Source organism: Ornithorhynchus anatinus, chromosome 6 (assembly GCF_004115215.2).
Source record: "Ornithorhynchus anatinus isolate Pmale09 chromosome 6, mOrnAna1.pri.v4, whole genome shotgun sequence".
Taxonomy (NCBI): Eukaryota; Metazoa; Chordata; class Mammalia; order Monotremata; family Ornithorhynchidae; genus Ornithorhynchus; species Ornithorhynchus anatinus.
In genome coordinates this window covers 12043679-12115767 of record NC_041733.1, presented here as the reverse complement: position 1 = coordinate 12115767, position 72089 = coordinate 12043679, and the positions used below count along the sequence as shown (strand labels likewise).

Genomic DNA, 72089 nt, shown 5'->3' with positions numbered 1-72089 from the left:
TTTCTGTGTGTAGAGCACTGTACTACACTACAGTGTACAATGTATTTCCCTTGGGAAAATATCACTATGATTATTACCAGAGTAATAATAAAAATAGTGTGGTCTAGTGGAAAGAACATGGGCCTAAGAGTCAGAGAACCTGGGTTCTAATTCCAGCTCTGCATGTGCCCGCTGTGTGACCTTGGCCAAGTCACTTCACTTCTCTGTGCCTCATTTTACTCATCTGTAAAATGGGGATTCAAAACCCGGCCTTCCTCCTACTTAGACTGTGAGCCCCATATGGGTCAGGAACTGTGTCCCACCTGATTAACTTGTATCTACCCCAGTACTTAGAACAGTCCTTGACACATAGTACTTAACAAATACCATAATAATAATTATTCCAGTAGAGTAGGTAGACATGATCCCTGCCTTCAAGGAGCTTACAGTCTAGTGGAGGGATCCAGCCACTAAAATAAATTTCAGGTAGGGGAAGACCAAGAATAAAGATGTGACCATAAGGGGAGAGGGGGTGAGGAGAGTACCTAAGTGTTTAGGGGGTGAGGACCCAAGGGCACTGGTGACACAGTAGGAAGGGAACTAGAGTCCTCAGTGAGGCACAGCTCAGGGACTAATGACTTTTTTACCCTGACTGCAACAGGTACCAACTGCTGATAGAGTTTGTCCAATCAGAGGGCATTCGGATCAGGAACTCCCTCTCCCAATCTTCCTCTTCCTGCCCTCCAAAGCACATTCCAATGAAGGCCCTGGGTTCTACCCTCCCACACTCCTTTGTCATTCCTGACTTCATAGTCTACAGAGAAGCAGCGTGGCTCAGTGGAAGAGCATGGGCTTGGGAGTCAGAGGTCATGGGTTCGAATCCCAACTCTGCCACTTGTCAGTGACTGTGGGCAAGTCACTTCACCTCTTGGTGCCTCAGTGACCCCATCTGTAAAATGGGGATGAAGTCTGTGAGCCTCACGTGGGACAACCTGATTACCCTGTATCTACCCCAGCGCTTAGAACAGTCTCCCCTTTGTACTACAGTGAACTGAAGAAGAACCCTCCAACTGCCGGGTTTCCAGTCTATGGCACTCTGTGTTAACTATTTTTTAATCCACCTCCTTCAGCCCCATCATTTTCCTCCCTACAGTTAGGGAGAGAAAGACCAGAAGGGAGCCAGGGCTGGGAATCAGCAATCCAGGCTTTGTTCCAATTCAGCTCTACTGGACTCTGCCAAACACTTAGTAGAGTGTTCTACAGGGGACCCAACAAGATGGGCCTGGGCTGACAGGGCCCGAAGAACTCATCCTGGCTCTGTCAGATTGAGTGAAGGGCACTGCCCCGTCATCTCAGTTTCCTCATCTGTAAAATGGAGGTTAAAACTGAGCCCTGTGTGGGACATGGACTGTGTCTAACTTAATTACCTTATAGCTATCCCAGTGCTAAGTACATTGCCTGGTACATAGTAAGATCTTAACAAATATCCAAAAAAAAACTGATTTTAAAAAAGTCTTGCAGGGCAGTGTTGAGTCCAGCAGCCCCAGGCAGCTTTGTCCAGGCTCCACAATGGCTTTCTAGGAAGTTTGCTTCAGAGACCCCAGTTTTCTGAACAAACTCTGCTGTCTTTGTTGTGCCAGCTTTCTGAGGTTTAGTGGATCTTGGGGATGCTGTATTTCCCAGTTGTAAGCATCTGCTTTTTAGGCAGAAAAAAGCCTAAAGCCTAGAACCATTTCTAGGGATACTGTATTTTCCAGTGTAAACATCTGCTTTCTCGAAGTAATCACTGCTATGGTTGCTTTATTTGCATATGTAAATGCAGGTTTTCTAGACAGAAGCTGGAGCTCTGGCTTTTTCCAATAGGAGCATACCTTTCCACTCTTAGGAAGTATTGCATTTTCCCATGCAAAACAGACTCTCCAAATCTCATCGGACACATAGGTGAGGTGGGGTGGGGACAAAGGACTCTATTTCTTCAAGCAAATCTCTGCATCCCGTGCTTATTTCCCCTATTTGATTTTCATGACGCACAATTGCCAATTTTCCCTGCTTCATTGCTATTGATTAGAGCCAGCCGGAAAGCAGGAATTGAAATGAAAGACTAATAGCTGGGATTAACCTGAGGGTGGAGTGAGCTTGCAGGTCTGAAATAAGAAAGGAGGAGGGGAATGGTACCAAAGAATGATTAACTGAACCCTCAGCTCAAAGAATGAACGGCCTGGAGTGGAAGTGGGAATCTGTCAAGCCTGTCAATCCATAGTCGCTATTATGCATCTACTGTATTTAGACTTACGTACTAAACACTTGGGAGAGCACAATAGAGTTAGTACCCAAGAGCCCTGCCCTCAAGGAACTTACACTCCTCTGGGTGCAGAGCTCTGTATTAAGCACTTGGGAAAGTACAATGGAGTTAGAAGGCATGAATTAGAAAGCATGGTCCCTGCTTTCAAGGTGTGTACAATCTGATTGTCTGGCAGTCCTGCACTGGTGACTATAGTGATGTTTTGACAGTCTAGGGGACCAGCTTAATGTTTAAGCAAGAGTGCCTCAGGCTGCAAGAGAGATAAAGAGATAATGGTGGGGGCTGGAAGAGCCTCCTCGTGGAGACTGGGCACTGAGGGAGGGAAGATGGGCCTGGCCCTTTCTACTGAGTTTTCGGAAGCATCTGTCTCCAGTTTGGAATCAGAAACGCTGCCAACTGCCAGAGCAGGAATCAATTAATAGCACCCGTGGGTACCTTCATCCAGCATACCAAGAACAGCAGCCTTCGGGAAGCAGATGCCAACGGGAAACGCCTGGCCCTGACACAGCCCCGAAACTAGAACTTCAGTCTCCCATCTCCTCCCCTCCATTAAATCCCAGAAATCATTCCCTCAAGGGAATGAGGATGCAGCCATTACTGTGTGACTTTCCACTGCTTAAAATCACCATGAATTGGTCCCTTCTGAAATTAGAATGGGGATTAGTAAGAGTCCATAATAGGTAAACTGTTGTAAACCACCCAGAAATGGATCCAATCCCTGCCTTTAGTGGGTTTATGACCTAAAACCAGTCAAGTGCAGGTGATGAGCCCAGCAAAGAAGCAGAAGTGGAAGATCAAGTTTTCAAAAATGGATACTTTGCATATAAAAAGTTGAAATTCCCAGGGTGGTAAAGTCAAAAACACTGCTTTGTTGGAATGTCTCCCCAGCTCTAACCCTTAACCCTAACTATCCTTGGGGACACAAAGGTCAGTCTTAGCAGTCACTTCCCAGGGCATCCAGCTCTGTGCAGGACACCACCCCTGGCCGGTGCTGGACAGCACTTGGATCACAACCACTGCCATCACCCCTCTGATGGCTTCTGTGTGAGACAGGGTAGCCGAAACACAGCCTAGTGTTTGACAATTTGGGACAGGATGATTCTCTTAGAGCAGAAGCCCTGAGACGATAGTGACGTCAAGGGGATGAAAAGAAAATGGAATACCGGTTGTAAGGGCCAGTGTTCACCCACTCGCAGATGGGGTGGGATGATCCCTAGGACATCGATCAGGCCGGCCACCCTCACCTATGCTGGGTCTGTCTCATCGTCAGGACCAGCAGCTTTGAAACCGGAAGGAGAGCTACATGTGGAATGGGGAAACAGGAGTCCCCACTGCTGTGCAGGAGTGGGGAGGGGGTTCACCTTTACACCTAGGTAAGGAGTCCAGAGCAAAGGCAGGGAAATCTAGGGCCAAAGGCCCTCTCTATTCCTTCTACTCTGAACCCTGAGCTACCAACCCAGTAGCACTGGACAGAGAACACCTCCGCAGAGAAACTAGACGTCTGCCCCTCCAGCTAGACAACATTTTGCGGAGCACACACAGTCTTCAGCTCCCCCAGGAGGCAGAGCCCGGCACTAGGCTTTTGAGGTTTAAGCTGAAATACAACACTTGGCAACCATCTTTCCTCAGAAAAATACAACCCATGTCAGTAATGACTGTGCAAATGCTATATTGTGTCTACTCTGTTTTACTGTACTCTCCCAAGCGCTTAGGACAGTGCTCTGCATACAGTAAGCACTCAATAAATAACTTTGATTAACTGGCTGATTATTCAAAATGAGTCGAGGGCCTCTGCTATGGGGCCAGTGAGAGCGGAGAAGCAGCATGGCCAAGTGTGGGGCCTGGGAGTCAGAAGGACCTGGGTTCTAATCCCAGCTCTGCCACTTGTCTTTGTGATCCTGGACAAGTCACTTAACTTCTCTGTGCCTCAGTTCCCTCATCGGTAAAATGGAGATTTAGATTGTGAGCCCCATGTAGGACAGAGACTGTGTCCAACCTGATTACTTCTATCTGCCCAGCACCAGCACTTAGAACAAATACTGTACTGTACTCAGTACGCTGTCCCACGTAGGGCTCACAGATGAGGTAACTGAGGCACAGAGAAACCAAATGATCTGCCTGAGGTCACACAGCAGACAAGTGGAGGAATTGGGATTAGAATCCAAGTCCCCTGACTTGCCCCGGGACACACATCAGGTAAGTGGCAGAATTGGGTCTGTGTAAAAACTTTCCAGCTTCCCTGAAGAGTTGTGAAACAGTCGGACTGGTGAGGAAGACCATTCCAGGACTCCTATTGTTGTCACTTTTAGCACTGTTATGAGTGATTATTCTCTGCATTTGCAGCCTCCCTCACAGATACAAGCCCCTCCTAGTTTCCCCCTCCATCCCACACGAGCCTTCCCCAGTCCTGACTCCCAGTACTTTTGAATCACTCTCCCTCCTCTTTCGGTCAGCACCGCAGCACAGCAACTTCCCTAGCTACAGCGCGTCAGGTTTTCATAGAGATCATAAACGTTCCTTCGTTACCGTCTGCCTGAATTATTTATCCCACCGTAATGAATGCGGCAACGTTAACACGGGCTGCAAATCTCCCCTGTCGCTGTTCTCCAGACACTTGAGGGCTCCCAGCCTCTGGCTCCTGATTAAGTATGCATCCCTGCTGATAAATAGCCGAAGGGACAGGGCCCGGATCCTTATTTCCTTAAATTAGACCAGCAGGCAGAAATGACAGGGGAAACCTCGAGAGGGTTCAGAGCGTTCTGGTGACGGTGGCCCCACGGGTCACCCCAGTCAATCAGTCAGTAGTATTTATTGAGCACTTACTCTGCGTGGAGCACTGTACTAATTCTAATTAGGAGAATACAATATAAAAATAAACAGACACACTCCCTGCCTGCAGAGAGCTTACAGTCTAGAGGGGAGACACAATATAAATCAATTACAGGTACGTACATAGTGCTGTGGGGCTGGGAGGGGGGATGAATAAAGGGAGCAAGTCAGGGCGATGCAGAAGGGAGTGGGAGAAGAGGAAAGGGGGTGGGGGGGATGCTTAGTCAAGGAAGCCCTCTTAGGGGAGATGTCCCTTCAGTAAGGCTTTGAAGAGGGGGGAGAGTAATCGTCTGTTGGATATGAGAAGAGAGGGCATTCCAGGCCAGAGGCAGGACGTGGGCGAGAGGTCAGCAGAAAGATAGACGAGATCAAGGTACAGTGTGAAGGTTGGCATTAGAGGGGCGAATGCGTAGGATGGATCGTAATAGGACAGTAGCGAGGTGAGGTCGGAGGGGGCAAGGTGATTGAGCGTTTTAAAAACAATGGTGAGGAATTTTTGTTTGACTCAGAGGTGGATGGGCATAGCGTAGCTGGGACGTTCGGCTTCTCTCACACTGTGAGAAACCAATTCCCGTATTTGGTGTCCAGCAGCTCCCGGCTCAGGCTGCCCACCCTGCCAGTCAATGGTGGGTGCATTCGTGGCCTAGTGGAAAGAGCATGGGATCAAGAGGTGTGAGACCTAGGTTCTAATCCCAGCGCCGTCCCTCATCTGCTGTGTGACTTCGGGCAAATCACTTAACTTCTCTGGGCCTCAGCTACTCCATCTGTAAAACGGGGTTTAATCAATGGTATTTATTGAGTGCTTACTGTGTGCATAGAGCACTGTACTAAGTGCTTGGGAGCATACAACAGAGTTGATAGCCCACAAGGAGCTAAATCTTACTTCCTCCTTATTAGACTGTGAGTCCCATGTGGGACAGGGACTGTCCAAATGGATTGTCTTGTATCTATCCCAGCACTTAGTACAGTGTTTGGAACTAAGTAAGCTCTTAAATATCATAAAAAATGGTATCAATCAATCGTATTTGAGTGCTTACTCTGAGCCAAGCATTATAGCGGGAATGGTATTTATTGAGTGCAATGCACTCAAATAAATACTTATTAATAATAATGGAGCTATTCGTTAGGTGCTTACTATGTGCCAAGCACTGTACTAAAAGTTGGGATAGATACAAGTCAATCAGATCCTATGATCAGATACAATCCTGTCCTCCACGGGGCCTCAAAGTCTAAGGAGAAGGCAGAACAGGTATTCAAACCCCTTTTTACAGATGAGGCAATTGAGGCACAGAGGCATTACGTGACTTGCTCAAGGTCATATGAAAGGTCAGTGGTGGAGCTGGGATTAGAACCCAGGCCTCCTGACTTCTAGGCCTGTGCCTTTTCCGTAGTTTTTTTTTTTCCAATAGCAACAAGAGGAACTACACCTAGTGATTCTGGAGAACCTTTCAGCCTAGAAGCTCTCGGTGCTTTTCAAAAACATCCCACCATGATTTCATGCCTACACGGCACAGGAAAAATTGATACAGCAGCACAGATAAACTGAAGAGGCTACGTATGCTGTTTCTATGAGTCTGTCAGTTGGGTTTTTGTTTTTATAGAGGTCATTCAGTTTCTGCCACAGATATTTATAGGCATTATCTGTGCTTCTCTGGCCTCTCCCATTAGGTTGTTAACTCTTCTGGGACAAGGTACAAAATCTCCTTCTGCTTTTGCAATTCCCCACAGAAGCTACATAAATACAAGGATGGGTGCTCAATATATTTAACAACTGATTGATCGTTTACTTACACATGTAGGGAGCTGGAGCTGCAACTGCCTGCACAAGTGTTAATCAGTGGTAAGAACTGATCACCCACCGTGTGCAGAGCACTGTACTAAGCACTTAGGAGAATGATAAAGTAAGCACGACCCCTGCCCTATGAATTTGGAAGGGCACCATTTTGGTCCCATGGTTTTATGGTGGTAATTGTGTGAGGGTGTACTCTCAAGGGGATGGGAGATAAAACTTGAGAAATACAATGGCTAAGCCCCACTATGGGTTTTCATTGTATTATTTAAAAAATAATAAAGCCACACCTTGCCCTTTCCAAATGTAACTCAATCAGGGCGCTCCTCTGTTCTGATCTGGGCTCCGCCACTTGTCTGCTGGGTGACCTTGGGCAAGTCACTTCACTTCTCTGGGCCTCAGTTACCTCATCTATAAAATTGGAATTAAGACTGTGAGGTTCATGTGGGACAGGAACTGTGTCTAACCTAGCTTGTACCTACCCCAGTATTAGTAAGCACTTAACAGGTGCCATAATTATTATTATTACCATCTCCTTGCCTCCTGCACAACGGAGAGAGGAAATGCAGTTAGAGATATTGATCGTGCCCTTACCGTGTATAAAGCAGGGCAGGGAATGTGTCTGTTATTGTTATATTGTTCTCGCCCAAGTGCTTAGCACAGTGCTCTGCACACAGTGAGCACTCAATAAATACAATTGACTGACTGACCCTGGGCAGAAACCTGGCAGAGGGTGAGGAGCTATTTAGGTTTCCTTACAATGGTCTGGAAAATACTTACAGCACCTAGCCCTTCTGCAGTGACTGCCGAGAGTAAACCATCCCCTCTCCGATAGCGGCTGTGGAATCCAGATATCTCAGGAAGGGCCACGTGTGAGTCAAGGACAGGGGTCGGAGGAGATGGTTTACAAAGCCACGGTCTACAGAGTCTCCTCCGCTTTCTGCACAATTAGCCTTTTCAGCCTGCTCCTCCTTTTTCAAAGAAAAGAACCTGCCCACCTCCTTACCCCAGCCCAGTCCTTGAAAAGGAAAGAGAAATCAATAGCAACAGACCTTTTCACATACCATCTTGCCTGGCAGTCCTATTTTTCATGGTTTTCTCCCAGTTTTTTGTTCTTCATTTTCCAGAGTGTGTGTCACTTCCATTGTGTTTCCCACCCCTGAGCTTATAGAATCCACTGGGCAGGAAGGAAGGAGTCATTAATCAAGGATGGAGATATCCATCTCTGCCCTCCTCTTTCCATCTCCTTGCTCTCCTCCGCTCCTCCTCCCAGTCCCTGCGGGTGGGAGAAATCCACCCCAATCTCTCTCCACAAGCACAGCCGGGCTGGGATTCACCTTCCAATCCTTCCTCTGCCCCGAGTCTTGTCTTCTACCACGGGGCTCTTCTAGCTAGGACCCTTAAAGACCACCTGTGCAATGTCAAGTTTGAAATACTATCCCCATTAGACTGTGAACCTCCTGTGGAATAGGATCCTCTGATTCCCACCAGTGTTTTCCTTCACCGTGCTCAGAAGAGTACTCTGCACACAGTAAGTGCTAAAATACTAGTGAGCAATTGTAATTATTAATCGGGATATCCCAGCCAGATGTGGTCATTTCATTCTGATGGTCTCAGGTGAACCTTTCAGGTGGGTGTATATCTCCCATCATACACCTTTTTCCAGCTATTCCCCAGGAATCAGGTTCATCTCCACTTCTTCTTCCACTCTCCACACTTAATGCCAGACTTCCTGCACTCCGGGGAGGCAGGACTGAATTTCCCATCCCTGCCTCCTAGGTGACAGCAGACATGAAGAACCAGAATGAAGCAGTATGGCCTTGTGGAAAGAATACTTTGTCTGTCGCTAGACCCCTCTCCGTCTTTTGTATTTTCAGATTTTGTGCCCCACCAAGAGACAGAGACCATGTCTAATTCCCACCTGGGTATTCTTCCCCAGCACTCAGTACAGCACTCAGCCCACAAGAAGCACTTAATAAATACTACAGCTCATTCTACCTTGGCTTTAATCCCACCTCTATCATTTACCTTGTGTGGCCTCGGGCAAGTCATTTCATTTATCTGTGCTTCAGAGGGGATTCAATACCTTTTCTCCCTCCCCATTAGATTGTGAGCCCCAGTGGGACAGTGACTGTCTGATCTGATTGCATTGTATCTACCCCAGCTCTTAGCACATAGAAAGCATTTAAATAAATAACATTAGTGTTTTTTATTATTATCATCTTAATTATTATGGGGATGGAGGAGATAAAACCTCCTGAAATTCTGTCAACTCTTCAGATACGCTATCTCCAGGATGGGCTCAAGAATTGGGATAAGGGGCATATGGCTTCAAAACCATGATCTTGTCTCCATGGGGCAATCCCCAGGATCACCAGATCTAAGATGAGCTTTTGGCCGGTCCCTTGCAGATTCAGGCAGAACCCAGAATTAGGTTCTGAAAATTACTCTTTCAAAAAATTGCTGGTCCTGGGCAAGCACACCCATAGGATCAGTTTACACAGGCAAATTGTCTGGATAATTTAAGACTCAATAATACATTTAGGTCTAAATTATCCAGATACTTCAGCCCACCCTGGCAGCATTCGCTTTCCACTGCTCTTTGACTATGCCTCCCGTAATTAGACTGTGACTCCCTTGGTTTTCATGGATTTTTGCATCGTTACTCTAGAGCTCAGGACCAGGCCTTGCTCATTAGAAGCTTCAGTAGTAGTAGCAAGCTCAGTAACAGCAACCACACATACTGAAGTCTAGCTCATAAAGCAAGGACCACATCTACCCAGCAATTAGTCAACTTGACACATGATCAAAATGGAAATGTCTACTCTAGGGAAGGGCATTTTGGGGGAAAGCAATGGAATAGCATGGCTTAGTGGAATGAGCACAAGCCTAGGAGTCAAAAGACCTGGATTCAAATCTGACTCTGCCACATGCCTGCTATGTGACTTTGGGCAAATCATTGATTTCTCTCTGCCTCAGTTACTTCTTTTATAAAATAATTCAATACCTGTTCTCCCTCCTACGTAGACTGTGAGCCATGTGTGGGATAGGGACTGTGTTTGACCTGATTATCTTTTATTTTCCCCATCACTTAGAACAGTGCTTGACACATAAGAACTATTATTATTTAGAAGAAAATAGACTCTAAACTGTAAGCTTGTTGTGGGCCGGGAACATGTCTGTCAATTCCGTTGTATCGTACTTTCTCAAGAGCTTACTACGGTGCTCTGCACATAGTAAGCACTCAAATTCCACTGATGAAGAAAATATCATTTCAGTCCTTTTCCTGCCATTAGGAAACACTTGAAATCTGTGAGCTTTTTCTACCTGCAGTCATTCGCCGAGTGCTGAGTTGTGCCGTGACTGATCTCCTCCTTCCAACAGCACCAGGCAGGGGCATCAATTGACTGCTAGATCCCAAGAATCTAGAGGTGGCACCGAGTGAGTGAAAGGAAAATAACATGGTTTCTCCCTTTTAAGCCGAGGTTGAATATTCTTCTTCCAAGTCTTTGGGGGTGGGGGGGAGATTGGGGAGGAGCATTGCAGATGAGGTGTAGAACAGAATGTATAGCCAGATATTTTGCCTGTGGCAGTGACCTTCACTGCTTTTACAGTTGAGGAAACTGAGGGCCCGAGAAGTTAAGTGACTTAGTGAAGGTCATACAGCGAGCAATTGGCAGACCCAATTAGAACCCAGGTCCTCTGACGTTCAGGCCCATTGTGGTTCCACTAGGACATACTGCTTCCCAGACTGACACTTCTGTTTCACAATAGGACCAAAGAAGTAATTCTATGTTTCCTGGTAGACAATTATACTCACATTAAATCCAATTCAATCTCTTCCAAATGACACCACCTCACCAACTGCCCTCTGCTCTCCTTCCTCCAAGCAAGCTTGCTCACCATCCCCCCTCATATAACATTCCTGCCTTAAGCCATCATCTAGACCAGGAGCTACTGACAAATGGCCCCCTGGGGACTACTTGACTGTGGGCATTATGGGCTTTTTTTTTCCCCCTAACTAGCCAGCCCACATCAATTACTTAGGGCACCATACAACTTGGTCCGAACTGAGTTGGGCCCTGAGTGAATACAATCCACAGTTCACAAGAACAGACAAGCCTGTCAGATACACAGATTCTCACTGACTTCATCTTAACTGATCCATGGCTAGCAACTGACCGCCTTTGTACTAATCAAGGTGATTCAACTGTTTCTTAAACTTTATGTATGACTAAAGAAATCCATATTTTTGAATAGTTAAAATGTTATACTTCAAGGTTGCTCTCAATTAAAAACTTTATGCAGTCTGAACACAGATGGACTTCTGGTCATGGGATCAGTATTGAAGACACTTGGAAGCCCCTGTCCTATGCCATCCTCTCAAGCTCAGCTGCCTTCCAAACTTTGCCAAATCACATCCCTCCACTCCTTCAAAAATTTACTAAATCCCTCCTTCGGTTGAAAACCCTTCCCCTCCCCCATCCCTCCAACCTCTAAGCCACCCACTCCGGTAAGCCAAGCATTTATATGTATCTCAGGAAATCTTATGTATATATTTCTCTTACTTATATCCTTCAGCTATAACCCCACAGTGCTTGCCCTTTTATCTAATTGTGTGTTAGGTTTTTAATCTTCTTTCTGTGTACTCTACTGGATTTCTAATTCCATGTAGACAGTGTTCTTATCTTTTCTTCTTTTGTAATTCCTCTCAGTACTTAACCCAAAACTCTGCATTTTACAGGGGCTTAGTAAATACTTTTGACAGTGGCCCTACCAACACTATACAATCCTCCATATCTCTGTAGATACAGGTTTTGCCCCCTTTACTCCCAAGAACTAACTTTTCCACCTGGAGGTCAGGAAATGGCACTCACGGCATTTATCAAGCACTTACAAAATGCTAAGAGCAGGGAGGGATAATCAATGATATTTCTGAGCACTTACTGTGTGCAGAGCACTTGGGAGAGCACAATAGAACATAATTGAGAGGCATGTGCCCTGCAAATAATGAGTTTACAATCTAGAGGGGGATATAAGATTATATCCATACAGACCCTGTCCACATGAGACAGAGACATGAGACATGTCTCATGAGACATGAGACATGAGACACATTAGAATTCCTTAACTCCCATTCTCTCCTAGACCCCCTCCAATCTGGCTTCCGTCCCCTCCACTCTACCGAGACTGCTCTCTCTAAGGTCACCCGTGACCTCCTTCTTGCCAAATCCAATGGCTCCTACTCCATTCTGATCCTCCTTGACTTTTCTGCTGCCTTTGACACTGTCGACCATCCCCTCCTCCTCCATACCTTATCTCACCTTGGCTTCACGGACTCCGTCCTCTCCCGGTTCTCCTCTCACCTCTCTGGTCGGTCATTCTCGGTCTCCTTCACCGGCGCCTCCTCCCCCTCCCATCCTTTAACTGTTGGAGTTCCTCAAGGGTCAGTTCTCGGCCCTCTTCTGTTCTCCATCTACACTCACTCCCTTGGTGAACTCATTCGCTCTCACGGCTTCGACTACCATCTCTACGCAGATGACACTCAGAGCCATCTCCGCCCCTGTCCTCTCCCCCTCCCTTCGGGCTCGCATCTCCTCCCGCCTCCGGGATGTCTCCACCTGGATGTCGGCCCGCCACCTAAAACTTAACATGAGCAAGACTGAGCTCCTCATCTTCCCTCCCAAACCCGGTCCTCTCCCAGACTTCTCTATCACCGTGGATGGCACGACCGTCCTTCCCGTCTCTCGGGCCCGCGATCTCGGTGTCATCTTTGACTCGTGTCTCTCGTTCACCCCACACGTCCTATCCGTTACCGAGACCTGCCGGTTTCACCTTTACAATATCGCCAAGATCCGCCCTTTCCTCTCCACCCAGACGGCTACCTTACTGTTACGGGCTCTCGTTATATCCCGGCTAGACTACTGTGTCGGCCTTCTCTCTGACCTCCCTTCCTCCTCTCTCGCCCCGCTCCGGTCTATTCTTCACTCCGCTGCCCGGCTCATCTTCCTGCAGAAACGATCTGGGCCTGTCACTCCCCTTCTTAAACAACTCCAGTGGTTGCCTATCGACCTCCGCTCCAAACAAAAACTCCTCATTCTAAGCTTCAAGGCTTTCCAGCAACTTGCCCCTTCCTACCGCTCCTCCCTTCTCTCTTTCTACCGCCCACCCCGCACGCTCCGCTCCTCCGCCGCCCACCTCCTCACCGTCCCTCGGTCTCGCCTATCCCGCCGTCGACCCCCGGGCCATGTCCTCCCGTGGTCCCGGAATGCCCTCCCTCCTCACCTCCGCCAAACTGATTCTCTTCCCCTCTTCAAAACCCTATTTAAAACTCACCTCCTCCAAGAGGCCTTCCCAGACTGAGCTCCTCTTCTCCCTCTACTCCCTCTACCGCCCCCCCTTCACCTCTCCGCAGCTTAACCCTCTTTTCCCCCCATCTCCCTCTGCTCCTCCCCCTCTCCCTTCCCATCCCCTCAGCACCGTACTCGTCCGCCCAACTGTATATATCTTCATCACCCTATTTATTTTGTTAATGAAATGTACATCGCCTCGATTCTATTTAGTCGCCATTGTTTTTACGAGACATTCTTCCCCTCGACTCTATTTATTGCCATCGTTCTCGTCTGTCCGTCACCCCCGATTAGACCGTAAGCCCGTCAAAGGGCAGGGACCGTCTCTATCTGTTGCCGACTTGTTCATTCCAAGCGCTTAGTACAGTGCTCTGCACATAGTAAGCGCTCAATAAATACTATTGAATGAATGAATGAGCCCTACAGTCAATCTTATCCCCATTTTACAGATGAAGAAATTGAGGGCCTGAGGGGTTAAGTGACTTAACCCAAGGTTCCACAGCAGGGCAGTGGCAGAGGTGGGGTTTGAACGTGGTTATCCTGATTTGCAGCCCAATGTTCTTTCCACTAGGCCAGAGAAGCGGCGTGGCTCAGTGGAACGAGCCTGGGCTTGGGACTCAGAGGTCACGGGTTCGAATCCCAGCTCTGCCACTTAGCTGTGTGACTGTGGGCAAGTCACTTAACTTCTCTGTGCCTCAGTTCCCTTATCTGTAAAATGGGGGTTAAGACTGTGAGCCTCACGTGGGACAACCTGATTCCCCTGTATCTACCCCAGCGCTTAGAACAGTGCTCTGCACATATTAAGCGCTTAACAAATACCAACATTATTAGAATATGCTAATGGGGTGAGTGGAATTCTCTTCAGCGAGGTAGGCAAAAACCCCATGATAAAACCCTGGGCAAGTCACTTAACTTTGTGCTTCACTTCATATGTAAAATGGAGATTAAGACCGTGAGCCCCAAGTGGGGCATAGACTACATCCAATCTGACTAGCTTGTATCTACCCCAGTGTTGAGTGCATTCCCTGGCACATAGGTAGCTCTTAACATGCACCCTAAAAAAAGAGATCCCTAAGTAAGACCATTACTGGTTAAGACCAGTGGTCCATCCAGACCCGTATTCTGATTCTGACTCTGACAATATCAGTGGAATGCTTGGAGGGACCGTGTGGTGGTTTCCTTCTTGACCTCATCCTGGTAGCTACAGAGCTTAGCGCAGCGAACTTTGCACACAGTAAGTGCTCAATAAATAAAAGTGAATGGATGAATGAACACAGAGGTAGAGAATGGCAGTGTTGTGACAGCTGGGCAGATTTAGAGAGCTGAAGGACTGAAAAGAAGGGTAATCTCACGTTGTGATATCCAGGAAGAAAGGTGAACATTAAAGAGAAGGTCCCAGCATGTGTTTAATGTATGTAAGGTACTAATTTATTGGGAGAAGAAAGAGTACCAGTAGTGAGGGCTAGGATGAAGCAGGCTGAAGGCAATAAAGCCTTCCAGGTTTATGGGGCAGCTGGCTATACAAATGCCCAATCACATCGTTGGAATCACTTAAGAAATGTTAAACAGGTGTGTCCCCTGCCGAGCTGCTCAGAAATAGCGATTGGCAAAGCTGGGGCAGCCATGTACGTTGAACAAAATCGAGTCTCCCCTGCACCTTTCTACAGTTCATTTTGAGGCCCCCATGGATTTTTTTTTTTAAGAGGGAATCTGGGAAAACTTTGTATTTGTCACTGGATTCCCCATTCCCTAGAAAGAAAACCAAACAGGGGTCTAGTGTTGAGGAAGAGGGGCTCAGTTTCACCAAGCCGTAAACTCCTTGAAGGCTGGGATGTGTCTACTTTTTCTACTCTCCCAAATATTTAATACGGTGCACTGCACATAGTAAATGCTCAATAAATACCACTGATATGAAGCCTCCCCAAGAGTAGAGGAGGAGCAAGAATTCAAACCCACAGAATACACACCCTGGCCAGAGGCTTAATCTATCGAGGGACTGTTCTCCCCTCCCCCCCCACAAATTCCCTTTATCAACAGTATAGCTACTGTTGAAAAAGGCCACCAAGTTCCTTCACACCGTCTAGGTACACGGCGGGGACGAGGGAGCTTACCCACCCTCCTGCCTCCAGTTGAAAGCCGAAGCCGTAAACGGGCTGTGAACGGTGTGAAGGAGAATGGGAGTGTGAGATTCCAGAAGAGACGTTTTGTCAATTAGCTCATCATCGCCCCAGTTCCGGCTCCAGATGCCATGATTGTCAGTGGCTACAAAAACAGAAAGTTAAAAGATCTCAAACTTCTTCCTCCGCCGCAGTTACCCTCCCGTAAGGGCCTCACCTGGATTCTAAGCCTGCCATCTAGTGACCACAGCAATAGTAACTGTTCGTGGCAGGCTCAGTTTCCCCCTTCGGGAACAGTAATGCACCCTCTCTGGGTATTAAAGGCACCAAAGTCACCTTCTGACTCACTCTCTATAGACTCCTCAGGCTTGCCCTGCCTGGTTAGATACCTCGATACAGTAAGTTAAGCACACAGCCTTGCGGACTCTCGTCTAGACTGTACTCTTCTATTGGGGCTATTTTTTAAGTGCTTACTATGTACCAGGCACTGTTCTAAGCGCTGGGGTCGATACAGTATAACCAGGATGGATAAAATCCAGGTCCCACATGGGGCTCACAGTCTTTATCTCTAAATTACAGGTGAGGTAACTGAGGCACACAGAAGTGACTTGCTCAAGGTCACACAGCAGACAAGAGAGAGAAGGATGTAATTCTGATCCGTCCTGCTCTTCCCCTAAAGCCCAAAATGAAGCAAACCCCCTCATATTTTCACAAACCTCAAATTTGTGTGTTCACAAGAACACTCTTCTCTGGTTTTTGGCCGGGAGAGAGCAGGCAGAGCAGAAAGGATCAAGGTCAGGTAGCAGGGGGTCAAAGATCCTTAAAATTCAGGCCACGAAATTTCCCTCTGTCAGCGACCCTCCTTCCAGTTACACAGATCGACTCTCCTCTGCTGATTTCGGAAGTGGTGTTGATGGGGCAAATCTGTGCGAATTGCTAATTAGCTCGGGCCAAAGCTCTCTTCTCCGCCACTTGTCTGCAGTGTAACCTTAGGCAAGTCGCTTCTCTTCTCGGTGCCTCAGTTTCCTCATCTGTAAAATGGGGATTAAGACTGTGAGCCCCACGTGGGACAACCTGATTACCTTGTATCTACCCCAGCGCTTAGAACAGAGCTTGGCACATAGTAAGCGCTTAACAAATACCGTCATTATTGTTACTCTCTGCACAGGTGCCGAAGCAGCGTGGCTCAGTGGAAAGAGCACGGGCTTGGGAGTCAGAAGTCATGAGTTCGAATTCCAATTCTGCCACTTGTCAGCTGTGTGACTGAGGGCAAGTCACTTCACTTCTCTGTGCCTCAGTTACCTCATCTGTAAAATGGGGATTAACTGGATAATCAGGATAAACAACCTGATTACCCTGTATCTACCCCAGCGCTTAGAACAGTGTTCGGCACATAGTAAGCGCTTAACAAATACCAACATTATTATTATTATTAAGTTAACTGGCTCGGGAAGGGGCTTTACCGCTCTGGTGTCAGAAGGGGGCGCTCGTGGCTTAGTGGAAAGAACACGGACTGGGGAGACAGAAGTCGTGAGTTCTAATCCCGACTCTGCCCCTTGTCAGCTGTGTGACTTTAGGCAAGTCACTTAAGTTCTCTGTGCCTCAGTTATCTCATCTGTAACATGGGGATCAAGACTGTGAGCCACCACGTGGGACAACTTAATTACCTCGTATTTATCCCAGCGTTTAGAACAGTGCTTGGCACATAATAAGCGTTTAGCAAATAGCATTATTATTATTATTTCTGGGTGCTGGTTGTTATCCCGCCACCTGAGAAGAGCCATGTGCCGGGGCATCTTCTTTCCAGGGCCGCCACCTGCTCTAGGAAGCTCAGAGGATCGGGAGGACAAGAAGCAGAACGTGGGAAGTAGCATGGCCTGGTGGAAAGAGCACAGAATTGGGAATCTGAGGATCTGGGTTCTCATCCTGACTCCACCCCTTATCTACTATGTGACCCTAGGCAAATGCTGAACTTCTCTGTGCCTGTTTCTTCAACTGTAAATTGGGGATTCAAGACCTGTTCTCCCTCCTTCTTAGACTGTAGGGCCTAATTTTTTTGCATGTGCTCAATTTTTTTAGTAGAGTGGTTGGCATATATAGGAAGCTTTTATTAGTAGTATTCATTCATTCATTCATTTAATAGTATTTATTGAGCACTTACTATGTGCAGAACACTGTACTAAGTGCTTGGAATGTACAAATTGGCAACAGATAGAGACAGTCCCTGCCCAGTGACGGGTTCACAGTCTAAACGGGGGAGACAGACAGCAAAGCGAGACAGAACAAAACAAAACAAAACAACACAATCACGATAAATAGAATCAAGGGGATGTACACCTCATTAACAAAATAAATAGGGTAATGAAAATATATACAAAGGAGCGCAGTGCTGAGTGGAGAGGAAGGGAGAGGGGGAGGAGCAGAGGGAAAGGGGGCTTAGCTGAGGGGAAGTGAAGAGGGGAAGGGGGGGATGGAGCAGAGGGCGGAGGGGGAGCAGAGAGAGAGCAGAGGGAGCAGATGGAAGAAAAGGGAAAGCTCAGTCTGGGAAGGCCTCTTGTAGGAGGTGAGCTCTCATTAGGGCTTTGAAGAGGGGAAGAGAGTTTGGCAGAGGTGAGGAGGGAGGGCGTAACAATTATTAACAATAATAATAATCATGATAGTATTTGTTAAGCGCTTGCTATGTGCCAAGCACTGTTCTAAGCGCTGGGGTAGATACAAGCAAATTGAGTTGGACACAGTCCCTGTCCTATGTGGCGCTCACAGTCTCAATCCTTATTTTACATATGAGGTAACTGAGGCACAGAGAAGTGAAGTGACTTACCCAAGGTCACACAGCAGACAAGCAGATTAGACTACAATTCAATAATGTTGGCAGACATGCTCCCTGCCCACAATGAGCTTAAAATCTTAAGGGGGAGACAGATATTAAGATAAACTATAGAGAGAGAGAGCTATATATATGTGCTGTGCTCCTTGGTACAGAACCAAGTGCACAGATGACACAGAGGGAGAGGGAGTTGGGGGGAAAAGGGCTATATCAGGGAAGGCCTCTTGGAGGAGATGTGACCTTTGTAATTGGGAAGAGTGGTGGTCAGGTGTATATGGAGAGGGAGGAAGTTCCAGGTCGGAAAGAGGATGTGGGAAAGGAGTCAGTGACAAGATAGACAAGAGAGGGACAAACTGAAAAAGCTGGCACTAAAGGAGTGAAGTGAGCAGGCTGGGCTGTAATAGGAGATCAGAGAGGTAAGGTAAGAGGGGCGAGCTGATTGAGGTAAGGAGTTTCTGTTTGATGCGGAAGTGGATGGGCAACCACTGGAGGTTCTTGAGTGGAGATACATGGACGCTTGCCCCTGTGGAGGTGGCATCTCTGAATGCAACTAAATCCCTGGCTGCCAAGCCTCCCTTGTGCCCCCACAGTCATGGCAGCCCTGTGAAGAAGACAGTGGAATCTGGGGACTTCTCCAGTTGGTGTCAGACTCAGCCCAGAGAAGGCTCAAACTGGTGCTCAGTAGTAATGGTATTTACTAAGCACCAACTGTGCACAACACGCTGCACATTGGGAAAAAATACACAGGTGAGAATTTTGACCTTCTCCCTGGCTTCCAAAGAACTCACAATCTGAAAGTAAGGCACATGAGGGAGATCAGGGATAGACACAAAAGGACAGATGAAGAATTAAAGTGTGAGACATGGACAGCAATAAATAGGGAAAGGCAATAGGGCACTGTGGCCAGAGAAGCAGCGTTTCGGGCTCCTCTTGGCCCAATACAAGGTCTGAGCCACGGCCACAGCAATCCGATGTTCTCAAGTTGAGAAGACCTCAGCCCACGAGTGTTTGACTCTTTCCTGGGTTGGAGTAGGGGCCGATAGGAGTCCCGATGGCACAACCGGGAGACAGCTTCTCTCTGCACAGGGGACCCCCGTGTGTAGTGCAAGGGGACTAGTAATACCCCTGGTGTTACGTGGGAGTGGGAGGATATGTATGTTCACCCCCTAAAGAGTAGATGTTCTAGACCAGCAACCACCAGGTTCAGAAGCCAATGAATGGCTCACACCTCTGAGACCCAAGTCAGGGATGAGGTTGGCCTTGGGCCCCTTGAGGCCCAAAGAGATGTGGTCTGTGCCCTCATCATACCAGTTTGAGAAGAAATCCTTTCGTGCCCTTGGTAACTCAGTCTCATCTCTGCCCAGGACATTTTGCAAACCAAGAAAAGCCAACCACAGAGCCAGGAAGAAACCCAATGATATTACAAGAAAGAGAGAGAGAGAAACAGGAAAAGAGGCATAAGAGGCCAGGGGTGGGGGGAGGGAAACAGACAGGCAACCTGACAGGCTATTCAAGTCAAATTTGCTTTGATTCAAAAACATATTTCATCTTTTAATTCTGTAAATAATTTGGCAACTTAGACACTGTGTAAAAAGCAATCTGGGCAAACATTTCCAGTGTTGGTTTGGCTCAACTGACAATGTATTCAATTACCCTGAGTCTTGGCGTGCTTCTATTGTAATGTAGAATGCCAGTGCCCAGTCTGAAAAACCTTTGCAAAAACATGGAATGACGGTTGGCTCTCCTGAAGCCCTTCCTCTCCAGTCCTGCAGCCCAGTTCTGCACCAGCAGGAGAGATGAAAAAGGAACCAAGGGTTTGAGGAGAGGCCAGGTTTTGCAGGGGAGCTTTTTATGGTATTTTGTTAAGCACGTACTATGCACCAGGAGTAGATACAAGCTAATCAGGTTGGATATACTCCATGTCCCACATGGGACTTGCAGTATTAATCTCCATTTTACAGATGAGGTAACTGGGACACAGAGAAGTTAAATGACTTGCCCAAGGTCTCACAGCAGACAAGTTTACTTGGGTTTACTTGTGCAGCAACAGGACAAGGGGATAAGGTGCATAAGAAATTAATCAGAGATCTCTATTGAAAACTTTTTGGGTGCAGAGGACTCTGCGAAGCACCTTGGAGAGTAAACTACAGCAGAGTTGGTTGATATGTTCCCTGCTCAAAAGGAGAAATTTGATGCCCCAATTGCCTAGGAATAATCAAAATTTACTTTCACGTTTGACACTGAACATGAGAAATTGAGCATCTCAGTGGGGACCTACTACCTGCCTACCCCCCAGTCCTTAGACTTCTAAGTCCTCCTCTTACACTACGGGAGGAGTGTTATTATTATTACTCTTATTATCCTTTGTGGGTCTCTGTGTACCCAGCTGTAAAATGGGAATAACATATGACATCACATGAATGAAAAGTGCAGGCTAGAGAGTCCCCCTTCCCCTCTGGACAGGCAGTACTACTCAGCTCTGCTCACATCCAAATCTCAATTTATGATATTTACTGAACTCTTACTCTGTGCAGAGCACTGTACTGAGCACTTGGGAGAGTACAACAGAATTGGCAAGCATATTCCCTGCCCACAACAAGCTTATGGTCTAGAGCCTCCCTAGGGAAGAAACGGCTCTCAGTTAAGTTGGGGGGCCACCAAAGGGGGAGCAGGGCAGCAGGTCTAACACAGAAATGGAGTTAGGGGAAAACTAGAATGAGGGTGATGGCAGAGAGGCCAGGGCAAAGCTATAGTGGAACCAGTGGACCCTTGCTGAAAGAGCTCGCTTTTTTTTCTTTTCTTTTTTTTTTTTAGTGGTATTTGTTAAGCACTTATTATGTGCTAAGCACTGTACTAAGCACTGGGGTAGATACAAACTAATCAGGTTGGACACAGTCCCAGTACCAAGTAGGGCTCACCATCTTAATCCCTATTTTACAAATGAGGTAAATGAGGCACAGAGAAGTTAAGTGGCTTACCCAAGGTCACATAGCAGACATGTGGTAGACCAGAATTAGAACCCAGGTCCTTCTGACTCCCAGACCCAAGCTCTACCCTCTAGGACACACTGTTTCCCATATGACTTCTTGCTGTGATTCTTCCTAATGTTTTAGAAGGCTCAGCTGGCACTTCTCCCTCATATCTCTTCTAACCGATGAGGCTTCGGTCCTAGATATATCCACTTAAACTCAGAGCCATTTCAGGACAGGGACCACATCTTATTCTTCCCGTCATTTTTTCACAGGATCTAGTTCAGAGCCGATGAGATCTCGGGAAATTCCATTAACTGCTGGACTGACTGATTAATCAATCAATGGAATTCATTGAGCGCTTCCTGCATCCAGAGCACTGTACTAAGGACTAGGGAGAGTGCAATACAGTAGAGTTGGTAGACACAATCTCTGCCCTCAGGGTGCTTCCGGTCAGTGCTTAGAACAATGCTTGCCACATAGAAAGCGCTTAACAAATATCATTATTATTAACAGACTGATGTACAGAGTTGATGTGTCGGTGATGCGTCAGTTTTCCTGGGGATTTTGAAAGACCCCGAGGTCCTACCTGCTCATTCCAGGGGGCCAGTGCTGCTTTCCTCGGATGAATAATGTCAGCATAAACTCAGATTCTTCCTGGCTTTGTGCCAACCTGCATAGGGCTGACATGATGGATTCCCTATTCCCATTTCTAAAATTGCCCAGAAAGGGGATGTGTTTCTAAGCAGCTGGCAGAGCAGCCTCTTGCGAGGGGCAGGCCTCTCCCCGCCCACTTCTTCCCGGGACAGATCCCTCTCCTGTCTCGGTGCCACCGCACGAAAATGCAGAGCGGATGATGTATTAGTCCCGTCTCCGAGACGGCTCCTGGCTGGGCAATCAGAATCCCATGGGGACTCGGTTTGTTCTGTGTCTGGGAAGGACAAGAAAGTTCCCTCTCTCTAAGTGGTGATGAGAAAGAAAGTTTTTTTTGTTCTTTCCAAAGCTGGCTGGTAGTTGGTCCCCTCCACCTTCACATCTCGCCCCTCCCCTTACCCCTCAGCAGTGAGTTGCCAGAAGGACATCTCAAGGATTTCTCTCAAAGTTAGCACACCATCACCTGGGTCTCCTGGACCCTGTGAGTATGGTTTGCATCCAGTTAAGGGGAATAGGAGGGAGAAATATGGGGGGGGGGGGGGGGGGAGAAAGGATATGTTAGACTGGTGGAGTGGATTTGATTGTGAACCCCTGAGGAACAGGGACCATGTCTAATTCCCACCTGTGGATTCTTACCCAGCGATTAGTGCAGTGCTCTGCATACACTAAGTGCTTAATAAATACCATTACTACTACTACCTGGAGGAGGGTGAGGATGCTGAGTTAAGATGGAGTAATATTGCAAAGGAAAATGATCCACCAGGGAAATATTCATTAATTTATTCATTCAATGCCTTATTGGGTGCAAATTGCTGGGCAAGAATACAATAAAGATAAAGTAGGCCCAGTCTCTGGATCTCAAAGAGCTCATGATGGAGACTGGGAGGTTGGTATGGAGTACATAGTGGATAGAGTACAGGACTCGGAGTCAGGAGATAGGGGTTCTTTTCCTGGCTTCTCTACTTTGCCTGCTGTGTGAACTTGGGCAAGTCATTTAACTTCTTTGTACTTCTGTTTCCTCACCATAAAATGAGGGTGAAATGTCTCTTCTCCCTCCCTCTTAGGCTGTGAGCCCCATATGGGGCAGAGACTATGTTCAATACGATTATCTTATATCTACCCCTGCACTTAGTACAGTGTGGCCTAGTGGAAAGAACACTGACCTGGGAGTCAGGGGACCTGGATTCTAATTCCACCTCTGCCACTTGTCTGCTGGATGACCTTGGGCAAGTCATTTACTTTTTCTGTGGCTCAGTTCCTTCATCTGCAAAATGGAGATTAAATACCTGCTCTTCCTCCTACTTACTGTGAGCCCCATAAGGGACCTGATTATCTTGTAACAACCTCAGTGCTTGGCACAGAGTAAGTGTTTAACAAATACCACAATTATTAAGTGTTCTACACACAGTAAGCACTGACTATTTTTACTACCAGAATATTGCAGCTGAAGGTGCCATTTATAAGGTTCTTCCCACCCAAAGTGTTTCCATAATTCTAAAATTTGTGGAGGTCTCATGTGGCTGGGTTTTTTTTTTTAATAGCATTTGTTCAGCATTTACTAAGTGCCAGGCACTGTTATAAGTGCTGGGGTAGATACAATCTCAGCAAGGTAGACACAGTCCATGTCCCACCTGGGACTCACAGTCTTAATCCCCATTTTACAGATGAGGTAACAGTCACATAGAACAGACTTGCCCAAGGTCACACAGCAAACAAGTGGTGGAGCAGAATTAGAACCCAGGTCCGTCTGACTCCCAAGCCCATGCTCCATCCGCTAGGCCATGTTGTCTTCTGCTCAAATCCCTCATGGGTTGTCTATCAAAGTACAAGGCAGGAGCAAAGATCCAAGATGAGAGTACTCTTACTTGGTGATCCAGAGTGGTGTGAGAAAAAAAGGAAAGAGAGGAAACAGCTGAAAAGAGAGCAAACAATGAGAAAGGGACCTGACTGGTCAAAGGTTGCCCTGCTCCACAGGGAATAGGATGGTGATGTATCTTTTTCAGGTGAGTACAGGTTCATGGGATTAAAGTTCATTTCCAGCTTGTCCCTCACACCGCTTCTGGTGCACCAGCTCTCAGGTGATCAGCATTTTAATCCTCAGTGTATTGAGCACTGTACCAGGCATCTAGTGGACTGTCAAAGTGGGCTCGACTATCTTCGCTCCCATTGTACTCCTGGCCTGGAGCTCCTTCCCTCCTTAAATCTGCCAGACCAGAGCTCTCCCCATCCTCAAAGCCCTCCTAAAATCCCATCTCCTTGAGAAAGCTTTCCAACTTCCAACCCTGCCAAAATTAAAAGAAAAATCAAGAGAATCAGGACAAAGAATGAGCCATTTGATTTGGGCAAAAGGAGGCCTCTCTCTCTCCATCATATAGGGGAGAGTCGACCTCTGCTCTTCTCAGAGTGTTTACAAGTCAGCCAACCTCTCTTCACAATTAGGGGGAAAAGAACAGGAGACAGATACATAGCCTGTCAACTGGGCCAAGAAAAACTAGAGAAAAGGAAAAATTTACAAGGGTTGATGGCATTACCCCATCCACAGCAGGGCATGGGCAAGAGTATCAGCAACTCTACTCTTGGCCAGATGTAAAAAGAGACTTTTACTTCAATTCCTGTGCTTTTTCTCCTGACTTCCCTGCCATAGATGGGTTCCAAGAAGGGCTTATGAATAGCTTCTTCCAATGGATGGGCCTGGATTGTTGAATTTGCCATTATCCTCCTATGCTTGGTCTATCCATGACTACATCTCACCCACTGGCTAATTTTCCCTTGGCCCATTCTCGTCATTGAAGAATGACCCGCTGGACCACCATCATCAATTTCATCCCATCCCCAGTGTCAAGACCAACCAACCCTATAAGCTGCTTCTTCATGAGTTGCACAAGAACCATTTTTTTCAACATCAGATCCTCATTCATCTTCATCCTTTTCATTATCCCATGCTCCTCTAACTTTTATTTGTTAATATCACACTCCAGATACCATTTATCATTTTTATTAAAGCCCACTGGCTTCCTGTTCTTCTTTGAACCCGGCCCACTACTCCCTCATCCTTACAGTCCCTGTCTCAGTCTCCAACATCACCTCCCCATACTTCGCCACCTTTTCATAGTATTGTTGCACTTTCTTGTCTCTCTTTTCTGTCATTCTCACCCTCCTTATACCTTTTCTAACTATCCTGACCATCACTCCAGGGTCCCTTTAATTCCTGGAGTATCCACCTGAAAAAGGTACATCAACTTCCTATTCCCTGTGGAGCAGGGCAACCTTTGACCACTCAGGTACTTAAAGTTCGAGGAGTCATAGTATTCATTCATTCATTCAATCGTATTTATTGAGGGTTTACTGTGTGCAACGCACTGTACTAAGTACTTGGGAGAGTACGATATAACAGTGAACAGACACAGTCTCTGCCCATGCTGAGCTTACAGATTAGATGGAAAAACAGACATTAATATGAATAAATAAATATTTAGGATTTAATTTACTATGTAGAGGGCAATGTACTAAACACTGGGAATTAGACATGGACCCTATTCATTCATTCATTCATTGTATTTATTGAGCACTTACTGTGTGCAGAGCACTGTACTAAGTGCTTGGAAAATACAATTCAGTAGAAGATAAAGACAATCCCTACCCAACAATGGGCTCACAGTCTAGAAGGGGGAGATGACAACAAAACAAAACAAATAGGCATCAATAGCATCACAATAGATAAATAGAATAATAGATGTACACACATCAGTAATAAAATAAATATCCTATTTCCTGTGGAGCAGGGCAACCTTTGACCTGGTTTTGTTCCATTTTTAATACTGGTTTCTTTGTTGGGGCCCACTGGACCACTCCTGGCTTTTGGGACAGTGGAGGCAATACAGTGCCCCTGTAGCCTGCTGGGATTTCTCCCCCCATACTCCTGTGTATGCATAAATAGAATAATAAATATGTACAAATATACACAAGTGCTGTGGGGCGGGGAGGAGAGTAGAGCAGAGGGAGGGAGTAGGGGCGATGGGGAGGGGAGGAGGAGCAGAGGAAAAGGAGGGGGTCAGTCTGGGAAGGACTCCTGGAGGAGGTGAGCTCTCAGTAGGGTTTTGAAGGGGGGAAAAGAGCTAGTTTGGCGGATGTGAGGAGGGAGGGCATTCCAGGCCAGAGGTAGGCTGTGGGCTAGGGGTCAACAGCGGGACAGGTGAGAATGAGGCCCAGTGATGAGGTTAGCAACAGAGGAGCGGAGTGTGCGGGCTGGGCTATAGAAGGAGAGAATGGAGGTGAGGGAGGAGGGGGCAAGGTGATGGAGAGCTCTGAAGCCAGTAGTGAGGAGTTTTTGTTTCACTCGAAGGTTGATAGGCAACCACTGAAGATTTTTGAGGAGGGGGGTGATATGCTCAGAGTGTTTCTGAAGAAAGGTAATCCAGGCAGCAGAGTGCAGTATAGATTGAAGTAGTCCCTTGAGTAGCTCACAGCAGTCAATTGATTCCCATACCAACTGATTTTCCTAGATTGAGTGGTTCTGCCACTTGGGTTTAATGAGGAAAGACACAATAATAATAATGCTGGGTAGGAAAAGTGTCCACCAATTCTGTTATATTGTACTCTCCCAAGTGCTTAATACAGTGCTCTGTATTCAATAAGTGCTCAATAGAATTGATTGAATTATACCTTTGATAGCTGTTAAACTCTTACTATGTGCCAAGCACTGCTCTAGATAGTCCCTGTCCCACAAGGGGGGTTACAATCTAAGGAGATTGGGGGAGAACAGGTAATGAATCCCTATTTTAGAAATGTGGAAACTGAGGCACAGAGAAGTTAGGTGACTTACCCAAGGTCACACGGCAGGGTAATCTGTGCTGTTTCCACTAGGCCAAGCTGCTTCTTGGGGCACAGGGCATGGGATGTGGGGTGATGGCCTCAATTTCCCTTATTCTAGGGAGGACCTTTGTTCTCCAACCCCTTCTCAGGGATTCCCCGGCCTGACTTAGAGCCCTCAGCAGCCTTTGTCATTCTGAGCCACTAAAGCTAATGGCATTGATGATTCATTGAAGAAGGCTGGCTGACCATGTGTACCTGCCTCAACCAACAGGAAGAGTGGCTAAGGGAGGGAGAAGGGGCTTAGGGAAGGAAGAAAATGGAAGGCGGTCTCAGCTGCCAGGGCCCCATGTCAAGTCATTCTGTTTTCTCCTGGGCAGTCCAATTTTCTCCTAGATGGTCCAGTTTGGGGTGACACCTTCCACTTTCTGGCACGGTTAGGACACTAGCCATTTTTATGTCCTAGATTTTTATTTACAGTGTCTCTCCACTTCAGTTCTTGGGGCCAAATTTCAAGGCTCAGAAGGAGCAGTGATGTTTACATGGACCAGGGAGGAGAAAGTTTTGGGGGTTGGTCAGGGATTCCCCCTCCCCAACCTCTGCCCCCTCAGAGAAATGCTATAGGTCTGGGTGGACTCGGGGAAATTCCACAAAATCGCATCCACGATGTGATCACATTCTGCTGTGTGCCCGGAGTCACATATGTGATGACACAGGCGTCTAAGAAGTCTGGTATTCTTGATAGCTGAAGCTGGTTACCCTGACACAGCAAATGTGGTTTGTGGTATCTCTGAGCAACTGCCTGTGCTTGGCACTTCATGCATACACAGGAGTATGGGGGGAGAAATCCCAGCAGGCTACAGGGGCACTGTACTGCCTCCACTGTCCCAAAAGCCAGGAATGGTCCAGTGGGCCCCAACAAAGAAACCAGTATTAAAAATGGAACAAAACCCACCTCATCGGGCCAGACGTGAGCTAAGAGGTTGAGCTAGATTGAGCCCTATAATGTGGGCCTGTACAGAACCTTAGTGTAGACTGAGGGAGAAGCAGTATAGCCTAGTAAAAAGAGCATGAGTCTGGGAGTCAGAGGACCTGGGTTCTAATTCCCTCTCTGTCAATTGCTTGATGCTTGACTTGGGGTAATTTGCTTAACTTCTCTATGCTGTGGTTACCTCATCTGTAAAATGGGGATTAAATCTTCCTCTCTCCAATTTAGACTGTGCCCCCTTTGTAGGACAGAGACTGTCCTGATAAACTTGTATCCAGCCCAGTACTTAGGACAGTGCTCGACACATAATAAGCAATTAACAAATACCATATAAAAGGGTGGGGGGGAGAGTGGAGAGAGGGGGAGAAGGAAGGAAAGGGAAGGAGGAGGGAAAGTTGTAAGGGGGAGGAGAGGGAGAAGGGGCGGAATAGGGAGGAGGTGACGGGCAACACCTCTACCCATCAGCCTCTCACTGTCCTCCCTTCACCAAGCCGGGTGTGACTGGCTACAGTTGGCAGCCGCCCAGGTTATGAAACAGAGTTGGCATTTAAATGACCCAACAACAAAATGTTCAATTTAATTTGCTTACTCAACCCAATAAAGAAGAAACAAGAAACAACATCTAATTAAAAACATTGATCCATAGAAACTGGAGTCTGGCTGGAAATGAGCTCCTCAGCAAACTTAGGCTTTCACAACTAAATCACCCCACTGTGTCACCAATAAAGCAGCAGCAGCTTCCCAGACAGACCAACACAGGGGAGTCAGTTAGCAACTCTCAGCCCTCCCCTGAACAGCTATCCGGGCCCACTCCCTTCCTCCCCTGGCCCCCTGACCCACAGGGCCTGAAATTCACAGACCCTCTAGGGAGAGAGTGAGAGAAGGGAGGGGTGGCAAAGAGAGCAGGACTCCTGGTTCTTTAAAATCTTCTTTTCCCTGAGCCAGGTCTATGGGATGGCAGATTTGGGTGGGGGGCAACTCCAGGGATTTGGCTCTCATTTGTGCAGCTGGAAGAGATCTAATCAAGCACAAATCGATGGTGGAAGCAATCCAGCGCAAGTCGGGCCCAGGGCTCTGTCTGACCTGGTTGTTGGTCCAAGGCCCCGTCGATTCACACCACTGACGCCAGCTCCCTCTTTCCAGGACAGAGCAGGCCAAGGGGTACCCACTGAAGGGAAGCCTCATCTTGGGAACGTCTCTCCACTCCTCCAGGACAGATTCAGTCAGTCCACAGTCTATACCGAGCATCTTCTGAGGGCAAAGTGCTGAACTGGATGCTGTGAGGAGTTCCTGAGGAAAGGGAAGATGACACTTACTAGGGTAAATGCAATAAAATCAGATCAGACACTGTCCCTGTCCCATGTGGGTGTGGGGAGAACAGGTAGTTAATACCCATTTTACAAGTGAGGAAGCTAAAACCTAGAGAGGTTAAATGACTCATCTAAAGTCAACCAGCAGGCAAGTGGCTGAGCTGGGATTAGAAGGCAGGTCCTCTAACTCCCAGGCCAGTGTTCTTTCCACTAGGCCTTGTCTTGTCTTGTCTTATGCCTTAGAGTCGTTTCCGACTCATCGTGACTCCATGGTCACATCTCTCTCAGAATGCCTCACCTCCACCTGCACCACCCTGCAATAATTAAGCCAGTTATGAGAAAATCGGTATAGGTCTTCCAAGTCCAGGATGTCGAAGATAGCAGGCCTGGCCTAAAATCAAGCTGAATGTAGGAAAGTGATAATGTGAGCCAGTTATTGGGCAGGGATTGTCTCTTCTATCTGTTGCTGAATTGTACATTCCAAGCGCTTAGTACAGTGCTCTGCACGTAGTAAATGCTCAATAAATACTACTGAATGAATGAATAACGATATATATAACAACTGAATTCATTCATTCATTCATTCAGTCGTATTTACTGAGTGCTTACTGTGTGCAAAGCATTATGCTAAGTGCTAATGATGAAGGCAGAGGCAGAGCTGATCTTCTGCAGGCCCCTGAAGCTCACAGAAGTCAGATGAAAGCTTTAGATGGGCTCTGGTTCCAAGACAGTAGCAAAACCATACCAGCGAGTATGCATTTCATACCGGGGATCATCGGTACACTTGGGTCCATGAAAATGCAGACATGGACTTCTTTGTTTGGTCCCTCGGCCCTCGAAGTGAGCATTACTTCAAGACGAGGAGTTAAGAGAGGGTGAATAAAGTCACTGACAATGGTAAGTGAGGGAGAAGGCTTCCGAGATGTCTAAGGGCTATGGACTATGCAAACCAAAAGAAATTCTAAACCCATAGACAAGGTCGTGCATTTGCTGCTTTGGGAAAAGTGTCTCCCCTCCCTGATGACCTGTGTCAACTGGACTTCGCCTGGAAAACAGCCCATCTGACCTGCTGTCCACCTTCAGGAGACTTATTATCTTATTATTGTTATTAATGTGGTTACTGTGGGCAGGGAACTCTAGGAGATGTTATTGTTGTTGTTGTTGTTGTTATTATGCTCACTGTGGACAGGTAACATCAACAGACTTATTTTATCATTATTATTATTATTATCATTATTATTGTGCTCTCTGTGGGCAAGAATTGTAAGTTCTCTTTTGCATTGTACTCTCCCAAGCTCTGAGTACAGTTTTCTGCACAGAGTAAGCGCTCAATAAATACCATTGATTGATTGTATTTGTTAAGCACTTATCATGTGTCAAACACTGTTCTTAGCACTGGGGTAGATACAACTTAGGTTGAACATAGTCCCTATCCCACATGGGGCTCATAACCTAAGTAGGAGGAAAACTAGGTATTGGATTTCCACTTTTCAGTTGAGGATACTGAGGCCCAGAGAAGTTAAATAACTTGTCGAAGGTCTTACAGAAAGATGACTCTATTTTTTTTGCCCAGGAACAGACAGCAGCTCTCTGAGTCACTGATCCCTTAGCAGCTGGGGGGCCAGAGCACTGAAAGTCAAGATAGTGAAATCAAGTGCATGGAATAAAAGATAAACCCCAGTAATAATCCCAACACCTGCCCCTTGAGAGTGGAGTGGTGATTCTCCAAAGCCCTTTCTAAGGGATGTAAAGAAGAGGTGTGCGTGAGCTGCCACTGAGCCAGAGCTCCGTTCAGTTAGGGGACATGGTTCCTGGACAGGGGTGGAAACCAGCTGCGTCTTTATTAAGAGGCAAAGTGAGCCAAAAGAAACTTGTCTATTCTGAGGTGATTAAGCAGGGACTCGACCCAGATGCACCTGCTACACTACAGGACGTTCCCCGCTCCACCAAACTGTGCCCGGCTCCCGCTGCAGCCTGGGGCCCACAGAGGCAGGATGGAACTAATACTTCAGAGGGAGCCTTATGAAAAGCATATCTCCTCCAAGAACCCTTGCCCAACTAAGCCTTGTTTCCTCTTCTCCCACTCCCTCCTGCATCACCCTTGCACTTGGATTTTCACCCCTCCCTCAGCCCATCACACTCATGTACATATTCATAATTTACTGATTTATATTAATGTCTGTCTCCCCCTTTAGACTGAAGCTTGTTGTGGACAAGGAACGAGTCTACCAACTCTGTTATATTGTCACCCTGGCTCCCTTTCCCTCCTGCCTCCGCTGAAGTGAACTCTCGTCTTCAGGCTTAGTGACTGGCAGCTACAGCAGTCCTCTCGCCCCCTCCCTGGTCACATCTACCTGCGAGACTCCCCCTCCTTCTTAGCACACCTCACTCCCCCCGGCCTCAGACTCTGAGACAGCGCTGGACAGGCTGGGGTATACAGCCCCACTCTAGGAGAAGCTCAACGAAACTTCCTGCAAGAGGCCTGTGGCTCTGAGATTGACACGTTGGTTGTTGAGAGAGGGTTTCTCATAGATTCCACTCTATCCAACAAGTTAGAATCCACCAGCAAGGGCAGCAGCAGAAGGCACCTGTCTCGGAACAGGTTCTCCAAAGTGAGGTTTGGTTTGGGAGTGACTTGGGGAGAGGAAGTGTATAGGAAATGGGGGGTGTCCAAAGTGGTCGGTCCCATCCTTCTGGTCAGCCTAGCTGTCCCTCTTCTCCCTTTCCCTTCTTCCATCTCATCCTGGCACGACCCACCCAGCTCCCTCTTTCCCTCTCCACTCCCATAGCAAGCACTGATCTTGTTTGAAGCCGATCTTGCTTGAAAGTACCCACTCTTGGTAGAATGAATGATACAGGATGGACCAAGCAATTCCCAAGACCCATCTGGCCAGGGAATTTAGCTCCCCCTTGCCCAGAGCGAAAAAGAGCAGCCACTGGACCTGTTTGGATTTGCTCTTCTTCCTGTCCCATCTGCTTTCCTCCAAACCCTGAATGACCAATCAGGGTTGCAGGAGGCTGGAGGAAGTCAGAGGGTCCTTACAATGAATGACTCACCTGTGTGATTCTGGACAGCTAAGCCTTTGGAGAAGAAGGTTCTTAGCCACAGAAAATATCTCTCTGGGAGTCTACAACCTGCACCCTTTTTATCTGCCCCATAAAGGCTTAAGGGCACATCAATAAGGCACCTCAAATTCTCCCTTCCCGAGTCTTGATGCTGACCTAAACTTGGGAGCTGGGGTCCTGTTGGTAATAGCTACAGGAATGTTCCCCCTACCAACACCCTCTTTAGCTTGAGGCTTTGCCCAAGTTTGCCCAAATCATAACAGTAATTGTGGTATTTGTTAAACAGTTATTCTGTGCCAAGCACTATACTAAGCACTGGGGTAGGTACAAGATAACCAGGTCCCATATGGGGCTCACAGGCTAAGTAGAACAGGTATTAAGTCCCCATACTACAGATAAGGGAATTGAGACCCAGAGAAATGAAGTTACTCACCCAAGGTCACACAGTAGACAAGTGGTGGATTTGGGATTAGAACTCAGACTCTCAGACCCGTGTTCTAAACAATAGGCCACACTGCCTTTCTATGCCATCACTAATGATATAGCCCCTCTGGACAGAGCAGGACTAGAACCTACATCTCCAGATCTCTCCCCTGGATCAACAGCAGGCCTACCATTTTGGTGTCAAGCAACAGTCTGAGAATAGGGGGCTGAAAAGAAGCCATAAAAGCATCAGCACCCCAGGTCTCCATCCACTCTGCTCCATTCGGATCACCTGATACCAGTCAATATTTTATCAGACATGGATACTGGAATTGAGAATATCTTCCCATTATGATTTTTCAGGACACTGACTGGGTGGGTCTGTGAACAACTTGAAATATGGGAACGAGATTGAAAGTGATACTGATAAATACAAACAATGATCCAGCAAAATGGGGTAAGATTTAAAATACACAAGGGCAAGGGCATTAAAGACATGAGGCTTTTACCAAGTTTTCCAGAATCATAACAGTAATTGTGGTATTTGTTAAACAGTTACTCTGTGCCAAGCACTATACTAAGCATTGTGGTAGATACAAGATCATCAGATCCCACATGGGGCTCACAGTCTAATGGGTATTGAATCCCCATTTTGTAGATGAAGGAACTGAGGCAGAGAGAAATTAAGAGACTTACCCAAGGTCACAACAGTAGACAAGCAGCAGGGTCAGAATTTGAACCCAATCCCCTAACTCCTAGGCCCATGCTCTTTCCACTAGGCCCCACTGCTTCACTGCATTATGGGGAAGCAGAGACACTGAGGGATCTAATTGCTGGGACCAGAACTGTTTTTTTTTTTGAAAGAGTGGGTTGCTTCAGAAGGAGAAATCAATGCCTCTCAGTTCTGTGCTATTCTAACCCAAACTCCACCCACCCAGGTCTTCTGCCCCTTACCCTCTCTAAAGGGCAATATATACCGTCTATATACTGTCTGCCCCTTAACCTCCCCTCCCCGACCCGGATCTCTGGAAACATATTCCCCTGGTCATCCAGAGAGGAGAGTAACCCAGGGAATCTGTTTTTTCCTTCCACCTCTGTTGTTCATTCTACTCCTCCCCCACCTACCCCCAACTCACAAGGGACCCAGTGGAACAGCTGGTCTTAAGCCACAGCTCTATAAGGGAAGAGTAAATAGAGTTCTGGGCTCCAGGAACTTGGGCAGAGGGTAGTGATGTCAAACTCAGAGTGTCTTGGGGCTCCTGGCTAACCAATGAGCCCCAAAGGTGACTCCCCTACTTCATAAAATCCCCTCTGTGTCCACCAATCTTTCCACCCAGGCACCTTCCCAATCTGGCCTGAATGTGTCTGGCAAAGTGTGAGGCCCTAAATCAGGACAGCACTTTCCTTCCGTGAAATGCCATCTTGGGAGCAAAGCTAAATTATCCTGCACATGCCTGAAACCTAATCCTGAGTTTTGCTAAAGGTTACAGAGGGAATCAGCTGATGCTGACAAACCACTCACTTAGACTGAAAGCTCCCTGTGGGCAGGGACCATCTACCAGTTCTGTTGTATTATACTCTCCCAAGCGCTTAATACAGTAAGAGCTCAATAAATACCATGATTGTCTGATCGATCAAGCTCACCTCTTCTGGTCTCATTATTTCATCCTTGTGAAGGGGGATGTGCTGATGTTGGGAGAGTGGGGTTATCCTGACTAGAAAATCGAGGTAAGAATTTGGTGAGCTATTCTGCCTCTCCTAGAGTGTCCCCAGTATTATCTCCAAAGCCTTCATAATCACCACACCAATAATATTGTACACTAAATGTAAGAACTCTGCGAGCAGGGATCAGATCTTAGAATTCTATACTCTTGCCCTAAGCACTTAGTACAGTGCTCTGCATCCATTAGGTGCTCCATTAATATTTTTTTAATGCTACTTGTTAAGCTCTTACTATTTTTCAATACCGTTTTAAGTGCTGGGATAGATAAAAGTTTATCAGGTTGGACACAGTCCTTGTTCCAAATGAGGCTCATGGTCTAAATAAGAGAGAAAACAGCTATTGAACCCCCATTTTAAAGATGAGGTAACTGGGGCACAGAAAGGTAAGTGATTTGTCCAAGGTCACACAGCAAGCAACTGACAGACCTGGGATTAGAACCCAGGTCCTCCACCTCCATGGCCTGCGCTCTTTACTCTAGGCCACTTTGCTTGTTGCTTTTTTTCCTTATATTCATTTTCTCTCTCTCTCTCTCTCTTTCTCTCTCTCCCTCGCTCCTTCTTTCCCCCACTTCTCCCTCCCCGCTATCCTTAAGCAAGGCCTTTCCATCTATCAACTTTCTCCTCTTCATGTTTCATGTAACTCATTCCACGCTCGATGCGCCTACCCCCCACGCCGCTGCCATGGCAACCCGCGCTTTGATCCAAGCTGCGAATGAGTGACTTTTGTTTATTTAAATGACATTTCAGATGTGAAAGGGAGAGAGCCGGAAAAAGAAAGAGGCAGATTGGACCCGAGCCAGGGCTCGCTGGGGAAACAGGAGGGAGTGTGAGTTTGTTCCCCAGTCCCTGAGTGAGCAATATGGAACTGTTGTTTCCTTCCCATTTTCTTCTGATTTCCCCTGGGGCAGTAAGAGAACCATTAGGTGTCTTCTGGGTTCTGTTTAAAAACCAGAGGAGCTTGACAGAGATTCTGCCCACTGTGGAACAACTGAGACCAGCAGGGTGATGCGGCCCAAGCATTGTGCCTGGACCCAGCGCCAGTCAGGGGAAACTGAGGAACAGGTGGCAGAAGCCAATGGGATCACAGAGCTATGACAGTGGCCCTTCCCACCTCCTGAGCTGACATCACTCCAGACAACATCCCCAGTCCCACAGTCACACAGCAGCAGTGCAGAACCTGGGAGAAAGAACAAAGGCCTGGGAATTAGGAGATCTTGGTTCTATTGTATTGTACTGTCCCAAACACTTGGCATAGTGCTCTGCACATAGTAAGTGCTCAATCAACGGACTTATTCTAATCCTACCTCCACCATTTGTCTGCAGGGTGACCTTTGTGCTTTACTTCTCTGTGCCTCAGTTTCATCATCTGTAAAATGGGGATTAAATACCTGTTCTCTCTCCCTCATTGGACTGTGAGCCTATCTGATTACCTTTTAACTACCCCGCGTTTAATGTAATGCTTGGCATAGAGTAAAAGTTTCTAAAATAATGCACACATATACCCCAGTTCCCCAGAACCATTTAGTTCAGGTTCAACTTTGTGGGTTTGGATCAGGACAAGGTGGGATCCTGGAGACCTAGCCTAAAATGGAGGCTGGGATGGTGTTGGAAACAGTCCCAGGAGTGTGGTGCCATCCAGGGAGGGTTCTTGATGGATCGATCAATGACTTAATATATCATATTTATTGAGCACTTACTGTGTGCAGAGCACTGTATTAAGCATTTGGGAGACTACAATATAACAATATAACAGACTTGGTAGATATGTTTCCTTTCCACACTGAATTTACAGTCTAGAGGTGGGGAGAGACAATACTGTAAATAAATAAATTATGGCTATGTACATGATAATAATAATTATCATATTTATTAAGTGCTTACTATGCACCAGGCACTGTTCTAAGCACTGAAGAGGATACAAGCAAATCGACTGGACACTGTCCCTGCCCCATGTGAGGCTCACAGTCATAATCCCCATTTTACAGATGAGGTAACTGAAGCACCGAGAAGAGAAGTGATTTGCCCAAGGTCACACAGCAGACAAGTTATGGAATTGAAATTAGAACCTATGACCTTTTGACTCCCAGGGCCTTGCTCCATCCACTGTAACATGCAGTGCTGTCAGCTGAGGGAGGGAGCAAATGGTGGAGAGCCTGGTCAGCACCAAAGATTTTGAGATAGAACCAGTACCAACCTGATAGACTGTAAGCCCGTTGTGGGCAGAGAATGTGGCTGTTTATTGCTGTATTGTCCTTTCCCAAGTGCTTAGTACAGTGCTCTGCACACAGTAAGCACTCAATAAATACAATTGAATAAATGAATGACTGAATGAATGATCTCCCCAGAGTCCTCCCAGTCAGTGATGGTCAAGACCAGATTCTGTAAATCTGGAGGTCATCCCAGCCCAGAAGCCTTAGGAGAGGATTGAACGCAAACCAGATTATACATGAGACAAGACCACCTTCTCTGAGTGGCAGAGATTTCAAGAGACCCTTCTTGTCTGTGAGCTCCTCTATTCCTACTCGTTTGTATTGTACTCTCCCAAGTGTTTAGTTCAGAGTTCTGCACACAGTAAATGCTCAATAAATACTAATAATTGATTGATTGATCGATCCCAGGAACAGAAGAGACAGGAGGTGGAGCAAAGCAGAGAGAGACAAAAGGAAGGGAGGGAATGTTCTGTCCTGCACAGAAGAAAACTGGCTGAAGAATTGGAAACCAGAAGTGAGGATAAACAGCCCCTTCTCAGGATGGAGTGATAAATAATAGGGTCCCCTGGGTTCACTGTTGTTTAACATCCTCTTAAATGATCTGGCAGAGGGAACGTGCAGGTTAAACTCCAAGTTGGCAAATGACCCTGAGCTTTTCCAGGTGGTGAAATGCCTCGGAGATGGGGATGACCTGCTGGAGTCCGATGGACTGTCACAAGGGGACTGAAAAATGGTAGATGAGCTTCAGAGGGAGCAGTTGCAAGGCAAATACACCCAGGGAAGAATGCAACTTCATGAGAGGGGCTCTGAATTATCAGTCACAATTTAGGAAAGAGAATCCTCAGAATCTTTGTTGACCACTCTTTTAAATCATCATTCCAAAGAGGAACCATAATGAACTGAAGATGCTGAGGGAATGGAAACAAACCCAAAGGCATCATTTTGCCCCTATAGAACATCATGACCCATCCACGCTCAGATAAATACTTGTGACTCTACCCACCGCATTTTAGGAAAGATATAATCGATCTGGAGAAAGTAAAGAAGAGGACAACCATGATGATCAAGCTGCCTAATGAGGATAAACTGGATTTAAGACTCTTCAATCTGAAAAGACACAGACTGAGAGTGGACATAATCATAAATGGCATTATTGTTACTATTCCTGTATTAATTAAGTGCACACTATATGACAGGTCAGTGAGCTAAGTGCTGGGGTAGATTAAGTTGATCAGAACAGACACAGCCCCTTACCATCTGAGTTCCCCAAGAAGCAGTATGGCCTAATGGAAAGAGCTTGGGCCTGAGTGTCAGAGGACCTGAGTTCTAATCCCATTTTACCACTTGTCTGCTCTGTGACCTTGAGCGAGTCCCTTAACTTCCCTGCACCTCAGTTAGCTCATCTGTAAAATGGGGATTAAGATTGTGAGCCCCACGTGGGACAGAGACCGCATCCAACCTGATAACCTCCTAATAATAATAATAATGTTGGTATTTGTTAAGCGCTTACTATGTGCCGAGCACTGTTCTAAGCGCTGGGGTAGACATAGGGGAATCAGGTTGTCCCACATGGGGCTCACAGTCTTAATCCCCATTTTACAGATGAGGTAACTGAGGCCCAGAGAAGTTAAGTGACTTGCCCACAGTCACACAGCTGACAAGTGGCCGAGCCGGCATTCGAACTCATGACCTCTGACTCCAAAGCCCGTGCTCTTTCCACTGAGCCACGCTGCTTCTCTACCTACCCCAGTGACTAGAACAGTGCTCGACACGTAGTAAGTGGTTAACAAATCCTATTATTATTACCCCAGCTCTTAGTACAGTGCCTGGCACATAGTAAGCGCTTTACTACCATAAGAAAAAAATCACACTCACAAATGCCATTCACAGACCTAATAGGACACAATGATACCCACCCTCTCAACTAATGCCAGCACACCCTTGTATTCCCACATGTCTGGACAAACCCACGAAAAGTGAAGTGGAGTACTCAGGTACCCTACCTGCTCACACAGAGCTATTCCCCCACAGCCAACGGTTCACTCTGCTGGGTCTTTCCTAGAATCCATAAAAAGCTCAATATGGGGTCTCCCATATGGATATGGGGATAATCGTGTCCCTACTGGGTGACGAGGGTCTTAAGTAGTGGAATTAAAGGGGCCTGGAAGATATATTTATTCTGTTAGCCACGCAGCATTGATTTTCTTTTCCTTTTGTTTCCTTTGGCCATTTTCCAGCAGGGAAATGAATTGTCAACAGAGATTAAGATGGCAGCAGAGGTTGACTTCTGCTTGGCACTCTTAGCTCCCAGAGGGGAACAGGTGCTGCAGGGGAGGGTGAGCTGGGGTTCCACCATCTAGCCTCAGCTTGCCAGCAAACAAGGTGGGCATGGTGAGCCCACCCTTGAGCCTAGCTTCTCCAATACTGGGGAGCTTCTCCCGACACCTCTGTCTCTTCCTTTCACATTCTCATTATCCCTGCAATACATCTTTTGCCAGGTAGCTCCTCTCCAACCAATTTCTCTTTTTACTTATCTCTCCCTTGCACATTTTCAGGAAGCAGCGTGGTCTAGTGGAAAAAGCCCAGGCCTGGGAGTTAGAGGACCTGGGTTCTAAACCCAGCTCCACCCCTTACCTTCTGCTTGACCTCGGGCAAGTCGCTTTACTTCTCTGTGCCTCAGTTCCCTCATCAGCAAAATGGGGATTCAATATCTGTTCTCCCTCCGACTTAGCCTGTGAGCCCAAAAGGAACTTAGAGTCTAAGTGGGGAGACAGACATTAAAATAAAAAACAGATATGTGCATAAGTGTTGTGGGGTGAACATCAAGTGCTTACAGGGCACAGACCCAAAGTCACAGGCAACACGGAAGGCAGAGGAAGACGGAGGGCTTAATCTTGGAGGAGATATTGTTTTAGTAAATTAAAAGGATTAAGTGAGGTGATAGTTCAGAGACGCTAAATCCTTATCCTGTGTCAGCTGCAAATTTCCCGTGGCATTGTGCTGCATCTCCCCTCTCTGTTCCATGGGCTTCATAGAGAGTGGTAATAAAAGGCGGCAACACACTTGGCAGATGCAGAGGGGTCTTTTCAAGTCTTCGTTTCTTACCTTTTTCTTCTTTGCCAAGGGGAAAAAAGACCCAATCCATTTTTAGACCCAATAACCAGTTTGTAGCTTAGAAGGCCCCCGCAGTCTCCTCCTCTGAACGTGGTTGTCGAGCGATCCAGAGTCCTTTGGTTTTCCCTCCAAAGCTCAGCATCGGAAAGATTGTTGGAGCCCACCAGCCGGGATTAGAGAATTTCCCTTGGTGTGTGGAAGTACGTGTTCTGAAGCTGCTTAAAAAGGCAATGCCCTGGGAGAGGGTCAATGCTATCTCCCCGCAAATTCAGGTTAACCTGCCTTCACTCCCAACTCTGGGTCTACCTTTCCTAGCTGCCAGTCTCCCAGCCCCACCTTCATACCAAGCACTTGTATGGTACTCTGCATGCAGTAAATGCTCTATAAATACCACTGATTGATTGATATCAGGCTGTCCCTCCTCCCTCCTCCTCTCAATCGATTGTATTTACTGAGCACTTACTGTGTCCAGAGCACCGTGCTAGGCGTTTGGGAGAGGACAATATATCAGAGTTGGTGGATGCTTTCCCTGCCCAGAAGGAGATCTCTTTTGGAGGCCTCCTGGATGTTCATCTCCTCCAAGAGGCCCAGGGAAGAATCCACCTACCTTCCCCAATCTGTTCCAATGGCTGAACCTCACACTTCCCAGCACCTGTCTGGGACTGGTCACAGGACTCAGACCCAGGTCTTTGGCCCGCTGCAGAAATGGAAGAGGAGGCAGTGAGGCTTAGTGGATAGAGCCCGAATTTGGGAATCAGAAGGACCTTGATTCTAGTCCTGGCTCTGCAACTTGTCTGCTGTGTGACCTCAGGCAAGTCACTTCACTTTTCTGTGCCTCAATTACTTCATCTGTAAAATGGGGATTATGTCTATTAGCCCCCTTTGGGTTCCAGAGGCCTCCCCTGACTAGGTCCTTTTTTACTCTTCTACCACTTCTTTTCTCCCTGGCTCAGTGGAAAGAGCACGAGCTGGGGAGTCAGAGATCATGGGTCAAATGCCGGCTCCGTCGCTTGTCTGCTGTGTGACTTTGGGCAAGTCACTTAACTTTTCTGGGTCTCAGTTACCTCATCTGTAAAATGGGGATGAAGACTGGGAGCCCCACGTGGGACCACCTGATCACCTTGTAACCTCCCCAGCGCTTAGAACAGTGCTTTACATATAGTAAGCGCTTAACAAATGCCATTATTATTATTATTATTCATCCCCCATCCCAGTCCCACAGCAATTGTGTACGTATCTGCAATTTATTTATTTACATTAATGTCTGTCTCCCCCTCTAGACTGTAAGCTCTCTGTGGGCAGAGAATGTGTTTGCTTATTGTTACATTGTACTCTCCAAAACACTTAGTACTGTGCTCTGCACACAATAAGAACTCAATAAATGCGATTGATGATTGATTATGACATTGACTGGGTTCAACCTGATTACTTTGTATCTACCCCACCGCTTAGAACAGTGTCTGGCAGTTAACAAGTACTATTAAGAGAGAAAAAAAAAGGAACTATGAAAGCCCTTCTACTGCCTTAGCCTTTTTCTGCTTCTGCTAGTTAGACATATGCTGGAGACCAAAGAAGCCCCAGCTTTGATTCCAGCTGATTCCTGCAGGTATCCCCAAGGAGAATGGGCTGAGAGGATTCCAGCTTGATCCCAGTGGCCGATTAATAAATACGAATGAATTAATGAATGAATAAGTGTCTGGAAATCAATCACGGGGCAAATTTTGGCTCTCTCCTGCCATCCCTCCCACTCTTTGCTGTGAAGTGGCCTAATAATAATAAATGTGGTATTTAGTAAGCACTGACTACATGCCAAGCACCATATTAATGCACTGGGATAGACATAACATAATCAAGTTGAATACAGCTGCTACCTCATATGGGCTCGCAGTGTAAAGTCAGGGAGAACAGTAATTAATCCCATTTTACAGATGAGGAAACTGAGTCACCGAGGAGTTAAGTGACTTGCTCCAGGTGGCCCAGCAAGCAAGTGGTGAAGCTGGGAATAGAACCCAGGTCCCCTGATTTCTGGGTCCCGGCTCTTTTCACTAGACCACGCTGCTTGGTGACGTGGCTAACGAATTCTCCTTCCACAACTAGCAACTCATCATCGATGGTATTTACTGAGTGCTTAATGTGTACAGAGTACATATTAAGTGCTTGGGAGAGTTCCCTGCCCCCAATGAACTTACTATCTAGAAGGACAGACAAGCATTAATATAACAAATGATTTACAAGCATCCGAAAAGTTTCCACTTGATGACCACTGTTCATTTCAGGAACATTCCATCCAGTCTTTGAGAAGTCATAAAGGGAAGGAAATGTGGGATTCTTATGCCTCATCACCCAGGCAACTCAGATCCACAAGGCAGAGTCGATGTTGGAAAAACATGCACCGATCCACCCACCCAGCCTGGCCATGAGATATATACATATATTTAGGCTGTGAGCCTCATATGGGACAGGGACTTTCTCTGACCTGATTATCATGTATCCACCCCAGAGCTTACAACACTCTTGACACGTAGTAAGCATTTAATACCATAATTTTAAATATAGATATATAGATGTATATATAACCTGAATTTATATATATCTATTTATACCGTCCTCTCTCTCCTGGAACATCTTGGCCAGCAGGTCAGCTCCCACACCCCACGACTCTCCACTGCTCTCTTGCTACTACCATATTTAGTACCCCAAAATCCATCCCTCTGCCAGTCACGGCACCATGTTCCCAGAATACACCTCTGTATTCCGCCTTGTGATGGTGCATTTTCCAGGAATCTTCCAATCTGATAGAGGGAGGAAAACAGAGTCCAACTTACCCCCTCATATGATGCCGTTGACCTGCCGTCTCCCCCGGCCAGCCTTGCCCCATAGAGAAGCAGAATGGCATAATGGATAGAGCACGGGCCTGGGAGTCAGAAGGTCATTCATTTATTCAGTAGTATTTACTGAATACTTACTATGTGCTGAGCACTGGACTAAGTGCTGGGAATGTACAATTCGGCAACAGATAGAGACAATCCCTGCCCAGTGACTGGCTCACAGTCTAAATCGGGGAGACAGACGGCAAAGCGAAACAGAACAAAACAAAAACAATACATCATCAAGATAAATAGAATCAAGGAGATATACACCTCATTAACAAATAAATAGGGTAATAAATAATATGAACAAATGAGCACAGTGCTGAGGGGAGGGGAAGGGGGACGAGGAGAGGGTGGCGGGGTGAGGTCATGGATTCCAATCCCGGCTCTGCCACTTGTCATCTGTGTGACCTTGGGTAAGTCACTTCATTTTTGTGTGTCTCAATTAACTCATCATTAAAATAGGGATTGAGACTGTGAACCCCAGGTGGGATGGGGTTTGGGTACCCAATTTGCTTGGATCCACCCCAACACTTAGTACAGTGTCACGTAGCAAGCGCTTAACAAATACCGTTATTATTATTACCGCAGTCTTTGCTCCACAGAGGCTGAGCCTTGGCTCCCTCTCAACAGCAGCAAGATGATGTCTCTGGGGAGCAGAGGATGGAGGGGTCAGTGTTGAGAATAACCGTCCTTCCCTTTGGACTGTGAGCCCCTTGGGGGACAGACTCCCCAGCGCTTAGAACAGTGCGTGGCACATAGCAAGGGCTTATCACCCCCTTTATTCTTATTGGCGGTGGAGAGGGGTAGGGGGAAAGGGGAGCAGGCCTACCCTTGGGGTTGATTTATATTTCTCATCTTTCCCTCCAAAGGAACTGGAGCCCAAGCTCAGACGGGGGGGGGGGGGGTGCCCGGCTGGGTCTGGCAGCCGTTCTGTGGTTCACAGCCCCATCTTGTGACAACAGGCTGCATCGGCTCTGTGGCTCTCAGGACAGGAGGACTCCGTTGACGAAGCCATCCGGGAGGATAGAAGGTCCCCTGCTCTCCCTGTCCTTCACCTCTGGCCACCTTTACTGGCCATCAACAGCACACAGCTGTTGCTCTGCAAGGCATCAGATTGCCTCTCGACTCCTCAGCATCCTATTGGGATAGGGAGGAGGTGAGGCGGGGAGGGAAGAGGAAAGTGGCGACAAAATGGCCAGCACATAATTCCTGCGTGGAGGAGGCCCCGGGGCTGCAGAAGATCCACAGATCTACCTCCTAGTCCTGTGAGCTCTTTGGCCCCGGGACTACTTCAACAAGGGTGTCCTCATGTGGGGTGGGGGGAAATCAATAAAGTATCATTAATGAGTGGTATTGATTGAGCACTTAACTGGGTGCAGGGAACTGCACTAAGTGCTTGGGAGAGTACCAAAAAAGAGAGTTGGCAAACATAATCCCTGCTCTTGCTTCAGCAAGGAGGTTGCTAAAGGAGAGGAGGCAATTAGGGGAGCCAGAATAGAAAATCTCACCCCTCTCATCACACCCAAACAGCTAGACAGAGACAGACACGCAGTCACACACACACACACACGCTTGCTCTCCTGGCTGCCATCTTGGACTGCTGGATCCTATGCCACCAGGTGAAATGAGAGCCAATGGGGCCTATCCTCGGCTTGGGGGAGAGCTACAGGGAGGAACGGACTCGCTGTCCCTCAATCTCGTCTATCTCGCTGCGGACCCCTTGCCCATATCTTCCCTCTGGCCTGGAATTCCTTCCTCCATCTTATATGACAGACCACCACTTTACCCACCTTCAAAACTTTATTAGCAGAATGACCAAGTGGAAAAAGCTCAGGCCCAGCAGTCATAAGACCTGAGTCCTAATCCTGGCTTGGCCACTTACCTGCCATGTGACCTTGGGCAAGTCACTTCCCTTCTCTCTGCCTTGGTTCCCTCATCTGCAAAACGGGGATTCAATGTTTGTTCTCCCTCCAACTTAGAATGTGACCCCTTTGAGGGATTTGATTATTTTGTATCAACCCCAGCAAATAGTACAGTGCTTGTCACATAGTGCTTAACAAATACAATTATTATTATTATCATTAAAATCATGTCTCCTCCAAGATATCTTCCCCAATTAAGTGCTCTTTTCCTCTACTAACTCTCCCTTCTGTAAAACTCATGCACTTGGATCTGGTGTAGCTTAGTGGAAAGATCCCGGTCTGGGGAGTCAGCCGTCATGGGTTTTATTCCCCCTCTGCCACTTAACAGCCGTGTGACTTTGGGCAAGTCACTTAACTTCTCTGTGCCTGTTACTTCATCTATGAAACAGGGATTAAAACTGTGAGCCCCATGTGGGACAACCTGATTATCTTGTATCTCCCCCAGCACTTAGAACAGTGCTTGGCACAGAGTAAGCACTTAACAAATACTATCATTATTATGATTATCTGTGTGTTTTAAGCATTTGATATTCACCTCACCCTCAGCCCCACAAATCCCTAATGTATTTTAATGTCTGTCTCCCCCTCTAGACCATGAGCTGCTTGTGGAAAGGAAATGAAACTACTAACTCCATTGTATTGTAATTTCCAAAGTGCTTAGAACAGTATTATGCACATGGTAAATGCTGAATATATACCACTGACTATGAACCCCCTGGGGGGCTAGGGACTGTGTCTACATCTCATCTGTGCATTTCTTTCCCAGGGCTTAGTACAGGACTTTGTGTAGAGTAAGCATTTAATGAACACTATTACTACTTCTAAACAAAGTGTGACAAGGGTTTTCTTAGAGAAAACTAGGGAGCAGTTTTTAGACCAATGGTATCTGGGAATGTGAAGCGTAGCCTGAGGAGCAGTATACCCTAGTGGATAAAGCACAGCCCTGGGAGCCAGAGGGCCTGGGTTCTAATCCTGACTCCCACTTACCTGCCATGTGACCTTGGGTGACTCACATGACGTGCTTCTGTTTTCTCAACTGCAAAAATGGGGATTCAGTGCCAGTTCTCCCTCCTACCTAGACTGTGAGCCCCATGTGGGATAGCAACTATATCTGGCCTGATCAACTCATATCTACCCCTAGCATTTAGAACAGTGCTTGACAAACGTTAAAAAAAAATGTGAAGAGGTAGAGCCATAGTGTATCTGATTTTCTTCTAGACAACATTCCTGGCTATGCAGAGAGACCAACTAGAGTTCAGTGAAGTAATTCTTCCCTCCTATCTCTCACCACTGCCTCTCAACCAACCGACCAAGAAGCCCATTTTATTTTTCTCTAGAGCTGAAGGAAAAGACAATAGCAGCACAGTTCCCCGTCAAAGCCACTGAAACCAGACATTAGCAGGGCGAGATCCTTTTCCAAGATTCCCTGTCAGTGTCTCAATAGCTGCTGCTCTGTCACCTGAACGGAAGGATAACTGTGGCCTAGTGGCACGGGCCTGGGAGTCAGAGGATCTGGGTTCTAATCCCGGCTGTGCCACTTGTCTGCTTTGTGAACTTGGGCAAGTCACTTTGCTTCTCTGTGCCTCGCTTTCCTCATCTGTACAATGGATATTGAGAGTGTGAACCCCGTGAAGAACATGAACTGCATCCAACCTGATTAGCTTGTATCTACCCCAGCACTTAGCATAGTATGTGGCACACAATAAGTAAGCCTAAATACCATTTTTAAAAAAAAAGATTGGGGAGAAAATGTAAAGGATACCTTTTCAGGGCCCTGGAGTGGCTGGAAAAAAACATTCGATTTTTTCTCTCAGAAATCCAGACTCACCTCTGCTGGAAATCAGCTCCTAAGGCTCTCCTCTTCCATGACAAACCCAAAGTTGAGCCCCAGAGAGATTCCAGTCCCAGGCTCATCCCTTCTCTCTCTTCCCCTCCCCTTCCAAACTATCTAAGCTCTCCTGCCCTTCCTCCTCCCCTCCAAACCTGCCATGAACTTTCAACCATCTTTTCCTTGGCTAGTCGGTTGGACTAAAACTAAAGCTACGTATGTGTCTGGGAAAAATAGGTCTGTTCAATCACTGTCACATTATGAAAACAGGAACTAAAATACAGTGTAAAACATAGAGGTTCAAACATCACTTTGCCTCTCAGATGGTTTGGGAGACAGAAACGGATTTTGCTCGTCAGTGAAGGACGGGCTCACAGTGAGGACTTCTGAAGAAAATCCCTGGTTGCCCTTGGAGATGCCATGTGTCTCTCCACCCCATACCCCACTTGAAGCCCCTTCTGCAGGGCATCATCCACTCTGGCTCTCCCAAGCCTTAGGCCATGGATCAAGGCTGATGGACGAGCATCTGAGGTTTTGTTCTCGGTCTGGTATCATGGCAGACTAGTATCAGACAGACTGAGCTCTAGTATCAGACAGATTGAGGGGAACTGGGCTGCCTGTTGGTCCAAGGTCCAAGCTTCAGGTAAGGCAAGAAGAGAAACGGGGCTGAAAGTGAGAAGTGGAGGGTTCTGCACAAGGGTTTCAGCATCGTCTCACATGTGATGTGTTGGAATCTAAGGGTTAGGGGTTCCCAAAGCAGAGAAAGCGCCTCAGTGTCTGCCGATTTAAGGTTAAGCAGAGAGCTTCTAGGGCCTGTGGCTGAGTCTAGTACACAAGGTTTGCTCAGGACTTGGGTGTGCCCCGACGACGGTTGAGCCTGTCTTCCAGCTTCTAGCTTGATCTCTGGCTAGAAGCCAGCTGATGAGTTCAGCCCCACACATCCAGGCAGTCAAGGGTGCCCCCTGCCGAGTGGCATCTCACTCTCTCCCTTGGCTGCTTCTCCCCCCGCCGACCCCCACCCACTGATCCATCAATCCTCCTTGCCCCCCTCATCCGGCTCAGGAGTGTCCAGCCCATCGAACAGCTCGCCTTCGTTGGCTTGTTTCATCCGGTTTTCCAGGACTGTGATCCTCTGCTTGAGCCTCTGCTGGGCCCCGGTGTATTCGGAGAGGAGGCGGCCAAAGCGAACGTGCAAGGTCTCCAGGTTGCTCTCCAGGCGCTCGAGCTTCTCCTCCACCGTCACCTCCGTGCCCGCCGTCGCCTTGCTCTCATCCAGCAGCCCCTCCTTGATCAGGATCTCACGGCCGCGTTCCTCCAGGACCCTCTTGGCGTCTGGGTACTCCGTCACCGCCTCCATGAGGTCGTCTTTATGCAGGCAGAAGAGGTCGGAGTAGCCCAGGCTACGGATGTTGGCTGTCCGCCTGTTCCCCATCTTGCTGCCTTTGATGTTCAGGATACTGATCTCACCAAAGCAGCTCCCAGCCAAGAGCAGAGCATACTGGGTCACCCCATCATCGCCCACCACTGCCAGCTTCCCCTCCTTGATGATGTACATCTCCTTGCCCACGTCCCCCTTGCGGCAGATGTAATCCCCGGGGCTGAAGACCTGGGGCTGCAGCTTGAGCACCAGCTCCACCAGCAAGCCGGCTTCGCAGTCCTGGAAAATGCGCACCTTCTTCAGGGTGGCCAGGTGGACGTTGATGGCGATCTCGGCCCGGAGCTTGTCCGGGAGACTCTTGAGCACTTCCCGCTCGTCCACCGTCTTCTTGTTGGTCCACAGGTAGTCGAACCACTTGATGACCTTGGCCTCCATCTCCTTGCTCACCTTGCGGAAGTGCATGTAGTGCTTGATGGCGTCGATCTTGGCCTGGAACTCGGCCCGGGTGGCGTTCATGTTGGAGATCATGGAGCCCACGTTTCCCACGATGGTGGCGAAGATGAGGACGCCGACCAGGAAGTCGAAGATGACGAAGAGGTACTCCGCGTCGCTCACTGGGGGTGGGGTCTCCCCGATGGTGGTCAGGGTCAGCGTGGACCAGTACAGGCAGTAGATGTACTCCCTGGCCAGGTAGCCATACGCGGGGTCCGTGACGTTCGGGTATACCCACGAGTCCGCCCCGAACCCGATGGACTTGGAGATGGCGAAGTAGATGCAGGCGTTCCAGTGGATGATGATCAGAATATACAGGACCAGGTTGCTGATCCTGAAGATATTGGGGTAGCAAGTCCTGGTTTCCGTGCGGTCGAAGAATTCGAACATGCGGGCGAAACGCAGCAGGCGGTTGAAGCGCAGCTCCGGGGTGTGGATGCCCACGACTACGTACATCAGATCTGTGGGGACGATGGAGACCATGTCCAACTTGAACTGCATGGTGCGGATGTACGTCTCCCCGAGCCTCTTGGGGTCCTTGACCAGCAGGCCCTGCTCCAGAAATCCTGCCGGCAAAAAAACAAGCCGAGACGTGACCCCCGAAGTTGCTCCGAGAGTGGGTCCTCCACTCCACTGCCCGCCAAAGATCAATATGTATGGTAATTAAGCCGCTTCTAATTCCACTTGATCCCCTCAGTCTACAAACCCCGGAGACATTGGACCCGCACAAGCCAAGTAGAGATATCACAGCCACGGCTTGGGGATTTACTCTGATGACACAAAGATACGGAGACAAGGGGAATCTCTACGCTCCGTCGACTGAATTAGATCAGGGCTCTCCGGTGATTGATGGACTCGCTGTCTCGGACCTATTCGTCCTGAAGCCGTTTAACCCCAGCTTGGTTGAGGGGTGGGGGTTGTGGTATAAATTTTTCTGAACATAACAAAGACTCCTCCCAAACCCTTCCCTTTCTTTTCCTCACGTAAAACCAGGCAAACCTTAATGTGTACCCAGAGGCCAACTTAGTTTTTGCATTTCAATGCGATGTCATCCAGAGGCAAAATGAGAGTTGGAAAGATGAGTCTCTGAAGGGGAAAATTCCTGCTTCTCAGATTTCTCTAATTAGTTCAACTCCCTCCAGACGCCTGAGAATGCTTCTTCCCACTGAAGGGATGAAGTTTCTCCCCCAGAGGTATCCCCTCTTCGCTTCTGGCCCGCTCTAGATTTTCACAGCAATTCCCGAGGGCAGGGCCACCCTCCTCTTCCCCACACAACCCCTCCCCATCCCTTTCTGCAGAGCTCCGTGCCTCCCGGAGGCTCACCTGTGCGCAGTCTGATCACAATGTCGGTGAGGTAGATCGCATCAGAGGTGTAGTCCAGCACCAGCCACACGAGGAGATATTGCCTCTGCAGGTCCCTGAAACAGGCCCTGCAGAAGATACATTCATGGCCGAGTGAGAAGCAGCAGGGCTTAGCGGATAGACCATGGGCCTGGGAGTCAGAAGGACCTGGGTTCTAATCCCTGTCCCGCTATTTGCCTGCTGTGTGACCTTGGGGAGGTCACTTAACTTCTCTGTAAAATGGGGATGAAGACTGTGAGCCCAACGTGGGACGTGGACAGTGTTCAACCTGACTAGCTTGTCCCCACCCCTGCACTTAGTGCATTCATTCGTTCATTCAATCGTATTTACTGAGCGCTTACTATGTGCAGAGCACTGTGCACATAGTAAACACAACAGATATCATAAAAATTTTTAAAAACTCTGCTGCAGATCAGCTCCTGGGGCCCGCTGCTCTCACATCAAGCTGGCTCTGCCCAAGATCAGGTCCAACTCAGATGGCATTCCAGCTGCCACCCATGATGGATTTTTTTTGTGGCATGTATTAAGTGTTGACAACGTGCCATGCACTGTACTAGGTGCTGGGGTAGATTCATATCATCCGATCAGACACAGTCCCCGTCCCACATGGGTCTCACAATCTAAAGGGCAGGTGAGGCATATACAGGCATTTAATCCTCATTTTGCAGATGAGGAAACTGAGGTACAGAGAAAGTAAGTAACTTGCCTAATTCAAACAGCAGGGGCTCTTGGTTGACAGTAATCCAGGCAACAGGGTAGAAGAGACGGTTGGGGAAGAACCTTGAGAGAAATCTTGAAATGTCTCGGTTCTTGATGGTAAGCTCGTTGTGGGAAGGAACGTGTCTACCAACTCTGTTGAACTGCACTCTTCCAAGCTCTTAGTACAGTGCTCTGCACCCAGTAAACCCTCAATAAACACCAGTGATGATAACTCACCTGGCCACCACCAAGCACCAGTTATAGAGGACGGGGATTGTGATGATGAAGAGCCAGCTGTAATACCAATCCCCAGCGGGATCCAATGCAAAGAATTCCACTTTATTCCTGAAAAGAGAAACACAAACTCACAGGTGGGAATGGCTACTTCTTGGGGCAGAAGATGGTGACAGTGAACAGTTGGGACAAAGCAGAAGGTTTGGAGATGGGAGGAGATGGGAGTGACAGAGAGGAAGCTGGAGGAGGTGAGAGGAGGTAGAAGACTTTCAAGGAAGAATCTGTGTCCCTTAGCTCACCAGAACCTGATGGGGAGAAGGGCCCTAACTAAAAGCCCAGGGTGGTAATGCCTGATTCCTGAATTTAGATTCCTGATTCCAGCACTGAGGACAATCCATGTCCACACACCAGTCACAAAACCCAACATGACCCTGAGTTCTGCTCCCTGACCTCCTCCAAACCTCTCATCTAACCACCGCATGACTGTGCCCCTCCAGGCCTAACTCCCACCTCACACAGCTTTTTGTTAAAAAATAATAAAATTGTATCTGTTGAGGCACTTACCATGTACCAACCACTGTACTAAGTGATGGCTAGATACAATATAATCAAGTTCCACAAGGGGCCCATAGTAAGCCAGTCGATTAGACTGTAAGCCCGTCAAACGGCAGGGACTGTCTCTATCTGTTGCCGACTTGTTCGTTCCAAGAGCTTAGTACAGTGCTCTGCACATAGTAAGCGCTCAATAAATACTATTGAATGAATAGTCTAAGCAGGTGGGAGAATAGGGTTTAAATCCCCATTTTGCAGAAGAGGGAACTAAGGCTCAGAGACATTAAGTGACTTGCCTAAGGTCACATGGCAGGTACGTGGCGAAGCCCAGTTTAGAACATGGGTCCTCTGACTTACACACTCGTGCACTTTCCACAAGGCCACGCCGCTTCTCGTAACCTCGGCATCTAGCTTTTCTCCTTCATGGGGCAATCAGTTTGAGACCAAATCACTTCTCGCGGCTCTAATTACCATGTGTTGTAAAATATAGAGCTCCAGACAAGCCAATTAGCTTTAATACCCTTTTAAGTCTGTGAAGAAACAAAATGTCGTTCATCATTTTCTTCCCCATACATCTGTGTAATTAAGGATCTTCGCTGGGAGATGAGCCGCTCCTTGGGATGGATCCCAGGGAAAAGGGCCTGGCTTTAGAGAAGTCTCCTTCCCTGTTCCCTTCCCACTTATCAGGGACTTCCAACTGAGAGGTGTGTTAACCAGTCCTGCATCCAGCCCAGTGAATGCCTTACTTTCCTCACCTTCTTTCACGGTGACATGTCAGTTTTCTTCTTCCCACATCCCATCATGGCTTCGGAATTACTCCTGGACCTCTGGCTCTTTGACCTTTGATAGCTTTGATCCACTGTCGCTTCATGTCTCTCACCCTACCCCAGCTATCATCATCTGATCCTGAAGGCCCAGTGGATTTTCAGGGATTTCCCTACCCTAATGTGTGTGTGTGTGTGTTGTGAAAGAACCTCCAATTGGAAGAGAATAACTGGAGAAACTGAGTAAAGATTGTCTTCAGGACCTCGAACCCCAAATCCCATTAGTTATATCAACTCCTATTCAGGGTTAGCCAATCTCACCACAGTACACCAAACTAGATGTCCAGAAGGACCAGAGACTATATCAAAAGGCTGACACATGAGAAGAAATGAAAAACTTGGAAGAAGATGGGGTCAGGAAGGTTTGGGGCTGGGGTTCCTCTTGGGACCGGGAGCGGATAGGCAGTTTGGGGAACCAAGTCAGCAGATAGGCACTGCCTGCCAACTGGCTGTGGTTTGGGAACCTACTTTGTGGACTTGCCATCTTCCAGGTTACCATTAACCAGGTGAAGCTCCGGCCCGCGGAATCTTTCGAGGAATGAATCAGGTCTGACTTCTTCTTCCCGTAAGTTCTTGTTGATCCAATCTCTCAGGATCCCCACTAGCCGAACGACACTGCAGAGGGGAGAATGAGGCCAATAAGCCGGGATGACAGGGACATCTGGAGGGGCAGTGTCTATTCTGGCAAAAAAAACAACAAACCTACAGATGTCCAGATTGTACTTGAGCATCTCCTGAGAGCCATGCTGCGCCTTATCTTATGAGTCATTATGTAGAGATTGTGTTCCTTCTCCCTTCCCTCCCCACCTTCCTTCCATCTTTCTCATTAACCTCTCCAGGAGAAATGGAAGGTGGTGACATTCAGCTGTCACTATCACCATTTTAGTAGAGTCAGAGGCCAGAGAGGTGGAGAAAGTAAAACAGTTTGACCAAAATGAGATCATTGGATTATCTGTGGATTTCATTTATCCAGCTTCTCCCTGTTCCTAGTGTCCTGGAGAATCCAGAGTGGATTGTGAATGAACAGATGTAGGTAGGAGCACATGACCACCTGATCAGTAGGGTCCCAACATAGTAAGAGGAGAAGGAAGAAGAGGGAGAGCATTTACTGAACACTCAGTATAGTACACTGTCCTAGGTGTTTGGAAAACATAGACTAGGGAAGTCATAGGTTCCCTGCCCGTAAAGGAACTTACACTTTGTAAAGTGGTGCAGAGATGGAGAAATAAATAAAAATATTATAACTTGGGCCAAAAATAAATAATGCAGCGGGCATATAATCATGGGTGCTGTGAGAGATGTAACTGGATTGGACTGACCAAAGGGATTCTATGGCTCAGGGAATTCCTGGGTTTTTTGTTTGTTTGTTTGGGGGGATGTTTAATGGTGTTTGTTAAGTTTTTATGATATGTCAAACAATGCTGCAAGCTCTGGGATAGGTAGAAGTCAATTTGGGGGACAGTCCCTGCCACAGGTCCAAGTAGAGGGAAAAACGGTATTCAATTCCCATTTTATAGATGAGGTAACTGAGGCACTGATAAGTTAGGTGACTTGCCCAAGGTCACCCAGTTAGTAATTGTCAAAACCGAAATTAGAACCCAGGGCCTCTGACACCCAGGCCTGTGTTCTTTCCCGTAGGCCACACTACTTCTAAAGATGCTGACAGCACCAGCATTTCCCTCACTGGGCAACCTGAGCTATGTGTAGTTGTTCTGGGTGGAGGAAAGAAGCTGTAGGTCCCAAGGTAGGTAATTCCTGAAACTGTGGGCTCTGAGAGCCCCACAGACCTCCCAGTCCCAGAAGCTGTCTCTTCCCCTCTTTGCAATTACTCAATCATTGATATTTAATGAGCACTTACATTGTGCAGAGCAATGTACTGTTGGGAGAGTATATAAAACAGCGGTGGTAGACACCACCTCTGCCCACAAGAAGCTTTGCCACTGCAGGTGGAATCATGGCCTAACAGCTATGGAGCACACTCAGGCACTGGGGAGAGGACTAAGTTATAGGTCCTCTCAGTATAACTTCCCTCTTCTGATTCTCTTTTTGATCAATCGATAGTACTCATAGTTAGCTCAGTGTGGGCAGAGAGCATTATATTTAGCTTTTGGGAGAGTACAAAGAAGTAGGAAGCCCAATCTCTACCCACGAGGAGTTTACCTTCTTAAAGGGAACAAGGGAGAAACAAAATAATTTACCAAGAGGAGGAAGAGAATAGAAAGATGGATGGATTCCCTCGCTTCCCTCCCCTGATTCATTCATTCATTCATTCAATAGTATTTTTTGAGCGTTTACTATGTGCAGAGCACTGTACTAAGCGCTTGGAATGTACAATTCTGCAACAGAGAGAGACAATCCCTGCCCAATAACGGTCTCACAGTCTAAATAGGGGAGACAGCAAAGCAAAACAGAACAAAACCAAACAAGACAATAGCAACAAGATAAATAGAATCATGGAGATATACACCTCATTAACAAAATAAATAGGGTAATAAATAATATATACAAATAAGCACAGTGCTGAGGGGAGGGGAAGGGGGAAGAGCAGAGGGCGGGGAGGGGGCGAGGGGAGGGGAGGAGGAGCAGAGGGAAGGGGGATGCTCAGTCTGGGAAGGCCTGCTGGGGGAGGTGAGCTCTCAGTAGGGCTTTGAAGAAGGGAAGGGAGTTAGTTTGGCGGAGGTGAGGAGGGAGAACATTCCAGGACAGCGGTAGAATGTGGGCCAGGGGTCGACAGTGGGATAGGTGCAAACGGGGGACGGTGAGGAGGTGAGCGGCAGAGGAGCGGAGTGTACAGGGTGGGCAGTAGAAAGAGAGAAGGGAGTTGAGATAGGAGGGGGCAAGGTGATGAGAGTTTTCAAGTCAAGAGTGAGGAGTTTTTGTTTTGTGCGAAGGTTGATAGGCAACCACTGGAGGTTTTTGAGGAGGGGAGTGATATGCCCAGAACATTTCTATAGGAAGATGATCTGGGCAGCAGAAAGAAGAATAGATTGGAGTGGGGAGAAACAGGAGAAAGGGACATCAGAGAGGAGGCTGACACAATAATCCAGTCAAGATATTATGAGAGCTTATACCAGCATGATAGCAGTTTGGATGGAGAGGAAAGGGCAGATTTTGGCAATATTGTGAAGGTGAGACCGGCAGGTGTTGTTGATGGATTGGATGTGTGGGGTGAAATACATTGGATGTGTAGGGTGAAGCCCCTGATACACATTAGGGGCTACAGTGAGGGGCAGAGGTGAGAGGGATAGATCCTCTTCCCCTCGGCACACGCACACTTCATCCATCAAAAGGGGTAGGGAGGACCCAGAAATGAGCCCGCGGCTTGTTAGTCTGCTGCATCTTCATCACAGCTGTGTCGGGCCACCAGGCTCGTCCCCAGTAACAGTCATGGCCACAGAAGGGACAGTGCATCTCCCTCTTCGAGGGCCAGCAGGGTGTGGGGAGGGGACACCGGGAGGATACCTTCGGAAGCTGAGTTTGTTCTCTAACGTCTGGTCTGATGTCGCCAGTCTCTGCAGCTCCGAGGACGTGTCATCGTCGGCCACGGACTGCGACCTGCAGGGAAGACAGGGCAGGGTGGCTGCGGGCTTTCTCTCTGCTCCTCCTGGGTAGCACCGAGCTCATTGGATTGGGGTTTGGGTTGTTGTTTTAATGGTCATTAGTAAGTGCTTATTATGGGCTAAGCTCTGGGGTAAGATATAAAATAGAATCCCCATCCCACCAGTGACTCACAATCTAAGCTGAGGTGTCTTCTTCCCATTTTACAGATGAGGAAACTGAGGACAAGATCGATTCAGTAACGGGTCCAAAGTCACACAGCAGGTCAATGGCAGGGCAGAGATTAGAACCCAGGTCTCCTGCCTCTCCCAGCCCCATGCTCTTTCCACTAGTCACACTGCTTTTCTGCATTTAATAATAATGGTAAGTGTTAACGGCTAACTATGTGCCAAGCACTGTTCTAAGCACTGGAGTAGATACAAGGTAATCAGGTTGTCCCACGTGGGGCTCACAGTCTGAATTCCCCATTTTACAGATGAGATAACTGAGGCACAGAGAAGTTAAGTGGCTTGCCCGAGGTCACACAACAGACAAGTGGCAGAGTCAGGATTAAAACCCACGTCCTCCGACTCCCAAGCCCGTGCTCTTTCCACTAAGCCATGCTGCTTCATTTCCATCTCCTCCAGTTACCCACTGGATGAAAGATCCCAGTAGGGGCAGATGGGCCTGAGAGAACCCTACGTCTGGAGAGAGGACCTCATCTTTCCCTTCTGTCTTCTATTTTGAGTTCACCAGGTCTCCTACCCTCTTCACTGGGTGGCCTGCTGAATGAGAAACTTTTCTCATAAAAATGCTTCTCTAAGGAATCCTGGTCTTCCCTCAGGCTCCAGGGCAAAGAAGCTGGCCAAGTTTAGCAGCTGGTTGTCAGTAGGAAGGGATTCCTAGAGATAGATCAATTGGCTTTCTAGAAGCAGTTTTTAGAGAAGCATTTTCCAACCACTGGTATTTCCCAGCACAACCAAATCCCTCAAGGAAACCTTGGCAGTGTTGGCTTTCCGGAGGAGGAAGGTGATGAACTGTTCATTAATTTGTTTCATTTTAGATAACTGTTGGATTTCTCGACTGCGAAGGAACTGTTTCCTGCTGAAGTTTGCTATGCCCCCGTAAGTGCCATTTGAATTCTCCATTCAGCAAATGTTAGTTGCCCCCGTTGCTACAAATGAACCCCAGTGGATGGGGAATGGAGTTGGGGAGGAGGTGAAAAGCACCTGACTAGTATTAAAAGGAAAAGTTGAATGCACTAGGGCAGCCTGGAGAGAAGGGATTGGGTCTCTTGGTTTCTGGGAGTTCTCAGACTCGAAAACGCAAGATCCCCTGGAGATTCGGGAGCCCATCTAACCTTTCTTCCCTCTAACCTTGAGGGGTTCAAGGTGGATACAGAGTCTAGAGTTCATGAGGAAGATTTTCCCTGCCCTCGAGTGTCCTTTCCATGTCAGCGGATCTCTCTCCCTCCCACCTCCCGTAGGCCCCGCCTCGCTCCGGCCCCAACCCAAGGCCCAGTCCCAGTCCTGCTCTCCACCCTGAGAGGACTCTGACCTGCTGGTGGCTTTTTCTGGATCATCCTTGGAGTTGGCTTTGGCTGATGGAACCGGTTGGTGATTGTAGTTCTGGTTGCTGGCTCTAGAACTCTTAACACCATTCATCTTTTCTGACATGGTCCATGTGAAAGAGCCTTCCCACGAGGGCCCAGCACCTAGAAGCGGAGGAGACCAGAGGGGCAGATTGGAGTCATCAGGTTAGATAGTACAGTGTGTTATCAGGACCCACCGATCATCCACTATAAGCCACACAAATAACTCTTTTCATCCATGTCATTTTCCCCCTGGATGATGGATGAATATCCTTGTCCCACAGGCCCATACAAAGAGCATGAAGCAGAACCAGGGAAACACAGCTACAGTGCTTCCCACCACCAACACCCTCCTCCCTTACCCCTTCCGGGCAGTCCTTCTTTCCTCCTCCTCCCTTCTTTCCCACCCCTCGCTTGCAAACCCTGCTCCCCTGTGACCCATTCAGTAGGTAGCTTGCGTAGAAAGGGGTTCTTCCCCGGATTCTAATGCCTGTGGCTGTTGCCATGGTGACCGCAGGCATCTCCAACCCAGCCTAAGGAACTGTCGGACTGCCACCCCTGTGGCTGCCCTTGGAAAGGGCTGGGGCATCATCAGGATGGTGATGAGGGCTCCCGAGGGGATGGGGGGCAGGGCAGATCCCATTCTCCACAACACCCCCGACTCTCCCCGGGCACTGCTGTCCCAGAGGGGCCAGGGATCACGGAGATGAACACAAACCTGGTCCTGTCCCCAGGGACTGCTGACAAGCCCTCACCAGGCAACATGGGCGTCTCCGGGCAGCCAAGCAACCAGGCTAGGGGGCAGCGGGAACGAGCGATGGTGACTATCCAGTTGAAGGCTGCCATGAGGACAGGCAGAGCAACCATTGCCACCTCTATCTTTTCTGCCTTGTCTCCTCTAGGATCCCAGCCAATGGAGAAGCCCAGAAAGAGAAATCCAAAGGGAGACTGTGGGAGTCAGGAGGCAGTCAGCTGTCCATACTCTGGGGGCTGACTTCAGGGATAGCCCCTTGGGGGGCATCGCACTGGAACCTGGGGGTGGCCTGGGCCCTGGAGCGGATCCAACTAGGCTGCCCATCACCCCCAAGTCACATGTTTGGTTCTGGACTTGTCCCAGGGGCCCCACCCAGACCACCAAGATACCAGGAACATCGTGGAGGCCTGGGATCCACGGGGCAGGCACATCTAGTGCCAAGTGGCTACTTGTCCACTCGGTGCTTGGAGCAAGCAAGGACTTTTTGAGCTGATTCCAAGCAAGCAAGAAGCCATTAGGAGTTTTTCAGAGTGGCGCTGTTAATAGACGAGGAGCTTCCATTCCACTCCACCTCATCTTCCCTCCTCCTTTTCTTCCACCTCCTGACTTCTTCCCACCCTTCTCTACTCCTCCATCCTCCCTCCTATGCCTGTCATTCTCTCCACTTTCTCCCATCTTTCTATCCCTCCTCCTCTGTTCCTCCTCCCCTCCCCTCCTCTCCTCCTTCTCCACTCCTCTTAGTCGATCTCCAAATGTCTTGGTGGACCAGCCCAGCCCTTGAGTCTAGTCCACTCCCTGGAAAGGTTCATTCCCTCTAGATCCACCAAACCAAGCTTGACACATTTTGGTCTCCACGGGAAGATTTCTGGCCTCCAGTAAGAGGCATATATGGGCTCAGTCAGAGAGAGAGAGGACTTATCTTCTGCATGTTCCCAAGACAACCAGTGCCTCCAACTTCCATCAGGAACACAGTTCAACCAGCAAGAAGGGAGGAGTCTCAGCCTCACAATCTCCAGGAACAGTTAGGGGAGATGTGCTTATGTGCTTACTTACTCTGCACATAGTAAGCGCTTAACAAATCCTAACATTTATTATTTGGGGATCCTCTTCTGACCGGCTGGCTGGAACCCAAACTAAAGCAGAAACCTCAGGGTCCCAGACCCAGGATGTAACTCTGGCCCTAGGACTCAGAGACCTTCCTGGCTAATCTGGTATCCTCAGAGGGAGCTATTTGCGGCGAGGTGTGACCTTTGAACAAGGGTCTCCCCATCTCTACCTCACCCAGCATCTCTCCTAACCCCATCGATAGGATTGGAGGAGGAAGAGGAGGAGGAGGAAGAGGACAAAGAAGTAAAGGAGAAAGAAGAGAGGAGGTGGAAGAGAAGGAGGAGGACTGGGGGAGAGAGGTGGGGTCAGCTGCTTTACCTCCCACTCTTCTTGTCATCTGTATTCCTGGGCAGTTATGTTAGCTCTGTTCCCTGCCACCTGTAAATATCAAGGTACTGATGGAAATGCTTCCTGGGGAGGGGTAGGTAAGGTGGAAAGTGAGGAGAGGGCACAGGGCTGTTCACCAAGGAACATGAAGGGGAAAATAGCTCATTTATCAGAAGCAGCATGACCTAGTGAGAAGTAACATGGCCTAGTGGAAAGAACAGGGGGCTGGGAGTCAGAGGACCTGAGTTCTAATCCCAGCTTCACCAGTTGCCTTTTGCATGACCTTGGGCAAGTCACAAAACTTCTCTGTGCCTCTGTTTCCTCATCTGTAAAATAGAAATCCAATTCCCAGTCTTCTCCCTCTCAGACTGTGAGCTCCTAGTGGGACAGGGATTATGACCAATCTGAAGATTGGGTTTCTACCTCAGTGCTTAGAACAGTACTTGACAGACAGCATTTAACAAATACCTTTATTAATGAATTAAATTGCCCCAATCCTCCCATTGCCTCCATGAGCCCCCGCCCTTGTCCGCTAATACCTCCAGTCAGAGAGAACAGCAACAAGGCCAGCTCTGCCCTGGGGAACTGCCGGAGGAGCCACACTTTCTCCCATCTTTCTACTCCTTCTCCTCTGTTCCTCTTCCCCTCCCTTAATTTCCTCTTTCTCCACTCCTCTTAGTCGATCTCCAGATGTCTTGGTGGACTAGTCCCCAGTAGCGGCAAGAGAGGAGATGATCCTTGGATCCATCATGGCACCCCTTGGGAGGGTGAGGGGAAAACTTCCTAAAGGCTGCACAACAATCGGACAGGAGATAACTTTCCCTCTCTCATTCCAAACCCCCACCACTCTTTTTTTTAATGGTATCTATTAAGCATTTACTATATTAAGCATTTACTGTATGCCCAGTACTCTAATAAGTGCTGGAGTAGGTAGAAGATAATCAGGTTGGTTATGATCCATGACTCACATGGGACTCACAGTCTTAATCCCCATTTTATAGATGAAGTAACTGGGGCACAGAGAAGTGAAGTGACTTACTCAAGGTCACACAGCAGACAAGTGGTGGAGTTGGGATTAGAACCTTAGTCCTCTGATCCCAGGCCCACCCTCTTTCCACAAGGCCACACTGCTGCTTCAGGATGCTTTCTCTGGACTCCACAGCCACAGCAAGCTTTGAGGATGCTCACAGACTGGGACTTCCACGAGAACCCCTAAAACCTCTCAGCAAGAGTTCCAGCTGACTGGCCAAGCTTTGACCTCTGAGGACTGGCCAGTAGATTTCTGCAGGAGACCCCTGCTCTTCCTCTCCCCTCTGTGCCCCTTTGTGCTCTAGCACGATCCCTTTGATCCCTGAGTTGCAGTACATGAGGACGGGATGGGGAACCCACCAACTGGAAGAACCTCTCTACCTCATCCACTCTACTCATTTCAAGTCTTGTCCGCAAAACTAGTTTCTTTTTCTACCCTGCAAATTCCTCTTCATTTCTCTCCCTGCTCTGCTACTGTCTTCTGCTTGAATGTGGAGAAGCTGTTATTCATTCCTCTGGAGCATGGGGAAGCACAGGTAGGGTCCAAATCCATAAAATGGGCTTGTTCCCTCCGAGGCCAGAGGGGAAGTAAGATACACCAATCTGGATGCTTCGGCTTCAGTTAATGGGCCTTTTTAGACCCATTTTGTAGAATCCAAGCCAAGTGCTCTAGCAGTCCATTACTACTAGACTCTAACCTTCTAGTCTGTAAGGTCTTGGTGGGCAGGGAATATGTCTACCAACTATATTATATTACATTCTTCCAAGCAGTCAGTACAGTGCTCTGCATGCATTACGTGCTCAACAAATACCATTGATTGATTACTAATAACACTCCTGTTCTTCCCTCCTTTTTTTAAGGTATTAAGCGCTTATTGTGTGCCAGGTAGTTTGCTAAGCATTGAGCTAGATACAAGCTAATCAGGCTGAACAACAACTATGTCCCACATGGGGCTCATAGTCTTAATCTCCATTTTAAAGGCGAGGTAATTTAGGCTCAAAAAAGTGAAGTGACTTGCCCAAGGTCACACAACAGGCAAGTGGCAGAGCCTGGGTTAAAACCTAGGTCTTTCTGACTCCCAGGCCCAGGCTCTATCCCCTAAGCCACGCTGCTTCTCCTGAGATCTGCCCCTTCTATGATCTGTGAGGCACTAGGAGATCTTGGACAAAAGCTGGCATGAACTATCTCCAGCATACCAATAACACGCTCCAGAACTCCTTAAGAAACATTTTCTTGATTCTTGGGCCCAGACACTATGAATAAATCCATTTTGAAAAGAGTAAGGAGCAGATTTATCATTTTGATGCCCACAGGCACTGAACTTTTTTCCATCCTTCGGTTTATTTTTTGGTTTAATTGCTATCAATTATAGGCATTTCATATATGAAATATCATTGGAATTTTACAGAGCAGAGTATTGACTTCCCAGCAGGCTCAAAGAGGGTTTGGATGCATTCATGGACGAGTGGTCCATGGTGGATTGCTAGAGGATGTAGGGGGCAAAGTTAAGGATGAAAAGTTGAGAGGAAGCAGCGCCACTTCCTTCAGGGTTATTTGCCCTGTGTTTTCCTGGAATAAGCAAGATGACACCCAAGATCACTTCAGATGTGAAGCCAAAGAGGCAGTTGGCCCAGGGCCTCCGCTCTCTGAGTGGCCCCAGTGGCCACGAGACACATCCACCATGGTTGTCAGGGACCCTCCAGTGTCCATTCTGACTGCAAGGATTCCACCGGGCTTCCATTGCCCCAGGACATCAGGACCTGGCCAGTGGTGTCTAGTCTAATTATTTTGCATCTAATCCTGCCCTTAGGACAGTCCTCCGCATAGCATGAGCGCTTCATAAACACCATAACCAATACCCATGTAAGAGCATGGTTATCAGAACCCAGGAAGGAAGGCAGAAAACAGAGAAGGCACCCAAAAAACTAGGACAAGAATCAAATTGCACTGGGGGCCAAGATCAGGATACCCGGTTTGATCAGGGATGGGAACATCTTGGTAACCTTGGCAACAATCTGGAATGCTGTCTCTGCCTTTCTGGCCAAGTCACGGACTACTCCAGCAGGGAGAGGTGGCTTAGACCATGCGGGGCTCACTTCTCATGTCCAGTTAACTCTGCTAGGTTTAACCTGAAACATCACAGAATCCCATCAAAACCCAACTGCCTAAGTAAATCAAGTGATCTGCACTATGCTTGAAGTATATCCTGGACTTTTACAAGTTAAGGTTTTGGATGAACCCAAATAAAGATCCCAATGTAGGCCATTCCCCCAGAATCTTCCTGTTGTGATACTCTGTCCCAGACAGTATAAATTACCTCACATTAAATCAATTCTCATCCCTGGTCCACTCCCCAAAGCTTATATAGGATGAAAACCTCTCATGTTCTAAAGTTACAGAATAGTACCTCAGTTTTACAGATGGGGAGATTGAGGCTCAAGGAAGTTAAGCTTATCCCACATCAGACAGCAGGGAAATTGGGACAGTTTGTAGCAGGCAGTTGGGAGCAGCGTGACCCAGTGGATAGAGCACAGGCCTGGGAGTCAGAAGGACTTGGGTTCTAATCCCAATTCCACCACCTTGGGCAAGTCACTTCACTTCTCTGGACCTCAGTTACCTCATCTGGAAAATGGGGATTAAGATCGTGAGCCATATGTGGGACAGGGACTGTTCCCAACCTGACTAGCTCATATCTACCCCAGTGTTTAGAACAGTGCTTGACAAATAGTAAACACTTAACAAATACCATCATCATCAATCTCATCATTAAAGAAAGCTGGAAAGCTCCCCTAGAATTACCGAGACCCACTGACGAGTTGGTCTTGGTCGTTGGGGATGCAGGGCCCCCAGAGATCACCCCATATTTAGGAAACAAAGTCCAGGCTGTTGGACATTCAGTTGGGCAGAGGTGGCTGTGGGCATTACTCGGCACCGCTCAGCTCTAGTCTTTGCTTCTGACAGCATAGAGGGGACAGAGGGGTGGGGAGAAGGGCAGAGAGACACAAGCTACCCCGAGTGAGTTGGAATCACATGGCAGCACTCCCAGGAACAACTACTGGGTAAACAGAGCAGAGGCGCTCTCTCCTTGGGAACCGCCCATAATTGGGACAGCTTCGTGCTGGGGACAAAGGACCCTGGGAGCTCGAACATAAAAACCCATTAATTTCCCTTGGGTAGCTCAGGGACGCAAGGTCCTCCGTGTCAAAGTCTGACGTGATCTCTTCTGGCAGAGGCAGAGGGAAGTAGCGTGGCCTAGTGGAAATAAGCGGTGGTCTGGGAGTCAGAAGGCCCGGGTTCTAATCCTAGCTCTGCCCCCTTGTCTGCTGTGTGACCTTGGACAAGTCCCTTCACTTTACTGGACCTTGGTTTTCTCATCTATAAAATAGGGATTCACTACCTTTTCCCCCTCCTACATAGACTGTGGGACTGTAGGAAATGTACCTGACAATTATCTTGTATCTACTGCAGTGCTTGGTACACAGTAAGGACTTTATGAATATTATCATCATCATTACTATTATTAGGATCTCAGCAGTATCCACAGGACAGGACATTCTCCTGGGCCAGTAATAAATAGGGACAGAGACAAATCCGGCTGCTTAGAAAATCTCCGTCATCCTCTTTCCACCTCCTGCTCCCACTCATCCACCTCACTGGGCTGGAATCCATCTCACATCCCCTCCTTTCTGTGAGTTGCATATTCTGTGTGCTTGATATAACAATAGTAGGAATGGTATTTGTTAAGGGCTTACTATGTGCCAGGCACTGTACTTAGCATTCTGGGGGATACAAGCAAATTTGGTTGGATACAGTCCCTGTCCCACATCGAGCTCACAGCCCTCATCCCCATCTTACAGATAAGGAAACTGAGGCACAGAGAAGTGAAGTGACTTACCCAAGGTCACACAGAAGACAAGTGGCAGAGTAGGGATTAGAACCCAAGTCCTCTGACTCCCAGTTCCGTGCTCTATCCACTAGGCCATGCTGCTTCCCATAGAAAGTTTAACTCTCCCAGGCCTCTGAGGCTGGTTTTGGCATTTTCTGAATTATCTTAGCCAACCTGTCATTCTTCCCCAGGCTTCATCTGTTTACGGCAGCCTCAAAGCCACAGCGGTGGCCCATCCACAAAAGCTGTAAACTCCATTGTGTAAACAATGCTGAATAATTGACAGGTTGGTGCCTACAGTGTTATTATTGATTACTGTGCTGTGAGGGTCTCCTGAGCCTCTAGGAATGTCACTGTGGATGTGTTTATCTGGTGGAAATGCAGCACTGAGTGTGAGGACCCCGGCTGGGCCTCAGTGGATGAGATGGTGTTACCCATATGTCAATTTGTGTACACTGAGTTGAACATGAATCATTCAAGAAAATGGCAACCTCAAGTAGGCCAGGTGAGAAGTCGTCAAGAAAAAATGAAACAGAGACCAACTTCAAGGAGCTTATAACTTGTCTGTTGTGTGATCTTGGGCAAGTCACTTAACTTCTCTGGGCCTCAGTTACCTCATCTGTAAAATGGTGACTTAGGCTGTGAACCCCATTTGGGACATAAACTACCCCCGTTTGTATCTACCCCAGCACTTAGTACAGTGCCTGGCCTGTAGTAAGTGCTTAAAAAAATCCATTAAAAAAAAAAAAGGGAGAATTAGGGTCCAGATATACAAACATGAAAATCTATTTCTATGTGCGTCCCTCCCATTGAAATGTAAGCTCCTCATGGGCTTACACGTGCCTTATATGCCTGTTGCATTTCCGAAGTGCTTAGCACATGCACTGCCTTCAGGAACCACTCAATAAATACAATCATTACCATTACTATCACTATTATCCAGTAATTGAAAGACACAGCAGCATAAATATTTCCAAAAAATTACTACTAATAATAATAATGGTATTTGTTATACACTATGTGTGAAACATTTTTTTATGGTCTCTGTTAAGCTCTTACTATGTACCAGGCACTGTACTTAAGCACTGGGGTAGATACAAGCTGATCAGGTTGGACAGAGTCCATGTCCCACTTGGGGCTCATAGTCTAAGTAGGAGGCAGGAGGATTTAGTTCCCATTTTACAGATGAGATAACTGGGACACACAGAAGTGATTTGCCCAAAGGTCACACAGCAGACAAGTGTCTGATTTGGGATTAGAACCCAGGTTCTTTTGAGTCCCAGGCCCGTGCCGTTTCTACAGGCCAGGATGCTTCTCGTGTTCAATACTGGGTCTTATACAAGAGGTAATTGGATTGGATTCAATCCCTGTCCAACATGGGGCTCATAAGCTAAGAGGAAGGGAAAACTGAGGCACGGAGAGGATAAGTGACTTGCCCAAAGTCACAGAGCGGAGCTGGGAATAAAAACTCAGTCCTCTGATTCCCAGTTCTAGGCTGTTTCTGCTAAGTCACATTGCCCCTCAAAGCCTACTAACTGATGAAACAGATTTCAAAATATAATTGATCAGACATAGATAGTGATAAAGATTTCCTGGAGACATGGGAGTGATGATATTCTAGGCTCCAGTGACCAATTTTCTATAGCCACAGTCAGGCCACAGTGTTTATGCCACTTGCATGTTTCTGGGGTCTGCATAGGAGATTAAGAATGAGAAACAACAGAGAAATCATTGGCTGAGATAACCCCAGCTGTTCTGGACAGTCAAGGAAGGATCTTTCATTCTTTCATTCATTCATTCATTCAACTATATTCTTTGAGGGTTTATTGTGTGCAAAGCACTGGGCTAAGCACTTGGGAGAGTACAACAGACACTCATTCCCTGCCCACAATGAGCTCACAGTCTAGAGGTGGAGAAAAACATCAATATACATAAATAAATTACAGATACATACATACGTGCTGTGTGGTTGGGAGGGAGGATGAATGAAGGGAGCCAGACAGGGCCAATGCAGGAGGGAGTGGGAGAAGAGAAGAGGAAGGCTTAGACCAGGAAGGGTTTTTGGAGGAGATGTGCCTTCAGTAAGACTTTGAAGTGGAGGAGAGCAATAATTATCTCTCTGTTCTGAGGAGGGAGGGCATTCCAGGTCAGAGATAGGATGTGGGAGAGATGTTGGTGGAAAGATAGATGAGACCAAGGTACAGTGAGAAGGTTAGCATTAGAGAAACTAAGTGTGCAGGCTGAGTTGTAGTAGGCATCCAAGGGAGAGACAAAGAAGGTTGCCCTATTAAAGTGGGACTGAAATGTCTGCAAGTCAGGCCTGTGAGAAATAGAAGAGACACAAGATAATGCTTCCACTATCACTAATCAACTAATCAATCGATTGTAATTACTGAGTGCTTACTGAGTGCAGAGCACTGTACAACAGAGTTAGTAGACATGTCCTAACCCTCCCACTGTCTTCCCATCGTTCTCAGAGATCAAGGTGACAAAAAGCAGCCTGCCCTAAAATGCTTGGACACAGCTATGACCAGTTCCCTCTCTTGGACTCTTTGTGAGATGGTATTCTGCTGTGAGGCCTTGGGCAAGTCACATCACTACTCTGAACCTCAGTTACCTCATCTGTAAAATAGACATTAGGACTGAGCCCCATGTGGGGACAGGGACTGTGTCCAACCTGATTTCCTTGTATCCACCCCAGCACTTAGTACAGTGCCTGGATCATAGTAAGTGCTTAATAAATACCACAATTATTATTTTTATTCAGGCTCAGGCTCTCTAAGGCAGTGACTGTGGTGGGTCACCGAGGCAGATTTGGAGTGAGGTTGCAAATAGGCATATACGTAAAAGACCCACGGTCACAATTGCTGACTACATAGGCCTCCCCTCTCCCGACTCCTCTATCCACAGGCCAAGTGGCTGATGAATTGAGATACTAAAGTCCTGTGCTTCCCTGACCACAGTGATCTTAGAGATGAGGAGGAAATGATCTCCCTAGAAGGAGTTGTGTGCAGCAGGACTAGACATGGCAAACCCAGTCAGTCCCACGGCCCTGTGAAACATTTGTAGGAGGGCGAGGAGGAGGAATAGTACTTGTTAAGCAATTTCTGTGTACCAAACACTGTTCTAAGCTCTGGGCAGATACAAGTTAATCATGCTGGACACAGTCCCATATGGACCCACAGTTTAAGAGGGAAGGTGAACAGGTATGGAATCCCCATTTTACAGATGAGGCAACTGAAGCACAGAGATGGTAACTGACTTATCTGAGGTCTCACAGAAATCATGTGGCATAGATGGGCCCAAGCGCTTAGTGCAGTGCTCTGCACACAGTAAGTGCTCATTAAGTATGATTGAAATACGATTGAATGATTAGAACCAGATCATTGTCATCCCCTGCTCCCTGCTGAGATGCTTTGACAAAGCCAGCGTCCCCTCCCTTGATTTTTGATCTTCCAAGGGACCCAGAGTCCCCAGCTTCTATCCCTGGGGACAGACTCTCGTCCACTCTCACTGAAGCCTTCCCTGCTTCATCCAGGGGGTAGAACCTGGCAGGGGCTTTGAGGAGCTTTTCTCTGCAGATCTTAGATCCCACCCATCTGACAAGGTATACTGTATAATGGCTCCTTTGATTTCATCCAGGCAGCCGGCGTCCATAGCAACAATTGCCCCTTCTCTGTGAAATGAATAAATGTAAAGCTTTGGTAGCCGAGCAGCTGCATGCATAGAAACCTTTTATCCACACAGTTCTGTCCTCAGCGCAAGACACTCAACCCTCAAAAGCACAGCCTATACAACACAAGCACCTGCAGAAGCACACCGACTCGCGGATGAGTCCCTCTCCACACGTGATTGACATCCTCAGCATCTGAGAACCTCAAGTGGTTCACGTAGCTGCATCGAGGAGCCGAAGCCCAGGGCACAACCCCAACCCCTCCGCGGAAGGTCCTCAGAGAGGCTCCGGCTCCATCCAAAGAGAAGAGTTACAGACAAAGAAATGTAGTTTGGATACCCTATTTCAAGTCAACGAGTACCACACTGTTGTTGTCCCCACTGCTCTTAAAATGGGTGTTTCACCAAGCCTAGGTTCACCGGTGGAAGTATTAATAATAATAGTACAGCAGTAGCAGATGGCATTCATTAAGCGTTTCTGTGTGCAAAGCACTGGGGCAATTACGAGAAGCCTTACACTGCCGGTGGGCTCCAGGGTTACCAGAATGTTCAGCCTGTCACATACAATTTCACCTGGGCCCGAGATCCAACCAACAGAGAACACTCACCCCATGACCTTGGGCACCGAAGCAGCGAACACTTCAGAGCTCAGATCCATCCCAACCCAGAACCGGTGACCTCTGCCTAGACCCCGGCAGGTTCCTGGGAGAAGCACGTATGTGGTTCCACCTGATTTACATGTGGACCTCTGTGTCCATACACAGAAAAAGAAAGAACGTCAAGGCTTCTTGAAGACAAAGACATAAATAAATAAATTACGGATATGTACATATGTGCTGTGTGGATGGGAACGAGGATGAATGGAGCCAGTCGGGGCCGACACAAGGGGTTTATTTACATGGTTTCTCCACTGAAAGCCGAGTGGATTGATCTTAGTCATTTTTGATTAAAATAGCCCTTTCTCCATCCTTTTGCCTCCTTGTTTTCTCCTCCCCATGGAATTGAGTGGAACATGGAAGCATTTTTTTAATGATACTTATTAAATGCTTACTATGTGCCAAACAGTGTACTATGAGCTGGGGTAGATACACACTAATCATATTGGATACCGTCCCTATCCCACACGGGGATCACAGTCTAAGTAGGATATCGTCCATCGGCTACCTTACCGGTCAAATGTCCTGCAGATCACGGTGTCCAGGAGCTAAAATCAGCGGTGGAGCAGCAGCCAGGACCAGAAGCTCTTTGTTCCGATGTGCTCGGTAGTTTTTTCTTGCCATTGGCTTAGACGCCTCTCCCAGGGTTCCAATTGCCCATCCCACAGCGACCAGAGCTGGAGTCAGCACTTGAAATAGATGCTCCTTCCCACCCCACCGGGAGAAACAGCAATGGGACGCGGTGAATTTCGCTCAGTGTCCCGTGCTCACCGGGCTTTTTCTTTTTCCCTCTCCGCTCCCCGAGCCCATCTCTGCCAAGGGAATGGGCAGCTCAGACCTCAAGAGAAGCTATGGAGCCTGTGAGTGGAGAAACTGGCCAAACTTAAACGGGGAGGGGGTGGGGACAGGGCTCTCTAATCACCATGTAGGGAAAGGAAGGAGTATGGTGTGTGTGAGCCTCTCTCGCTTTTTCCCCCACTCCCCCTTACTGTGGGAAGCCTTGCCCTCTCTCTTTCTCTCTCCCAGTGATCTCTGGACTGCCAGCGTTAGGTGTATTTCACCGGAGTTAATCACATATGGCTTTGTGTCTGGGGAATGAAGGGGGAGGGGACAGAAAGGACTCCTCTTTCCAGGCTATAACTCTGGACCAGCTGTATCCTCAGCCTTTCTTCCTTTTCTCCTGCCCTGCTGATCTGAAAACCCCAAAATAAAAGCCCCAAGTTGACTTGCTGCATATCCGTCATCTCTTTCGTCCATTTTACTCTCCTCTTTGGAAGAGCTAGGTGGTGGGGAGGTGGTGGCGAGGGAGAGGTCAGGGAGGAGAAACATGGCCTAGTGGAAAGATGCTAACTACTAGTAGTAGTCAACCCTGGGTGCAACACACTTTTTTTAATGGTATTTATTAAGCTCTTCCTATGTGTCTTGAGGTTGTAAATTCATTATGGGCAGGAAACATGTCTGCTAATGCAATTGTATTGAACTCTCCCAAGCGCTTTGTACAGTGTTCTGCACATGGCGAGTGTTCAATTAATACCAGTGGTTGACTGATTGGTTGTTTGTCAGGAAATGTAGTAAAGTTTGTGGTAGATTCAAGATAATCAGGGTGGACACAGGACTAAACTCTTGGAAAAGCACATCAGGCGCTCAAGATATGTTCTTAGTCCTCATTCGTTCAGTTAATGTTGTATTTATTGATCGCTCACTCTGTGCAGATCACTAAGTGCTTGAGAGAGTGCAATAATGTTAGACCCACTTCCTGCCCTCAAGGGGTTGACAGTATAGGAGCTGGAAGAAACACCAGATTAAATTATAGAGAGTTTACAGATCTGTGTATCTTAAAGGGAGTGACTGTCCATGTGCTTAGAGGATGCAGAGGTGATGCAGAGGTGACTAGAGTGGGAAAATAGGATGGAAATCTAATTTGAGAAGCACTGTGGCCAGTGGCGAGATCATGGGAGTCAGAGGACCAGAGTTCCAATCCTGGATCCACCACTTGCCTTTTGTGTGACCTTGGGAGAGTCACTTAACATCTCTGTGCCTCAGTTTCCTCATCTGTAAAATAGGGATTAAATCCTACTCCCTCCTACTTAGACTGTGATCCCCATGTGGGACAGGTGTCCAATATGATTATTGTGTATCTACCCCAGCTCATAGTACAGTGTTTGGCACATAGTAAGCACTTAATAAGTACCATTAAAAAATGCTTACATGTCCCACTCAGCTCCATGGGGAGGAGAAAACAAGGAGGCAAAAGGGTGGAGAAAGGGTTATTTCAATCAAAAATGATTAAGGTTACTCCACTCGGCTTTCAGTGGAGAAACTACGTAAATAATATTAATCTGTCCTTACTCTGGGGTAAACAGTCCCTGTTCCACATGGGACTCACCGTCTAAGAGGCAAGAAAAGCAGGTTTCTTATACCCACTGTACAGATGAGGAAACTGAAGCTCAGAATGGTTAGGAAACTTGCCCATGGTCATACAGCAGGCCAGTGGTGGGACTAGGACTAGTTTCTGTGTCTCCTGACTCCCATTCTCTCACTCTATCCACTAGTTCATTTAGAGATTGTTCATTGGGAGAAAAATATTTTGAGGGAGAAGAGCACTGAAGGAAGAGTCATAGATTACCTATGAAAGGTCTGGAATTATTTCTCTAAGACTCTAAGACAATCAAATCAAGGATCTTGTCTTAAATGCCTCTTGCAATCGACCTCTCCTAGGACACTGAACCACAATCATTCTCTCAGTGGTATTTATTGAGCACTCTTTCCAGAGCACTATACTAAAAGCTTGAGACAATACAATAGAATTGATGGGCAGGATCCCTGGCCTCTAAGACCTTACAGTCTAGTGAGTGAAAAATTTCAGGAAATAAAGTTGATGAAGGTTGTCCTTATTAGCAATTACAACTAGCAAAGTGTTCTGCTTTGAGAAACAGCACGCGTGGCGCAGTGGAAAGAGCACGGGCTTTGGAGTCAGGGCTCATGAGTTCGAATCCCAGCTCTGCCACTTGTCAGCTGTGTGACTGTGGGCAAGTCACTTAACTTTTCTGAGCCTCAGTTCCCTCATCTGTAAATGGAGATTAAGACTGTGAGCCCCACGTGGTACAACCTGATTCCCCTGTGTCTACCCCAGCGCTTAGAACAGTGCTCTGCACATAGTAAGCGCTTAACAAATACAAATACCAACATTTTCTTTAAATGAGGTAACTGATGCCCAAAGAGATTCGGTGAATTTTGCAAAGTCACATAGCATGTTTAAGGCGGAGCCAGAATTAAAATTCAGGTCTCACAAACCAGGAATTACTACGGAACCTGCAACAACAACCTCTCTCTTGAGCACAAAGAGACAATTCAACTCAGCTCAGGACCATGGTTACCCAAGAGTGCCTGGGCTCTTAGCAGCCCACACCCTGGGGGCAAACCTTCCTGAAAGATCCAGTACCGCAGATGTTTGATCTTGACCGTGTGTCTGCTTCATCCACTGGCTATGGTTACTCTTTTGAATTGTCCTCTTCTAAGTATTTAGTACAGTGCTCCACATACAGTAAGGCTTAATAAAAACCACTGATTACTTTAATTCAGTCAGTCGTATTTGAGTGCTTACTCTGTGCAGAGCACTGTACTAAACACTTGGGAGAGTACAATATAACAATAAACAGACATATTCCCTGCCCACAATGAGCTTACAGTCTGGAGTGGGAGATGGACATTAATATAAATAAATTACAGTTAGGTACATAAGTGCTGTGAGGCTGGGGGGGGGAATTAAGGGGGCCTAGCAGGTGGGGTGTGTTTTTGCTTCAGGGGGTCCCATTCTTCCACTTCTGAAACAGCAAATGATATAAAGGAAGAAAAATTAGAATTAATAGAGTAGCCAATAAGATTATGTTCATAAAAAGACCCTGAA

The 72089-nt window shown here is 47.5% G+C and overlaps 1 protein-coding gene across 1 annotated transcript; it reads right to left on the bottom strand.

Annotated features, from left to right (window-relative positions):
• Window positions 1-46679: 46679 nt before the first annotated feature.
• Window positions 46680-57209, bottom strand: CNGA2 (cyclic nucleotide gated channel subunit alpha 2). Its single transcript, XM_029067116.2, has 7 exons — window positions 57113-57209; window positions 56717-56873; window positions 55085-55177; window positions 52091-52237; window positions 50250-50357; window positions 49275-49381; window positions 46680-48517 (listed from the first exon to the last, which is right to left on the bottom strand). The coding sequence occupies exons 2-7, from the start codon at window positions 56833-56835 to the stop codon at window positions 47112-47114; spliced, it is 1980 nt and encodes a 659-aa protein (XP_028922949.1). The 5' UTR covers window positions 56836-56873; window positions 57113-57209; the 3' UTR covers window positions 46680-47111.
• Window positions 57210-72089: the final 14880 nt, after the last annotated feature.

Coding starts and splice junctions, on each gene's coding strand:
- CNGA2 (XM_029067116.2), bottom strand. CDS start 56,835: ATGTCAGAAAAGATGAATGGTGTTAAGAGTTCTAGAGCCAGCAACCAG. Junction 50,358..52,090: donor GAAGATGGCAAGTCCACAAA/GTAGGTTCCCAA, acceptor TTCTCTTTTCAG/GAATAAAGTGGAATTCTTTG. Junction 48,518..49,274: donor TGTGATCAGACTGCGCACAG/GTGAGCCTCCGG, acceptor TTTTGCCGGCAG/GATTTCTGGAGCAGGGCCTG.